Source organism: Mytilus californianus, unplaced genomic scaffold (assembly GCF_021869535.1).
Source record: "Mytilus californianus isolate M0D057914Y unplaced genomic scaffold, xbMytCali1.0.p SCAF_2, whole genome shotgun sequence".
Taxonomy (NCBI): Eukaryota; Metazoa; Mollusca; class Bivalvia; order Mytilida; family Mytilidae; genus Mytilus; species Mytilus californianus.
In genome coordinates this window covers 134,306,777-134,378,865 of record NW_026262668.1, presented here as the reverse complement: position 1 = coordinate 134,378,865, position 72,089 = coordinate 134,306,777, and the positions used below count along the sequence as shown (strand labels likewise).

Here is a 72,089-nt window from a genome sequence, read left to right as displayed (position 1 = left end):
GAAAAGTTTTGCGTAAAAGTAAATATGAGCAACAGCTTTACCCGAACACATACTATGCTCACTTCATCATATTTTATTAAAACATCGAGTAGAAAATATTCGCCTTGGTATTCATATCTATATATCATTAATGCATTAGGCAGAAAAAGTATAAATCCCTTACGAACGTTTATAGGACAAAATTCAAACGTACATATGCACTAAAATACTTAATATTGAAGTACTAAATAAATGTCTTTTGAAAATCTAAAGGACATTATTTGAAAAAAGATTATACTTTGGATAATCGAATTCATGGGTCAAAAGTGGCTTGATCATGTCCTTCCCTTTGTTGTTACCAATAGGATTTTTGTCTTCTTTTCAACAAAAACTGTATATGTCGTTTGGTTTTTCTATGTTGATTGATTGCTGTCTCATTGTCATATCTTTCATTCAAAATTCATTTACCGAAAAGGCCAATATTAGATAACGTGTGTCACATCTTATAGACTAATATGAATTTCGGCAATCAATCTGTAGAAACTTGCAAGAATTCCTTTGGACACTAACTGAAATGTTTTACTTGTAGAGATTATTCTATTAATATAATTACAACTTTCTTTTTTCCACTCCAAAAACATGACTGTTAAAATGTAATAAATATAAATATTTGAAAAATAAATGTTTACCGTTTACTTTAATACTTTTAATTATTTTTTTTTTATAGAAGCTATATTTTTAAATAAATCTGAAAGAATGAGATATGAAAAGGCTCATTGAATTCGATCTTAAGACGTATTATAAATCTGTTAAGTTACATACTTGAAAAGCATTAGTATGTCAGACATCACCATTATTTTTCAATTTTAAATTGTGTCGTTAACACACAAAATAATTAGGTATACCATCCGTGCTTAAAGAGCTGGACTAGCCTTCATTATGTACACTCGAGAGGAGTAAAGTTTTTAAATCTAAAAATGTCAAAGTTTAAGAGCACATAATTCAATTTAAATATGAAAGCCAAAAAAACGTCTTAGTTCAACACTTCTTAGAGTGTTACAACCAAAGCGCTCGTTAAATTGTGAAGTTTTATGAACAGCAAATTTACAGGCAGAATGTACGACTTAAAGCATACCAATATCATAACGCCGTAAAAACCGGCGTCTCTATGCTATAAGTTGGCCGTAAAAACCGGCGTCTCTATGCTATAAGTTGGCCGTAAAAACCGGCGTCTCTATGCTATAAGTTGGTCGTAAAAACCGGCGTCTCTATGCTATAAGTTGGCCGTAAAAACCGGCGTCTCTATGCTATAAGTTGGCAGTCGCGAGGTTAAGACGAATGTTGATGATTAAAACTGGTACATTCTCTATTTTCCCTTGTTTCCTTATTTTGTGAGTTATTGTTGATATGTTTCAATGAGAATGGAATATTATTATTCTTATATCTACTTTTTCCGATAGTTTGAAAGAAAATTATTACTTTGACATCAATTATAATTTTTATGAATATACGTAGAATATAATGAGAGGAAATCGAGAGATGGATAAAAAAATTCTTTAATTTTTTGCAATATTGTTTATAATATAGTATCTAATATTTTATGTAGAGTTCTTTGTTAAAGAAACGAATATTTGCCAATATGTCTAACGATCTTTATCTATAAATATACCTTGAAAGTAGAACATTTCCGATGAGTTAAAAAGATTGCATCTTGACCGCATTTTATATACTTTCTTCTTAAAGTTTGATACGCACTTGAGAGGCTGCGAGTACAATGATATTTGTACGCAATCAAATGAAATATATGCACGATGGCGGAATTGAACATTTTTCTCTAACTGTAGGCATCAGAGGTGCATTATATCGTGTAATATGATAACTGCTCGGGACAATGTGACTAAATATTGATACATTTCTGAATCATATTCATTTAACGCAAATTTCAGTACAAACTACTGTAAGATCGTATGCACTTGTTTTTGGTATATTTTCATGATTTAACAATCTTAGAACGAACCAACGCTCCGAACTCATCATATCTTATTTATGAACCCGTATGAATCCATTGGGTCTCCTTCACATTAATACCGTCGTACATGAAAGATCTTAAAAATGTCTTCATCGTCTTCATTAAACAATTATTTTACATTTGATAGTTTAATATTTCATTAAATATGTTTTGTTGTTCTTCTTTTTTCAAACTTTTGAACTAAAATGCTATCGATATTCAAATTTTAGCACCAATTTTACCGTAGATATATTTTTTCAATATAACATTCATTCGTTATATCTCAAGTGTAGATATTCATTTATAAATGTTTTGGTCCTCGGTGGAATCTTAGCTATAGGTTGTACCAATACTACATTTTATTCTTACATCAGTTTAGTAGAAGTATCCTGTATTTTTTGTGGATAATTTATAAACAGAGAATTTAAGAACAGTATGTTTTAAATCATGTCCTTACGTAAGCACTAATTACTTAACCGATTATACCATCGGGACTAGCAGACCACCAGCAGCGGTTTCTATCTAAACAGACCACCAGCAGCGGTTTCTACCTAAACAGAGTGCTAAAACAAATATGAAAATAGCACTCTATTAATTTGATTAGTCATATGCGCTTTCAGTATAGATTAAGCTTCACCAGGAGCGCTAAAGTCAAACCAAAACAATTGAAAACCAAAGATGTATAAAAAAAAAAAACGGACGATGACTATCTGACCAAAGGGGAGCTATAAAGAATGGCCAAATCCATCTAGGGTCAACTTTGACTGAGGGAGTTGGAACCTTATCTTATTTTCTAATGATATCTAAATTTATCAACAGAGAATTTAAGAAAAGTATGCTATAAATCATGTTAGTACCGATGCACTGACTACTGACTACATTACTTTAAAGAACTCAGTTTTATTCAGTAATAAATAAAACAAATGTCGAGACAAACAAAACAATACAAGTTATAATATTTAACCGTTTGTTTTATTGCTAGAAGCGGGAAATTGTCTTGAAACTGTTTTTGTCATACGGAGTAAATATAGATCTTTTTCGTCGTTGCAATAATTTATTGCAATTTTTACTCTATTTATAATGACAATAAAATATGTGTATCGCAAAATAATGAAAGCCTAGATATTAAGTTTTTAAATTTTATTTGGAGCACATGAGTCCAGCACATCATTTGGAACACATGCTGTTTGGTGAAAGAGGTTTATTTAAGGGACAGATTACATAGGCATACGCTAAATCTACCCATGCATCTACGCTTGCACCTGGTAATCATAAATGTTGTTGCCCTTGTGTTTTAACACAATGACTTTATCAAAATCATTTTTGTTTTCATTTTTGAAATCGTCGTGTATTAGTAAAAACAAAAATAAGGAGATGCGGTACGATTACAAATGAGACTATCCACAAAAGTTCAAATGAAGTGGATATAAGCAATTAGAGGCAACCGTACGGCCTTCCAACAATGAGAAAAACCCACAACCTATAGTCGTCTATAAAAGGCCCCGACATGAAAAAGGTGAAAAAATCAATAGAGAAAACTAAGCTGGTAAAGATCTAGGTTAAAGTACCAACTAATTTGAGGTGTTTTGTTAGTGAATATGTCATGGAATAAATTTATTTTTTTTTTTATTTTTCTTGCTGTGTTTTGTTTCCATCTGGTTTTAACTATCAGGGATCATCACTGTTTCACTAAAGTTATTCATGCATAACAGCAATCTTCCAGTTTACTTGCTCATTGGTGACTATGATCTTGATAATACCAGTCTAGCGCTTTTTAGACTGCTTGCTGTTCTGGTGCACCTGGGCTTGTCCACAACAGTATTATGTAATGATCATTCAGCAATTCGTACGTTGCGGTATGACACAGACAAGAAGATGTGGTATGAGTGCCAATGAGACAACTCTCCATCCAATAGATATAAGAAGATGTGGTATGAGTGCCAATGAGACAACTCTCCATCCAATAGATATAAGAAGATGTGGTATGAGTGCCAATGAGACAACTCTCCATCCAAGTCACAATTTGTAAAACTAACCCATTATAAGTCATAGTACGGTCTTCAACACGGAGCCTTGGCTCACACCGAACAGCAAGCTATAAAGGGCCCCAAAAATACTAGTGCATAACCATTTAAACGGGAAAACCAACGGTCTAATCTATATAAAAAACGAGAAACGAGAAACACTTATGAACCACATCAACAAACGACAACTACTGAACATCAGATTCCTGAATTAGGAAAGGTGCAAACAATTGCAGCGGGTTTAAACGTAAACATACTTGTATAGTAAATTCTGAAAGAATACCATTCTTGTTACCATCTAATACGTTTATCTTTTTATCGTATATAATGACTTTGCGAAAAGTTAATGTCTCATAATTAACGCAATCGATGACTAACGAACTAACTGGTGGTTTTTAACGACCTTGACTGGCTGGTAAGTTCTCGCACGGTCGGCTCGGTGCCCGAAAGCGTTTTGTGACCATTTAAATGTTTGTGTTGTCAAGTTGGAACAAGGCAGCCATTTTGGTTTTGCTGGATTTATTTGGTTTTTATCTCGCCTTGACGGAGTCAAAAAGCGAGATATAGGTATGCTGTTTCCGGCGGCGGCGTCAACAATGTATTAGTTTGTGATTAGGTCTAGTTTAAGGTGAACCACTAGTGGTTGGTCAATGATATTTGGTATGTATGTGTATAAGCATTGGCATATATCATTTCCATGGCGATTATTTGGCTCTGCCCCCTCAGTCATGGTCTATTGACTTTGAAACTTTTGCTTAGTTTACATGTGTTAGTTTTAGATTAGGTCAGTTCAAGGGGAACCACTAGTGGTAAGTCAATGATATTTGGTATGCAGTTGTATATGCATTTGCATATCTCATTTCCATGGAGAATATTTGGTCCCGCTCCCGCAGTCATAGTCTATTGACTTTGAAACTTTTGCTTAGTTTACATGTATTAGTTTTTTATTAGGTCAGTTCAAGGGGAACCATTAGTGGTAGGCCAATGTTAATTGGTATGCAATTGTATAAACATTAGCACATCTCATTTCCATGGGGAATATTTGGTCCCGCCCCTCAGTCATGGTCTATTGACTGAAACTTTTGCTTAGTTTACATATATTAGTTTGTGATTAACGTTAATGTTAAGTCAATGATATTTGGTATGCAAATTTATTGGCATTTGCAAGTCTCGTTTCCATGGAGATTATATAGCCCCACCCCCTCATCACGGTTCATTGACTTTGAAACTTTTACATAGTTTACAAGTCAATGTTTGTGTTTAGGTTTGTTGAAAGGTAACGACTTATGATAAGTCTGTGGTATTTGGTATGCAGTTGTATTAGCATTGGCACATCGCATGTCAATGGAGATTGTTTTGCCATGTACCTTAAGTCATGGTTCATTGACTTTGAATATTTCCATAACTTACATGTTAAAGTATTGCTATTTTAATTTCAACGTTTGCATTATCAAAAGTACAAAAAAGCGAGACATATCTCTGTGTTAACAGTTTATTTACTGTTGTTGTTTGGTTGGTTTGCAGTCTACTTCCTTCACAACGGCTGCTTTCAGGGCCAGGTTGGTCAGCTGTGCAGCCCGCTAACCACGATGACGGAGTACTGGTCGATGAGTATCCGACAAAGTAATAACGATGACAGGAAGCATTATCAGGACCAATGTCGTGAGACAGTGAAATGGCGGTCCATTATCTAACACCTAGGATACAGGCCCTCGGACGTCAGTCGGCATAACACTCCCCCATCCATATTGGGTTTTGGAGTCTATGCTGACGCGGGTATTTACATAGACCACAATGTAGACTGTACAGCGTTGGATTGGTTTTTGTCATCGAAAGTAGTAAGTCGTTGATCCATCTATCAGTAAACCGACATCGCAGATAGTGGGTAAAGAGGAGCTGACCTAGCACGTCCGTTCAGTTTTAATGACTGAGACGTGACTGAATCCAATGAGAAATTCATCGATGTATTGTATTAGGTCGTTTGACCAAGTATCACTCTATTTTATCACAATTCTTGTAAGATATTGTGTATTCACAATTAATGTTTCAGTATCAAAACACTTATTGGAAGTAATGGTTAAAACCATTCATCATTATATACTTATATATACTCATACAGCCTTTTATAGCTGACTATGCGGTATGAGTTTTACTCATTGTTGAAGGCCGTACGGTGACCTATATTTTTAAATTTCTGTGTCATTTGGTCTATAATGAATGATATCGATATCAGTCACGATTGAAAAGACTTTATCAATCCCCTTATCTGTCTGACGTCACGTCATCGATATCAGTCACGGTTGCAAAGGCTTCGTGATAAAAATAAAGTGTGTATATGACATATGACTTTTTTCATATCACACACCGTCCTAACCATCAGAGCTCTTGGGGTTATATTGTTATCTTGGGTTGATACGGATATTCCCAATAAATATATTAAACTGCGAACAATCTTGAAGCGCCTCAAAATTATGTGAATAATATTGATAAATGAATATGACACTTTAACCACATGCGCTGGAGGAATGAAACCTCTTTCCTATTTTTGTCGAGCCTGCGATCCTAGATTCCGTCGTCGGCAGGGGCGTCGTTTTTTCAGACATAAATAACTTTGTCAAACCTTTATGGAATTTTATGAAATTAAGACAAAACTTTTTTTAGCAAAATTTTAAAAATATGCCGTATTTAATTGATAGATGGACTACCTTTGAATACAGTCTATTGTTAAAGTTTTCAGTCATCACAAATTTTCCTGGAATTTTACGTAAGTTGGACAGAAGCTTTTTCATGATCAAAAGACTGTAATCCAGTGCAAAGTAATGGACATATGTATATACATTTCTTTATTTTTCAGTACTTTACTAATATGGACTTAGTTTTTTTGCAGTTAACAATTAGATACAATCTAGAGTTAAAGTCTGTTACACATCAATTACTTTTTCAAACCTTTATAGAATTAATTTTTTTGGCAAAGCTTATTTATGATTAAGAAATAATGTCTGAATGAAAAATTTGAAACTACATTTTTTTATTTTCAGTATTATACTGATAGATGAACTTAGTTTTTGCAGTTAACATTTACAGAAGTCTAGGATTAAATTTTTGACAATGATCAATTGTTAACCTTTGTGAATTGCTATGAAACTTGGACAGAAGCTTATCTTCAAAATCAAGAAATAGCATCTAAAGATTGTTTTTAAATTTTTGTATTTTACTGATAAACTGACTCACCTTTTCATCTTTTTGCATCATATATAAACTACTGATATTTTAATGTCGTATGGATAAAAGCAAGGACACATTAAAAAAAAGTGAAATAGGTTGAAAGGTTAAAGAATATTTACAAAATAAAAATCAAAACAAAACAATAACAAGCAACAAATAAAAAAAGGTGTGTGACTAGAAAAGTCACTATGATGTCATAAAGATATCGTAATTATGGCATTTTACACATAGTTCTTGACAAAATGAAATATAAGCCAATGTCATAAAAATAATATTTTACTAACATAAACATATACATGCGTGTAGTAAACTAGGTAAACTTGGCTCAAATATAATTATAAATACCAAGACCTCAAGATGAGGCTTTTTTTTAATATAGTTTTTACTATTTTGAAATAAATGCATATATAATATTCATAGATGATTTTGTTTTGTTTACGTACTGATTCCCAGATATGATCTCTATGTTTCATCTCATAGAGAAATAGCTTGTGAATGTTTCCAGTATAAAAACACTTGGTAGCGGTGAATATTGAATTCTGAGGAAGGCTCAAAGTGAAGGTAGGGGTAGTACAGAATTTTTGTATAAGTTTAAACTCTTAGAAGTTCGGGGCATACAAATGTTGAAAATATGCCGCACAGCCCTATGTTTTGACCTTTGAATAAAAAAGTTGTGCATATCAACTTTCCGCTCTAGGATATATTTTTTTACGAAACTTCATAGTAAAAATGGCACAGCTTTGGCCGCAAAGGGAGTTTCTATGGGAAATTGCATTGTCTATATTTACAGAAGTGCAACCTGAAAGACTAATGTTTGACATCTGCAGAATGATATCTGAAGATTTATAATGCTTTTTGATTATCGAATTCAAGGGACCAACAAGTGACCATATCATAGTATCCATCCTTTACTTATAACATTAAGAAACCAAGGTAGTCATAGTATATGTTTTAATTGTTCGTTTAGTATGAAACAGAAATTACAACAGAAATATGTTCTCTGCAGTGCTTAAAGTCAAATGAAACTGTAAATTTTGAAAATTTTAATAAATGTGTTTTATATGCTTGAATGGCTAAGTTTTAATATAAAACACGTGTACATGGATTTCTTTTTTTGTTTGTTTTGTTAAGCTAAACCGATCAATAGTTATTGTACATTAACAATCAATTAAATGTCTATACATTACTTCAACTTATTATGCTGTACATGGCTGCTGCCCATGTAGTTCGGCATAAGTTTGTAATAACAGAATCAAATCGGTAATAGCAGACTATTGCCCATCTGGTATTTATTTCTGTAAAACAAAATATTTTATAAATACTATGATAATGTTTCTTAAACATTTTTTTTCTCTTTTTTTTTTCTACGGTCCCAAATAAAACTATGTCTAAGTTAAGTGACAGTTAAATTTGGACGATTGTATATAGCCTTCTGTTTAGATATCCCTCAAGTCCAACATATGTGTTTTATGGTTTCTACTAAGTCTAGACAACAACAAAAAATTTATTGCTTTGTGTTACTTTTTAAAATTTTGCTGAGAAAATCATTTGTCCTTAATATTCTTTGCATCTGTGATCTTGATTTTAAAAACTGCAGATTTTAGCTTTATGTTATGTCAATTGCTAGTCTATATATTTTATTCCAGATAATATAATTTTTTCTCAAATGAGTTTTATTTTGAACCATTATTTTTTACATATAATTTAGAACACTTTCCCTGTCTTTTGGATCCTTTTGTGTAGATTTAAAAAAAAAAAAACACTTCAATTGATCAAATCGGACCAAAGCGTTTATGAATCTAATTACTTTTTTGTGTCGAGACTTTTCATAAATGATTTTACTGCTGAAATCTCATGTAAAAAGGTATTTGAACTTGGTGTTAATTGTTGTAATTCTTCCTTAAACTTAAAAAAAATCGACTCTGCATATTGTTTTTTTAAATAATATATCCAAAAATAATGTATACTGAAATATCACTGATATAAACCAATGCAAGACAACTATAGATTTGTGTAAAAATGAAAAATTAGAAAAAATCCACGGTCCAATGTTATTATTAGCTTTTTAAATAAATCATAAAGTTACTAAATATTATTTTTTTAAATTAAATGTGATATGAATATGAACACTGCTTTGTACTATAGCCGACACGCTGAGTCGGATTTTTAACGTGTTGTTTCACAAAGTAGCGCCCAAAGGACAACATGTCATCCTGCCCAAACAAATTCAGACTCCTAGCAGACCAGTTAATAAAAAAAAATTATGGATGACTAAGCTTGTTTCTAGGTACAGGTTGTGAAAAATTGTCATACTGTATACGGATTATATATGAAAAAGCACTTTTATGTGAATAGAAAGAAAAACTGAATAAACATTTTAATCCGAAATATGAGAAGACAACTTTTGGTATGTGCCTTAGGAAAATAAACCCCCAAAAAATAGGATCACCGTACTCGTTTTCTTGATACATATCAAAACAGATAAATTCCCTGAACATGTCTTTATAAAACTAATTTTCCGAGTTATCGATATCCCCTAATATTACAAACTTTTAATTTTTTGAATTGTTGAAAACATTTTCTTTTTATCTAAAAAGATGTAACCATAAGATAACATCATAAATTATGTTTCATTTAAATGAAAATAAAAAATCCATTTCTGCATCACAGATTATTTCAAATAAAAAAAAAACGATCATTTGCAGCTATTTATAAATAGAAAATGACTCCCTGTCTACCTTAATACTAATTCATATCTAGTCAAAGCTTCGGTATTGAACAGTTTAATTTGAACAATAACGGTTTGTGAATCTATTGGTAAAGTTTAATGGGTACAAAAAGGGCAATTCAAACAAAAGATCGATCAATGCCATGCCTGTTTGTATGACAAACTAGATTTAATTACCCATAATGTCTTTTAACTGTGTCAGAAGAAAAAATATTAAAAGTGCATATTGACTGAATTTTTATATATGTTGATAGCATGTCTTTCGCATGAAGCAATCCATCTGGTAAACATGTGAGGTAGAGTGCATTGATAACTATATTTGGAATATGAAATTTAAATGCGTTTTCCAGTCTAAACAATTGGTCTTTAAGTTTATGTTATAAATTACAAGGTTCCAAATTTAGTTAAAAAAATGATTTATTTCTTGTTGGTGATGCTCGGAGCCAAACATTGGAAATGAGAAAACATTTAATGTTGTAGACTATTTATCAAAATGTGTTACATATACAGCTTACAATGATTCTATTGAATATTGTAACTGACTTACAGAAACTGACCTTATCATTAAAATTCAACGTTGGTGTTAGTAAGTAATATGCATGAGGGTCTGGATGGGGGTTTACAGAATAGAGAATAATGGGCTAAAATTTAAAGAATAGAGAAAAATAGACCAAAAGCATAAAGAATAGAGAATAATGGGGTGCTAAAATATAAAGAATAGAAAATAATGAGCAAACATTATATAGAGCAGAGAAAAAATGTCTAAAAGATTAAAGAATACAGAAATGAAGGACCCCCATCCATATCCTCGTGTATCAAATCATGAAAAGGAAATCAAGGACAATTGACTTTTAAAAGCAAGATAAGAACAAAAAGGACACTAGTAACGGCTAATGAACACCTGTGCATCAGGATAAATCTTAGAATTCAAACATTTTACATTTGTTCGACAACTTGGAATTTCTCAAGTATACCAAACTAAATTAGATTACATGAATTAGAAGCATATAATGCCAGGTTAAGATAAAAACAAATTAAATCCTAACGAGTTTTGCACATTTGAAAAAATAATGTTTTATTCGTGGTGCTTGAAGGCAAACATTTGAATTCCGAGAGCATTAAAATATAAGCAAAAAAAATAAACAAAAAACTAAAACAAGACCAAACAAAGACACAAAAAACAGACTAGGGAAATAAGATTCTCACCCTGTTGATTACATATTGTTTTGTGCGATTCAACAGGAGATGCCTACCCTGTTGATCAAGTGCTCTCGTACGGTTCCTTTTATTTAGCCCCCGATGCTGGTATGTTACGTCTGACTGAATATCAGTTTACTACTTTTATATTCACTAAAATTATTTGTAACTTTAACTTATCAATAATTCGTATGAAAATTCGATCGCTTCCGAGTTTCATGACATAAGACATGCGTATTTTTAGATTTATTTCAGTACTAGTATTTGTTCCGCGGCCACTCACAGAATATAAGAATACAGTTTTAACTTAGAAAAAATGGTCGTGATATTTATAAGCTCAAAATTTTACCATCGGTTCACTACAGGTCTATAATTGACGACTGCACCTTTATAGTTTACAATTTAAATCTTAATGTCATCCAATTGAAACACAATGTTCTCCCATGGCTGTTTAAGGCCCATTTAGAATTAGCGGTTGTCAGTTCTTAGCTTGGCATTTGTATATGTTACCTGAATGTTGAAAACATGTAACATATACGCAACATATGCTTTAGTATACATCCTTGTATTTAAAATACATATAGGTCCAAAAAACACAGTTTGGCTTCAACCACTGGTATTTTTAAATGGTTGTGAACACAAAGAAGATATTGATATATTTTTTAATACTTTGAATAGTAAAGTTTTGGCGTCAAAGCTTATCAGTTACAAGTAGCATATTATGATTTGATAAGTAGCAAAACATCAGACTTTTTATATCTCTTGTACAGTTCAAATGTCTTTTAATTAGTTATTAGTTAATGTTTTTAAGACCGCTGGTAGGTGAAAACCCTATTCCTTTACAACCACAAATAACCACATTTTTCAATGGACAGATTTCGGGCCATGTTTATTTCGTAAAAGAAAATGGTTGTGATATTTAATCCATATACATGTGCTAGAAGAATGACATCACCCAGTGAAGTGTTATTTTGCAGCAATTGGCGAGATAAGTACATTGATAATAGTTGTGATACCATTCTATTTGTATAAATAAAAAAAAAACGGGAATAATGTTGTTTGAACAAAAAATCTTATGTGATGTTCCGTTGTCTGTGTTACCGGAATGGGTTTTATTAGTAAAAACTGTGATTTAGAATTTAAACAAAAAACGGAAATCAGATATTAGAAAATTTTATTAATCAAATAAGAACTGAAAATCTGTTCATCATTTTTCTTAATTAAAAGAATTTCTAACCTGTCGAAAGAAAATGTTAATTAGTAAAGTTTTATTTGCGTGAAGACAATTGTATTTTTGTTAGTAGTATTTCATCTAATGACAAAAAAACTGCAAATAGGAGAAAAAATGGAAGAGTTCAATTTATGAGGGAAGATTACAGTAAATTCAGAATGGTATGCATTATAACCAAATATTTTGGACAGGTACAGTGGTATTGTAAAAGTGTAAAATTCAAGTTTTAAAAATGGTATTTCAACCTCCAAATAACATAAGATTGACAATAATTAATACTGGAATAAACCACCATCGCTTCAAAGCAAACCTTAGGTTCTATTCATTTCTTGTATTCGGTGAGAGTACTAACAATAACCAGTGTTTGGTACTACCACCAAAAATGCATTCATTTTGTAAATTTCCCGTTTTTAAATTATTTAATTACACTAAGGTTGCAACATCCTCGGCCAGAGTCGAAATTGACGGATATTTGGGGTTAAATGATGTCCTTTTTTTTTTTTGGCGGAACAACATTTTAGTTTTGATTATACGTGATAAAGATTATGCCCGAGTACGGAAATCAATTGGTGGTAGTAACTGCTGCTAGTGGACTATCGGTCGCAGGGAGTGTTATCCGCCCAGTAGCTAACATGTACGTAAATAGGCAATCTCACGGATTTTTAGGCATTTTTACAAGCAATTAGAGCATGTGAAACTGCATGTGAATATCGAAAAAAATATATATATAAGTATTTTTATAGCTTTTGGATGTATAGCAAATTGAATATTCTGCAGAAAGAAGTAAACATGTATAGGATGCACGAAAATATCGAACAAAAAGATTGAAAAATTTGACATTAAATTACCTTTTCTTTAAAATTGATATGTAATTGCCACTAAAAACATGAACGTTGTAGGGGTTCACCGAGTGCACTTTTGCTGTACTGGTCATTCAAGTGTCTGTTTTGTCTAAAAACGTCGAAAAATTAGATTTCTAGCCCGACGTCACGTTTATTTTTTTCCTTTTTTGGCGCTTTTTCCACGCTAAACAGAATCTTCAAATGTTCATACACAAAAAACGAATTCAGTCACCCCCTATAAATTTTATATCAATCAAACAGAATTTTCAGTAGTTATAACATATTATTTTTAAAGAAAATTCGTAGAACAGATTTTGAAAAATGTTAATTTTAAGTCAAAATTGATAAAAAAATTTACGATATTTACGTGTATTCTACACATTTGTACTACTATTTTCCGGATATTTCATTTGCTATTTCTGAGAAAGTCTTAAAGTTCTATATATAATTTATTCGTTGTTCATGTGCAGTTCCTCAAGCTCTAGTTGCATGCAAAAATTTCATAAAATTCCGCGAGATCATCCGTTTAAGTACCTTAAGCTTCTGAAACTGTAATTTTAGTAAAATTGTTCAATCCTTTCAAAAATATGTTACATTCATCGATGAATTGATCTGGAAACTTCATTCAAAAAATTAAGAGGTACTTTCGAAATTTACGTATTTGCTTCAATAGTAAAATTAAGAATTGGCCACAGCCCAACCAAAAAGATATATTAGTACCCAAATAAATATCTTTGTATATAGGACATCTGGTATCAAAATATATTTTTGATAAACTTTGCTACTCATATCTAAATTATAATGACAAGGTCTCAAAATGAACTTATTTTTACAGTTTGTTCTTATGTTGTGCTGTTATACCACTGTCCCCGGTTAAGGGGGTGGGGTTGCGCGCTCACAAACGCGTTTAACCCCGCCACATTCTTAATGTGCCTGTCCCATGCCAGGAGCCTGTAGTACAGTGGTTGTCTTTGGTTCATATGAGTCTGTCATAAATGTTTTTCGTAAATTTTCGTAAATTTGTTTGTGATAAATTAAGCCGTTAGTATTCTCATTTGAATTGTTTCACATTTTATATGTCGGGGCCTTTTATAGCTGACAATATGGTCTGGGTTCTCATTGTTAAAGACCGTGCGGTTGCATATAATTGATTACATCCACTTCATTTGAACTTTGGTGGATAGTTGTCTCATTGGCAATCATACCACATTTCCTTATTTTTATATCATTTTTACTCTCGCTCTATTTCGAGTTCATGCGATTCCCTTAGTTTGGGGTGTTTTTTTTTTTTTGTTACCTTGATTTGTCTTTTTAATCGATTTGTGAAATTTTAACATCAAGATGTCTCGCGGACAACTGTGTTACAAAACTTATCTTTTTCTTCTTTTAATTTCAAGCATAGGCTCCAAATAAATGTAATTATTAGACGAAAAGAACAACTATGATGATTGAAGAATTAATAAGACACACGTTGTATCAGCAAATTATTTTATATTATATACCAAACAGAATTTCAAAGATGGTTATTTGCTTTACGCCCATTGGGATGACATTCCTTATTTTGTTGGTCAACCAGATGAAAGACATGACTGACGTAGAAGAAACTGATGGTTTCTTTGATCTTTCATATAAAATCTGATGAATGCGATTTAATATTTATTACGTAAAATCAGCAATTGCGTTTTGGTTTTGAAATCACGTGTATCGAAGTCTGAAATTAATATATTCTAAAAATAAAATAAATGGGCGTATGAAAATAATATATTGCTTCCATACAATACATGAAATAAAATGGGCGTATGGACATAATATATTTCTTCCATACAATACATGTCATTAAAACGTCGAAGAATTAATAGAAATAACACAAAGGATTGGTGCCTTAATCAGTCGTTGTCCAGCCAACGCAAATTTACTATCTAAGGAAATTTGACGGCATTTGAAAATCCAAATAACGTTTGGTGTTATAATTAACTAAAAAAGTTATTTCAAACTTTTTTGACAGCCATTCAAATATGATATAAACAGTAAAATTAATTGCGAAGTAAGAATGCTTTCTGGGAAGGTTTTACGTCCATCTGCAATGCAGTGATGGGTACACTTTACATATGTGAAATAAACCATATCAGAAAATATTGCAATTTTTTTTTAATCTAAGGAATCAGTTTCTCCAACAAAAATCATGTCTTTTATCTGATTTGCCAAAAAATAATGATTGTTAAATAATTAGGCACCGACCACTCACTCTTTGTGGGAAGCATGGTTTTTTTTCATAAATTGTTTGATTGTAATTGTCTCGAGACAAAAAATTGTTTCAGATGGTAAGTTAAATAAAAAATAGTTTGCTTCCATTTAGAATTAGGTGAAAAAAAAAAAAAAAAAAAAATTGAGTTTGAATTTTTTTGTTCTTATATGTTATTGAATTTTGATTTTTTTTATATATGAAAGTCAAAAAATGCACATTATTTGTTTGTTTAATTGCAATACCAGAAATATCAGAAAGAAAATAAATACTTGTAAAAGTTGAAAATCATTATCAATATAAAACGCATACGATAAATGATTAAGTATCTTTCTTTCAACTAGTTCTTGTTATACAGTTATATATTTGAAAATTTAGATGATATCTTCTCTGAAATTCTTACGTATTAATTCATATATTATTTACCGAACAAAACCCCATTTTTTTTTACTTGTGAGGTTACAGAACTTACAATGCAACATATTGTTAAATATTGCAATTCGCATTACTGATTTGTATTTCATGCTATAAAATATTAAACAGTTTTTAAAACCGATCGATTTTTGACTCCCACGCAGAATTTCCACGACTGTATCATGTCGATGTGTATTATCGAATAAGGGACTTCCCTGTTGAGAATTGATAAAACTAACGCCATGACTATCTCATCAAACACTATACAGCCTATAAAATGAAATTCGTTCTGGAATCAACAGCACCATCAATTCAAAATTTAATTTACATCATTAATAAAAAAAAAATATTTGAGTTTGATATTTTAAGAACACGGAATACAAAAAAGAAGTATTTGTTTGCTTCTATACATTTTACGGGAAATCGGTGCAAAACATACTGTTATAGTTAAAGGGTATGTCTCGTTTGTTTGACACGATTGTTACAAAACTACATGTACATGTGTTTACACTATTGTTGCAGAATTACATGTTTTATCCTAGATTGACAGACAAAAACGAGTGATGACAAATTATCAAATATATCAACAACAAAACGAAAGAAATCACTGCCAACGTGCAAGGTCCGAACGAAATCACTGCCAACGTGCTAGGTCCGAACGAAATCACTGCCAACGTGCTAGGTCCGAACGAAATCACTGCCAACGTAGGTCCGAAACAATCACGGTCAACGTTCCAGTCCGGAAATAATCACTATACCAGCGTTCCAGGTTCGGAGGTTTCAGGTCTGAAATAAACATAGCCCCAAAGAATGCACAAAACAACTTAACTGTATCTGCCGGTACTGAAACCTTGGTCGATTAACATTCATGTATACAAAACTTTATACTTAAAACTCGCTTCGTATTATCTCCAAAATCAGTATTTCCTAAACAAAATAACCTTAAATATAAATATGTAAATCTGCTTCTATTTACACTTTAACCTTCAAGGTAGATAGATAGAAGCTTACACATTTCATTCTTATAATCTTCTATTTACACTTTAACCTTCAAGGTAGATAGATAAAAGCTTACACATTTCATTCTTACAATTCACAGTCCTATGTCGGGACCTTTTGTAGGTAGGGAGTTATATAATTTAAACAAAATGCTCACTCGTTCCCATAAGAAACAACGATATCCACAGACACTATGAATAAGACAGCATAAAAAACGCATTCATCAATGCAAAATAGCCATTAAACACATAAGGCATGACAGACAATACTGATACATAAAACAAGACTCTTACAAAAAGCATAAAACTCCAAACACTTACCATAAGGCAAAAAGGCTAACAAATGTATAGAATATAACAAAGGATCCCATAAGGAACTCAACAATGAAAGAGCCACACAAACGTATGAAACAAGACAATAATGCCCTAAAATACAAACATTACAATAAAGGACATCACAAACGCAAAAAATACAAACATTACAATAAAGGGCATCACAAACGCAAAAAATACAAACATTATAATAAAGGGCATCACAAACGAAAAAAATACAAACATTACAATAAAGGGCATCACAAACGAAAATAATACAAACATTACAATAAAGGGCATCACAAACGAAAAAAAATACAAACATTATAATAAAGGGCATCACAAACGCAAAAAATACAAACATTACAATAAAGGGCATCACAAACGCAAAAAATACAAACATTATAATAAAGGGCATCACAAACGAAAAAAATACAAACATTACAATAAAGGGCATCACAAACGAAAATAATACAAACATTACAATAAAGGGCATCACAAACGAAAAAAAATACAAACATTATAATAAAGGGCATCACAGACGAAAAAAAATTAAAACATTACAATAAAGGGCATCACAAACGAAAAGAAATACAAACATTACAATAAAGGGCATCACAAACGAAAATAATACAAACATTACAATAAAGGGCATCACAAACGAAAAAAAATACAAACATTACAATAAAGGGCATCACAAACGAAAATAATACAAACATTACAATAAAGGGCATCACAAACGCAAAAAATACAAACATTATAATAAAGGGCATCACAAACGAAAAAAATACAAACATTACAATAAAGGGCATCACAAACGAAAATAATACAAACATTACAATAAAGGGCATCACAAACGCAAAAAATACAAACATTATAATAAAGGGCATCACAAACGAAAAAAATACAAACATTACAATAAAGGGCATCACAAACGAAAATAATACAAACATTACAATAAAGGGCATCACAAACGAAAAAAAATACAAACATTACAATAAAGGGCATCACAAACGAAAAGAAATACAAACATTACAATAAAGGGCATCACAAACGAAAATAATACAAACATTACAATAAAGGGCATCACAAACGAAAAAAAATACAAACATTACAATAAAGGGCATCACAAACGAAAATAATACAAACATTACAATAAAGGGCATCACAAACGCAAAAACACTTACACTAAGATTAAGGTCATCACAAACTCAAAAATACAAACTTTAAGATAGAGGCCTTTACGAACCCAATAAAAACGCCATATTGTCATATTGCATAAACCAATAGTTTATTTATACAACGCTTTAAATATAACAACAGATGATTATAAAAATTTAAGTTATGACAAAGACAATAACGTTATAAAAAGCTGAACCAATAAAGTTTTTACTGGTTAACCATAACACAATGACGTCAGGAAACCAACTATTTGTCGCACAAATCATTTTTTTTTTTAAATCTTTAAGAATCGAGTTTTTTACGGTTTGTATTCAAAATCAGCAATACAATACAAAAAAATTCTTAAAAGACAATTTGTCTACTATAAATTCGATATCTTAATTGTCATTTTGAAACTTAACCTGGAAACAAAAAGAAATCAAATGGAACCTGTGTTAGTAAAATGACTTTTCTGTATTTATTTTATGGGAAAATGCAAATGGCCTTTTCCTTGTTTATCGAAGCAATAAGGTTCACTGGTTGTAACTACCTAGTATAAAATTACAAAAATAGTTTTTGAGAAGTGGTGGTCCGAAGGTGTTGACCACCAAAATTTGAAAAGCACCGACACAATTTTGGTATTTTTCAATAGAAATAATAGTTAGGACCAGCCGATTTTCTTAAAGGACCACCAGGGAAACATAGATTTAGAGAACTCTGAAAACTTGTTTTGATGGTGACGAAACTGAAAGTATTTATACTAATTCAGCTTCAGCAATACATATAAATAAACTCATCATAGATACCAGACTTGAAATTTTTTACGCCAGACGTTTGTACGCCAGACGTCTGTACGCCAGACGTTTGTACGCCAGACGTGCGTTTCTTCTACAAAAGACTCACCAGTGACTCTAGAAAAAGACAAGTACGAAGTTGAAGAGCATTAAGGACCCAAAGTTCCGAAAGTGTTTGCCAAATACAGCTAAGGTAATCTATTCCTGGGGTAGAACATCTCTAAGTATTTTGAAAAATTCTGACGGTTTTGTAAACATTTAATTCATTATTATGACCATATCAATGATAGTTTATGGCATGCCGTTGTTATTCAAAGTAAAAGCTCGAGTTTGATATGCATTAACGGAATCATTTTTGTTCTTTTTGTTTGGTGAGCACTTTTTGCACATTTTCCCATGTTCTTGACACAATGTGATTTCGCCAAATCTGCTCCCTTCTCCCTTGATTCGATAAAAAAAATAACATCTTAAAAGTAACAATGATTAGTCCAATACCGGGGTATCTTTCTGAATTAACAAACAACGGATTTTATGTAAGACTTTTAACTCATATGTTAGCAATGAGTTTTATTTTGACAATGCACCTCGCTGACAATTATAAGATGTGTCTAAATGATTTTTACTTACTGTTCATAAGAATTTTACGATGAATATCTTTGTTATTTAGGAGTAGTTTGTCCGTCTATTGCCATGGTTTTGTCGGTTTGTCCGTCTATTGCAATGGTTTTGTCGGTTTCTTTTCGACTTCAGAATTTGATTGTCCCTTTGGTATCATTCGCCTCTATTTTAATGCCTTGCTGTTTTTTATTTGTTTTTTGTTTTTGTTTTACTGAACTATAGACTTGGATGTATGCTGTGAAATAAACAATTTGATAGGACTATTTAGTGTACAGAAGTAAATAAAATAAACAATATGATAGGACTATTTAGTGTACAGAAGTAAATAAGTAATCCTTTTCATAGTTTATCGGTTAATTGCTGACAGACATGGTTCTGTGGCCAAGTCATAAATCATCTCATTTTGCTATGTATATTTAGTTTTTGTGGTTTATATAAAACATAATTTGTAGTAAAATTTGCTAGAAGGAAAAAAAATCTTTTATAAATCTCAATTATAAATATGTTACAAATAATAAAATAACCGATATATAAGGCAACAAGATAGCTCATATTTAAGGCAATAAGATAACTGATATTTAAGGCATCTCTATGTTTTTAATTTATTTAGATAAAACGATGACAGATATGTAAGGCATCTCTCGTTAATATGAATGTGTTACAGATATCAGATAGCAAAGGCCACTATATAGGGTTCTGGAAAACTTGGTTTTCATCTAAAACTTTCAAATTCGGTCAAGTTTTATGCTTAGAGAATTTTCATGACCGATTTTTATATGAATTTGTTGATGCCTTAGGGCTATATAAGAGAACTAGATCATTCCATTAATGTTTAATGCCAAATCACTAGATATGGCAAATTTACCAATTCAGGAGTAACAAGATGGGTGTCACTTGAAGTAGGAAATGCTCAACACCTTCAGGATCACATTAGACCATCCTAGTTTTTTTGGTTGATTTCGTGTTTCCGAATCCTCTAGTTTATTTATAAATTATTTTGGCCAAGGAGATGTCTGTTTTCCTTCAAATTTTGTTTTTCGATTGCGTCTTCATATGGAATATCTGTCACAGATACCAACCAATTGTTGTTACCACGATACCGTCATCTTTTCCTCGATTGTGACATCAACAAACGAGGCTTATCACCGAATTATATTGTAACATGAACACCATGGCGGGTGCCCTAAGGAGCAGGATCTGCCTACCCTTCAAGAGCACCTGATATTACCCTTAGTTTTGTTTAAAAGGGTTTTGTTGCTCATGCTTTAGATTTTAATTCTGTGATTTTTGTTGTTTTTTTTTCAACAGTCTAATCATTTGTCCTGAAAAACGTGTTTCAACTTCAAAATTTTGCATTTTGTCAAGTATTAAAGTTATAATATTTATATGACCGATCGTTTACGAATGTTGTGATGTTTTAGCATTAGATGAGAGTTATATGACAATCCGCTTTTGCGTGATGCCTAATCACGTGATATTAAACATCAACGCATTTTATTGAAGTAACAGGACGGGTGTCACATGTGGAGCCGAATATTGTAATCCTTACGAAGCTCCTGAGCACCCCCGGTTTCGGCGGGGTTCATGTTGCTCAGTCCTTAGGTTTCTATGTTTTGTTTTGTGAACTTTGTCTTTTCGTCGTTTTTCTTTTTTGGCATGGCGCTGTCAGATTTTCTTTGCATTATGAGTTTTGAATGTCTCCCTGATATATTCCGACTCTTTTTGTCTTCTTTCCTTTGTTATAAATATATCACATATAAAAGATACCAAATATCTAAGGTATCTCTGTATTATAAACGTAATACAAATAAAAAGATAACAGATATATAAGACATCTCTGTACTATAAATATAATACAAATAAAAAGATAACAGATATCTTAGGCATCTATATACTATAAATCTGTTACAAATAAAAGTATAACACATATCTCTGTGTTATAAATATGTTGCAGATATTTAAGGCAACTCAAATAATGTTTTTTAAATGTGTTCCATATATTTTTGTGTTAGTATTTGTTTGATTTCTTTGCAAGATATACATAATTTATTGATACTACACCGCACCCGTGTGCTTACATGAATACTACCCCGCACATGTGTGCTTACATGAATACTACCCCGCACATGTGTGCTTACATGAATACTACCCCGCACATGTGTGCTTACATGAATACTACCCTGCACATGTGCGCTTACACGAATACTACCCCGCACCTGTGAGCTTACATGAATACTACCCTGCACATGTGCGCTTATACGAATACTACCCCGCACCTGTGTCCTTACATGAATAACACCCTACACCTGTGTGCCTACACGAATACTACCCCGCACCTGTGTTCTTATATGAATACTACCCCGCACCTGTGTGCCTACACGTATACTTCCCCCGCACCTGTGTGCTTATACGAATACTAACCCGTACCTGTGTGCTTACATGTATACTAACCCGCACCTGTGTGCTTACATGAATACTACCCCGCACCTGTGTGCTTACATGTATACTACCCTGCAGATGTGCGCTTACACAAATACTACTCCGCACCTGTGTGCTTACATGAAAACTACCCCGCACATGTGTGCTTACACGTATACTACCCCGCACCTGTGTGCTTACACGTATACTACCCCCGCACTTGTGTGCTTACACGAATTCTACCCCGCACCTGTGTGCTTACACGTATACTACCCCGCACCTGTGTGCTTACATGAATACTACCCCACACCTGTGTGCTTACACAAATACTACCCCGTACCTCTGTACTTACACGTATACTACCCCCGCACCTGTGTGCTGACATGAATACTACCCCGCACATGTGTGCTCACACGTATACTTCCCCGCACATGTGTTCGTACACGAATAGTTGTAGCATGAACGGCATGTAGCAAAGGTTTCCGCTCAAACTGTTGCTAGGGGCCGACTTGAACTTGCAATGAGGTGAGGTGAGAGCTTTTGTTCCATGTGGAAAGCTTCCTTGTGTCTTTGAGATCATGAACATCAATAAAAGCGCTGTTCCTTCGTTTCTTGGTTTTGCTTGTTCATAAAGTTATTTGTTGATATATATTGATACAGCATAATTTGTTATAAATCTGCATATTTGTGTTATAAATTATATGTTACAGAATAAAAAGGTAACAGTTATTCAAGACATCTCTGAGTTATAGATATGTAACATTATATTCAATGCATATTTGTTTTAGAAATGATACAGTTAAAGTAGTAACAGATATTTAAAATAGGCATCTCTGTGTTATAAAATATAGAACGTCCGAATCTGTTTCTATCTGTTTACGAATAACGCACTTTCTTTTAAAATAACTTCATTCTTTATATTTTTTCTGTTTTGAATTTCTAAACTAATTTACTTAAGTGCAGTCGCTGATATTAGAATGTAGAAGGGTATAATTTCAATGTTAGCAGATTGATGAATTTGAGCCAGAAGCAACATCCAGTCTTCGGCAATTTACATGTGTATTTGCAAAGTGCTAAGCTTTAAATCGTCCCGAGTTTAAAAGTAGTTCAATTAAACAAAATCTATCCGATATTCGTACAAAAAAATTACAAATTCTGACAAAATAATTATTTGCTGATTATACTAAAAAAAATCTTATTTATTCCCAAAAATAACATCTTCAAATTGCTTGATTTTTTTAGTGTGCGATTTAGTAATGTTAACTATTTCACTGGCTTTCTCCTGAAACAATGCCTGCTCACCTTACACAAATGCGTTTGTCGTCTAAATGTTAATACTATGCAACGGGCACTGGGAGATAAGATAAGATTATTTCACCTATTTCTTCGCCTTATAAGTTATAAAAAATATATCGCCGAGAAAAGAACAAGCTAACGCAAATTTCCTGAATTAGATACGATAGATAACGGTCTAGGTATATATTTTAATTTTGTCTTACATATGGACCTTAAACTTCTTTTATTTAGAGTGTCAAAATGAAGAGGAAAATGAGGACAAAATATCTATTTAGTAAAGCCTTGTTTATTATTAAATGTGTCCAAAATTCATTGAGGGTCAAATTATATATCAATTTCTGATTATGACATTGATCGGTTTTTGCTTGTTTAAAGTGTCAAATGTTCGTACATAGTCGGGAGGAGAACAAATAATAAAATATGTGGGTTCTTCAAGACCCGGATGACGGGCAGGAAAATTGGACTTCCAGTGGAAAATAAGGGTATGTTCAGTGGCGGATCCAGCACTTTTCATTAGGGGGCCCGCTGACTGACCTAAGGGGGGCCCGCTCCAGTCATGATTCAGTGATTCCCTATATAATCAACCAAATTTTTCCACACAAATTGCAACGACACACAATTTGTTTTTTAAGAGAAAAGTATCAAAACTTTATATTAATGCATATTGTGCCTCAAGAAAAATCTTTTTGTATCCCTACATGTAGGCATCTCTTGGAATTGGTATTCGGGTAATGTAACTACAGTTTATCTTAACCAATTATTATTATCCAAGATTTTGACGTGGTCCGAAATACAATTTAAAGTAAACAAATCAGTATCATTTCAAACAGAAATAATATCACCTTGTTTCAAGCAGAAGTAACATTACCTGCAAAGTAAGCAAAATAGCTACTTGTTTCTCAAGCTTCACTAGCGTCACTAGCTTAAGATACTTACTCTAGAAAGGAGTTCATTACCGAAAGACAACACACAACAAATGGCTACCGAGGTTAAACACATATACAGTGATCAAATTCTTCGGTGGAATAGTTTACATAAAAGAAGAACCTAAACAGTTTTATTATGTTATGTTTATGATCATACACCTCGCATAAGTTTTACACTCCTTTCCAGGAGTTTACCACTATGAATTAATTTTAACTTCCATTAAACATATAATATGCAAATGCTGTTAAAAAACAACACAGAATATTTGAATTATTTTCTTGTAGTAGCACCAGCTTGATATTCTTTCTAAAAAATGAAATGATATCCGTGCATTAGATGTAAAAGATTTCTGTAATCGACATTTTGCAAGTCAATTTTAATTTGGAATATAACTATATATTTACTTAATACTATGAGAGCACACATTTCAGTCGCTCTATTATTTTTTTTATCGTTCACGATTTTCCATTCATGGAGACCCTCCGGAGAAATAGCAGCATTGGTTCTGCATAATCGATACGAAGTGCTGTTTTATAACCTTCATCGACAGGGTAAATAATTGCAAGGAAAGCTATATATGGTAACACTCATTCTGTACGATCGATCAACTCTTTACTATACTACATAGCGGAATTGTAGAAAACCAGCCTGCGTATTTTATTTATAAAGGTCAAATATGATTCGTTGACGAATAAATTAGTGTACATTAGAATACAGAAAAGCAGCTATGTAATTTCAGCTAATGCTGTCAATATAAAAGTCAAAGATTTGATGCGTGTTTTCAGTGACGTGTTCATTTAAGTTGTGACGTAGGGAATTGATCAATGTGATGCCTTTATCGATACAAATATTGACCAAATTTGTAGTTATTAGTTTAAAGTGCAGAAACTCTGATAAGAAAATGTATCTTTTTCATGAAAATATAAGTATTACTGCTTCGAGCAAATCTTTAAGATTGTAACATATTCCATAAAATTTAACCTTCATGTATTATCAGCCTTGTTACAAGAAAAACAAAATGTTAATTTGTGTGTAGATTGATTCTGGAGAATGTACATAAGAAGCAACTAACTTGAGAGAATTTGGCATATAATTAATTTACTAGAAGTTGATAAACTTGTCCGTATTTTCCAACGGAAATCAAGTTAATGATTTGGGGTTGTAGAGCGGGTTTTCGGGAAGGATGATGGGCGGGTGCTGTTTCCATGCAATAACCTATGAAAATATGAAATAACCTAGAGAACAGTACTTGTGGTTTAAATCCTAATAATCGGTACGTATTAGGGTAAGAGACCAGTACTGGTGGTTTAATTCCTGATAATCCGTACGTATTAGTGTTAGAGAACAGTACTGATGGTTTAAAGCATGCTAATCCGTATGTATTAGGGTGAGAGAACAGTACTGATGGTTTAATTCCTGATAATCCGTACGTATTAGTGTTAGAGAACAGTACTGATGGTTTAAAGCATGCTAATCCGTATGTATTAGGGTGAGAGAACAGTACTGATGGTTTAAAGCATGCTAATCCGTACGTATTCGGGTGAGAGAACAGTACTGATGGTTTAATTCCTGATAATCCGTACGTATTAGGATGAGAGACCAGTACTGATGGTTTAATTCCTGATATTCCGTACGTATTAGGGTGAGAGAACAGAACTGATGGTTTAAAGCATGCTTATTGGTATGTATTAGGGTAAGAGAGCAGGACTGATGGTTTAAAGCATGCTAATCCGTATGTATTACGGTAAGAGAACAGTACTGATGGTTTAAAGCATGCTTATTGGTATGTATTAGGGTAAGAGAGCAGGACTGATGGTTTAAAGCATGCTAATCCGTATGTATTACGGTAAGATAACAGTACTGATGGTTTAAAGCATGCTTATTGGTATGTATTAGGGTAAGAGAGCAGGACTGATGGTTTAAAGCATGCTAATCCGTATGTATTACGGTAAGAGAACAGTACTGATGGTTTAAAGCATGCTTATTGGTATGTATTAGGGTAAAAGAACAGTACTGATGGTTTAAAGCATGCTAATCGGTATGTATTAGGGTTAGAGAACAGAACTGATGGTTCAATTCCTGATAATCGGTATGTATTACGGTAAGAGAACAGTACTGATGGTTCAATTCCTGATAATCGGTATGTTTTAGGGTGAGAGAGCAGTACTGATGGTTTAAAGCATGCTAATCGGTATGTATTAGGGTTAGAGAACAGAACTGATGGTTCAATTCCTGATAATCGGTATGTATTACGGTAAGAGAACAGTACTGATGGTTCAATTCCTGATAATCGGTATGTATTACGGTAAGAGAACAGTACTGATGGTTTAAAGCATGCTAATCGGTATGTATTACGGTAAGAGAGCAGGACTGATGGTTTAAAGCATGCTTATTGGTATGTATTAGGGTAAAAGAACAGTACTGATGGTTTAAAGCATGCTAATCCGTATGTATTACGGTAAGAGAGCAGGACTGATGGTTTAAAGCATGCTTATTGGTATGTATTAGGGTTAGAGAACAGTACTGATGGTTCAATTCCTGATAATCGGTATGTATTACGGTAAGAGAACAGTACTGATGGTTTAAAGCATGCTAATCGGTATGTATTAGGGTTAGAGAACAGAACTGATGGTTCAATTCCTGATAATCGGTATGTATTAGGGTGAGAGAGCAGTACTGATGGTTTAATTCCTGATATTCCGTACGTATTAGGGTGAGAGAGCAGTACTGATGGTTTAATTCCTGATATTCCGTACGTATTAGGGTGAGAGAGCAGTACTGATGGTTTAAAGCATGCTAATCCGTATGTATTACGGTAAGAGAGCAGGACTGATGGTTTAAAGCATGCTAATCCGTATGTATTACGGTAAGAGAACAGTACTGATGGTTTAAAGCATGCTTATTGGTATGTATTAGGGTAAAAGAACAGTACTGATGGTTTAAAGCATGCTAATCCGTATGTATTACGGTAAGAGAACAGTACTGATGGGTTAAATCCTGATATTCCGTACGTATTAGGGTTAGAGAAAAGTTACGATGGTTTAAATCCTGATAAAAGGTTCGTATTAGGGTAAGAGAACTGTTACGATGGTTTAAATCCTGATATTAGGTTCGTATTAGGGTTAGAGAACAGTTACGATGGTTTCAAAGCCTGATTATCGGTACGTATGAGGGTTAGAGAACAGTCACGATGGTGAAAAATTGTAATGCAGATTTGAGCGATCACAGATCTGTATATTTTAATCAGAATGTTACGTTGTTCCCTTGTATGTATTAACTTGTAATGGCATAGTATACTGTATGGTATTTAACTAAGAAACTAAGAACACATAGGATTTAATTGTCTTTTACTCAGATTAGAAACCAACTTTTACTATAAAAGTTAGGAAATGAAAAATGATATAACATGTCAAGTAACAAGATATCTGCCAACTCAGCAGACACATACTTGGAAAAGATAATAAACACCAAACCAAACTTCGGAGTCCAAATATCTGACGAATTAAAAAAACACACACACACACACACGCATCAAAACAAACTTCCGAGGAATAAAGCCAGTTCAAACCGTAAGCATCCTCATACGTCACATACAACACTGCTAAAAAGAATTTAAAAAAAAGGCATATATATATCCCAAGTAAATATTATATACTTTAGTAAACATAAACAAAAGGCTCTTAACAGCTTGTGTCGCACACCTGGGACTATTTGCATATTCAGCAATGAACATTCTCCAACCGTGGATTGTGTACTAGAATAAAATTCATGATAAAATCTCTTTTTTGTTGATCTTGTAAAAGCTGATATTTTTTCTGCTTAGACAGTTTCTCTCTATCTTCTTTGGTTTTTGCCCAAAAAAACAAAAAAAGGTAACAAAATTGTCATTTAAGGGCAATCACTCCTATCCTATACTTATGATTTGACTTATTTGTAGATCTTGTCTTGTTGATTATTTTTGCTATTTTTCAAAAGTGTCCGCTGTCTATCGTAATCTTCAGTCTTTGAAATAATGGCAAAAACACTAAAAAACTAAAAATTGGTAGAAATCGTCATTAAAGAGCTATAATTCCAATAAGGTGTCGACTGACGATTTTGGCAATTAGACTTATTTTTAGATTTTGTCTTGTTGATCAATTTTGCTTTTAAAGTTTAGAGAAAATAGGTTAAAATTTGAAAATTCGTAAAATTCGTCATTTAAGGGCAATTACTCCTATAAGAGGTCGTCTGATAATATATTTAATGTATAAGATATCCGTTATAAAGTATATAAGATATCTTAATAACTTCAAATAAATAATAAAATATCTTACTGATGAAGAATACAAAATATCTTATATTCTTAATAAGATATCTTATTCAGTTTATTATATATCTTATTAAGGTTATAAGATATCTTATTTAGTTAATAAGATATCTTATTTAGTTAATAAGATATCTTATTAAGTTTATAAAATATCTTTAAAAGAAAAATATATAAGATATAGAAGTCTAATAATAACTAATATAGTTAATAAGATATCTTTTGAAATAAAACAAGATATCTTGTTTTAAAGATATCTTTTTAACTTTATAGAATATCATGAAAATGGTATCAATATAAAAACGGCTTGCTAAAAACGTATATTATATGAGGTGGCCGTTGTGTTATCCTTAAGAATATTTATATGTTGTATTAGTCAAGTGTCCCAGATTTAGTTTAGTACTGTGATTCTTGAATTTGCTAAACGTAGTTAATAAACATTATTTTTTTTTAATTCGCACAAAGAGTTGTATGCTTTGCTCGAGCTGGGAATGGGTCTATAAGTCTCAAATTCGCGCGTCTGCTACATGTGATGCTGACTTTGATTGTCGTGTACCAATATCTATGAAAGAGGGTCCGGTCCCGTCCTCTGCTATCTTGATTCAGATGAGTCATTTTTAAACAGGTGCTTAACAAAATTGGTCTTATTAGTATATGTTTGGTCCCCCTATAACTACTAAATAGTCAATATTAGGTTATGGACAAGGCAGTCAGTGATAGCGCGGAATGTGAACGAGATGATGAGGGTGATTCCACTACAAAGAATGTGAGGGTTGCAATGATCAATATTATGTATGAAAATAACGCTTCTTCTTAAATTTGAAGTAATTATTACAAACAATTAGTTTAGAAGTGTATATCCCTGTAAAATTCCGTACTCTAAAAAAGATTTCTACCTCGATATAACGATTTTATTTTTTGATACTAACCTTCTTAACCCTTATGCAGAGGAGTCCATTTTGTCAGATTCCTACGCCATCAATAAGTTTGTAAGTTCGTAAATATAATGATTTTATTCAATTTTATAATAGAATTTCTTATCGTATGCATGCATTAAAGTAGACGTTATGGTTTATATATATTTCAGAGCCACCTAGCATGTTCAGGGTGTACTGTGGAAACTTGTCACCGGCGGTCAATGAGGAAACGCTGCGTGACCTCTTTGAAGAACACGATATAGAAATTGCCGGCAACGTTCTGGTGAAAAGAAACTACGCTTTCGTTGACTGTCCTGATCAAGTGAACGTCGACAAAGCTATTGATAAATTGAATCGTAAGTACTTAATGCACATTTTTTTCAAATTTTGACCCCGACTTCATTCAAAAGCCACCAGGAAGCACGATAACTGCTAAACCGCATGGGGAGCACATGGTTATCATATTCAAAATGGCCGGATTTTGCCGGTTAGTGGTTGAATGAAACAAAGAAATGAATGACATTGCATCAGTTATTTGGGAGCAATATATTGTCTTGAGGTCTATACAGTCCAGGAATTATAGCATTACATGCATTACAAATTCGCTGCAATTCACTTCTTAGAATGGTATGGAAAAGGGGGGAGGGTCGTGAATGCAAAAAAAAACCTCGCACACATTAAAAAGCGTCAAATGATAAAAAATGGGTAATTCTTAATTTAATGACCTCGCATGGTCAGGATTACCTATATGTCCGGTTAGCCATTAAAAAAAATGTTTTTGTCAGATCAAGTTAATTCCACACAATTACAAAATTTAAAAAACTGTTTGTGCAATTTCTCAGTTGATAGTAGACTGTACGAAATATAAAGAAGTGCTCAACAACTCTAATAAATTAGTGAACATTATTGAGAACAAAACAAGAAACTTGATTTTTCAACTACATATGGATAGATTGAAAATTCTGGTATAAGATAATGAATAAGAATAGACAGATGGATATGTATATGAATAATTCGGAAGCAAGTTAACTCGTACCATTGTAAACTCGTACCACGTAAACTCGTACCAAAAAAGTTAACTCGTACCAACGTAAACTCGTACCACTGGGAAGTCGTACCAATCAGAACTCGTACCACTGCAAACTCGTACCATTAAAAATATATTAAAAAATACGAATGTTTTATGATTTTGTTTTGGTATCACCAGCCCAGTAGTCAGCACTTCTGTGCTGACATGAATTATCATTGATATGGTCATATTTATAAATTAACTGTTTACAAAACTTTTGCAATTTTGAAATACTAAGGCTTTTCTAGCTCAGGAATAGAATCACCTTAGCTGTATTTGGCAAAACTTTTAGGAATTTTGGTCCTCAATGCTCTTCAACTTCGTGCTTTATTTGGCTTTTTTAACTTGTTTGGATTCGAGCGTCACTGATGAGTCTTTTGTAGACGAAACGCGCGTCTGGCGTAAATACAAAATTTAATCCTGGTATCTATGATGAGTTTATTTAAAACACAATAAATAAATTCTTTCGTTAAATAAAAATTCCTTTTAGAAACAAAAGAAAAATACACAAATCTATTCAATGATACTGATTTGGAATGATTAAAAATTAAATCAAATAGTTGTCAGTAAAAGTTTAAAAAAAGAGTCTACTCAAGGGGGACAACAAAGCCAATCTGCCACGGTTTTCTCTATCCAATTAGACAAGGAAAATTAGCTACAAATTGGTCATTGTAATTTCAAATTATATACACTTTACAGATTTACGAGGTATTGAGGGAAATTAAAGTATATATTCATCATTAAACACCATTTGAATGCATTTAAATAAGTTGGTACGAGTTTACAATGGTATGAATTTACCGTGGTACGAGTTAGCAGTGGTACGAGTTTGCATTGGTACGAGTTTTTTTTTAGTGGTACGAGTTGACATTGGTACGAGTTTACAATGGTACGAGATAACTATAATTCAATAATTCCATAACAAACAGTATTCATAGCTCAGGACAACAAGAGGAATATTTCAGTCATCAGAATATAATGCCTTAATATAATACATATAGACATTAGAATACATAGCCCGGCACCGAGTCTGAAATATGAAATATAAAGTATATAAAGCATAAAATATAATGTACATAATGGGCAAACAAAGAAAATAAAAAAAAGAAAAGAACCAAAATTTAGTAAATATATTCTAAAAGCTATTTTAATCTCATTTAAAACTCACTATTTATGCCAAATTATCTTATAATTAATGCAATAATTAAATAAAGTGAATATAAAGCTTATTAGACAAAAGGAAAGAGATCAAAAATCCTCACAGGTAACATCCAAAACTACCTTAGTTAAAAAGAAATAAATAAATTATTTTATTTTATTTTATTATTTTTAAGTGTACTATTTTACTCCAATACACCTTATCGCTAATCCCGCTTGACCCGAGAATCAGTCCCGCTCGAACTTTTGACGTCATACAACAATCACTTTTCCATTGTGGCGTCAGATATTTTCTATTATGACGTCAAAATTTTACGGGAACTTGTGTGATGTCCAGTAATGGCGGACAAATAGCGATAAGGTGTATAAATTCTATATAAATGTAAAATTCACCAAATCCATTACATATTTTACATTATTTTGAAATCACTACTCTTTGTCTTAATATATTATAGCGGATTAAAATCCTGTTTTTTATCAAATCTGATCATATTTTATTTAATATTATCTTTTAACAATAACTGGTTTACTTTTATTCTAGACTTTATATAAAACAATAATAATTGATTTTAACATATACATGAGTTGAGATAGTTTTAAAAATAAAAAACCCAAGTCCCTGTATATATGCCATGTAAAAAACAAAACTTTGTTTCTTTTATATGCATGTGCTGTACATATTTACAATGTGATTAAAAATTTAATAATGCATTAAGGGTATATACTCCATTCTGAGGTGCTCCTACTTAAAGGAGGCTAATACACAGAAGAAGAAGAAGTTTGTGCTGATACATAGCTGTTGAACTGTAGCTCTATGGTATTTTTTGACGATTTGTGAACCATAGAGCTGTCACGGAATATAATTTCCTTTATAATATAAGTTCCTAAAGGAAACAATGTTCTGGAATATTATTTCCACAGGAATAAATATTACAGTATATGTTCCTAAAGGAATAAATGGTATAGAATATTTGTTCCAACAGGAATAGATATTATGACATTGTTTATAACAAAGTTTCCAGTGGAACTTCTGTTAGGCGGAACAAATTTACGTTGACAGAGCTACAGATTTTTCATATTTTAAAACATTCAAAATTGCGACCCAGGTTCAGGTCATAAAATAGGTACGTCATATCATAGTATTTGTTTAATATGTGTAATGTTATAATCTCATGTTGCCCCTTTAATTTGAAATAAAAGTATATTCTATTCTATTCTATATCATAGAAAAATATCTAACGAAACACATTGACAAGCTACGCACTGGCGATAACCAATGAAATTTTTGGAAATAGTGATCTGAACCTGGGTGGCAATTCTGAACATTTAAAGATAGGAAAAACCCTTAGCTCTTTTGTCACCAAATTGTCTAAAAATATCATAAGGAACTAAGAGCTATGGTTCTGCAGCTAGCTGATATATTGACTGAGGAAAAAAATGTTGATAAGGCTATATAATGTATTGGCAACTTTGACCCTGTTTACACCACTCAATTTACACTGAATACGACCTGGAAAAGTTGAAAGGCATGGCTGAACCTACAAGTAGTTAAATAGAATTCAAGATTCATCACTCAAAAGGAATTAAAAAATATGGTTGTGTTTTACACAAAATTTACTCTCGAGTAGACAAACCTGCATCTAGAAAAAGTGTTTAGACATGACAGGACATAGACATTAAAAAGTATATGCATTGTGTGTTTCAGTAAAGTGATTTTGAGGTTCCTTATTTTCAAGCCTGCAGCTGTTGAAGACAATAAGATAAACAAACACCTAAATTTCATTTGAAACAGACCACTCAGATACACAGTTTAAATCACTAATTGTGCAGATATCTACTGTCCATGTCAATCAATACAATTATTACATCAAACATTTCCTGTCTTGGGATTATTTCGGAACCTTCAGGAGGAACATCAGAAAATAAATAAATAAAATTAAACATTGAAATCCTGGAAAGTTTTTATTAAGTCTCCCAAACGAAGTTTGGGAAGACTTATTGTTTTTGCTCAGTTATTATTATTATTATTATTCTTCTTCTTCTTCTTCTTCTTCTTCTTCTTCTTCCGCCGCTTTTAAATTTGAACTTGTCCGCACCCGTTCTCCAAAACCGCTTGTCGGATTAACTTAGGGTTTCACAATATGTTAGACTAACATGTCTAGTGGTGCAATCAGGGTTTTGTTTTTGCAATGGGGTTTATAAAGGGGTACTTTGAGGGGCAAAAAGAAAAGAGGGTTTTACTATAGAACCCTATGGGATTTTATTTTTTAAAATTTTCAAATGATTATAAATTGAAAACCGTTCGTGATAGACACAAACTTTTTAATTGAAAATGTTCTAAATGATAAAGCCCATTAAATGAAATACAGGGTTAGTCCCCAGGGGTCACCCCCACCCCCTGCCATTTGAGAAAGTTCTAATACCTTGTAAGTGGTCAAGATCCCCACCCCTAAACCATATATATTCTGGTTTGTCATACTAAGATGGTTTGAATGATATACAGGGTTAGTCCCCAGGGGTCATCCCCACCCCCTGTCATTTGAGAAAATTCTAATATCTTGTAAATGGTCGAGATCCCCACCCCTAAACCATATATATTCTGGTTTGTCATGATAAAGCACATCAAATGTAATACAGGGTTAGTCCCCAGGGGTCACCCCCACCCCCTGCCATTTAAGAAAGTTTTAATATCTTCTAAGTGGTCAAGATCCCCACCCCTAAACCATATATATTCTGGTTTGTCATGCTAAGATGGTTTGAATGATATACAGGGTTAGTCCCCAGGGGTCATCCCGACCCCCTGCCATTTTAGAAAGTTCTAATATCTTGTAAATGGTCGAGATCCCCACCCCTAAACCATATATATTCTGGTTTGTCATGATAAAGCACATCAAATGTTATACAGGGTTAGTCCCCAGCGGTCACCCCCACCCCTTGCCATTTGAGAAAGTTCTAATATCTTGTAAATGGTCGAGATCCCCACCCCTAAACCATATATATTCTGGTTTGTCATGATAAAGCACATCAAATGAAATACAGGGTTAGTCTCCAGGGGTCACCCCCACCCCTTGCCATTTAAGAAAGTTCTAATATCTTGTAAATGGTCGAGATCCCCACCCCTAAACCATATATATTCTGGTTTGTCATGATAAAGCACATCAAATGTTATACAGGGTAAGTCCGCAGGGGTCACCCCCACCCCCTGCCATTTAAGAAAGTTCTAATATCTTCTAAGTGGTCAAGATCCCCACCCCTAAACCATATATATACTGGTTTGTCATGCTGAGATGGTTTGAATGATATACAGGGTAAGTCCCCAGGGGTCATCCCGACCCCCTGCCATTTGAGAAAGTTCTAATATCTTCTAAATGGTCGAGATCCCCACCCCTAAACCATATATATTCTGGTTTGTCATGATAAAGCACATCAAATGAAATACAGGGTTAGTCTCCAGGGGTCACCCCCACCCCCTGCCATTTAAGAAAGTTATAATATCTTCTAAGTGGTCAAGATCCCCACCCCTAAACCATATATATTCTGGTTTGTCATGCGAAGATGGTTTGAATGATAGACAGGGTTAGTCCCCAGGGGTCATCCCGACCCCCTGTCATTTGAGAAAGTTCTAATATCTTGTAAATGGTCGAGATCCCCACCCCTAAACCATATATATTCCTATTTGTCATGTCTCGAACATTTGAATGACGTATACGGTCAGTCCCCAGGGGTTCCCCCCACCCCCAATGTTCTAATATCTTGTAAATGGTTGAGATCGCCACCCCTAAACCATATATATTCCTGTTCGTCATGTAATGAACATTTGAATGACGTATAGGGCCAGTCCCCAGGGGTTCCTCCCCACCCCCAATATTCTAGTATCTTGTAAATGGTTGAGATCCCCCCCCTAAACCATATATATTCTTGTTTGTCATGCCAAGATGATTTGAATGATATACAAGGTTAGTCCCCAGGCATCACTAATGCATATAACTTTACTGGACCAAACCAATTTTCAATGGATGTTGCCCAATGTCAGGCGACCCTGGGAATTACGAATTATGGGAGCTTCGTTTGGGAGACTTCGTAACAGCATCCTGTTACATTCATTTCTTGTTTTTCTTAAGTATGAAATGCATTTCAATTTTATTTACCTTTTTACCTATCATATTTTGTTCACTGCCTTGTCAATATTAATTGATTATTTTTTTTTATAAACCACTGATAGAAAATTATTTTACTTATAGAGTATAATTTGCTGGGATCCGTCATGCAGGTGGAACCATCTAACTCCAGGAGAAGGTTAGTAAACTAATATATATTATCATATGATCTGAAAAGTCTATGTGAAAATCCTGTAGGTCGTGGAAAAGGTTCGGAAAGACATAACAGGTTATACATGACATAAATATGTTTTACCTGACATGTAATTACAGAAAGCTTGAATAACTTGAAACAATAATTTTGTATAAGGAAATCACACTAATGGATACCAAAAATAGCGTATCAGTTTAAGATATCAAAACATGTTGGTCTCTTGCTGCCATATGAATTGTTTTCTAGTGTGCACTATATTGCCTCAAAAAGCTGAAAAGTGTGGCTCACCACTGAAAATTTGATTTTTAAATGTGTATCTACATACATATGCAGAAAACCTGATTATCTACATTATATACTTCGATGCAGCACACAAACTAAAGATTTTTTTTTGCAATCTTGATAAGGTGAAGTTAGACTTCCAGTATCCAGGTCTGTTGGTTGAAGAAAACAAATTAAACAAAAAATGTGGCATTGAACATTGTTTTGTGCCCTTGTGGAGTTATGCTGTCTGTTTAGTTCAATATTGAACAGTACCTAAGTGAAAACTTGACCGTACTGATCAGTAGGTATATTACATTATAGCATCTTATTCTTTGTTTATAACTGTGACTTGACTGTAAAGTCATTCACTCCACCTATAATTCATTAAAAATCCAGACACAATTACAATTTGTTTCATAAAAGGTACAACAGGTGAGAAACTTGACCAAACTTTCTCTGTGGCTTTACTAAAGCTGTTTGGTAAAATTTTGGACCAATTTGAAATTTAAATGGGGCACAAAAAGTATACATTGTATGGGTGTTTCCTGCTGCTTTTAAAAAGATTGATGGAAGGTCAATTAAATAAAAAAATATCCATAAAATTATATTCTGTCAGTTAGATCCTGTTTATCACTTACACATTTGGTAATTCACACATGCACATTCTTGACATTGGACATATTGAAATTGCTAATGTTATGGACAAAAATGATTATTCTTGAATCTTTTTTGACAAGTCAATTAAATGTATTGGAGTTCGAGATTAAAATTGGGTTGTTCAGGCAACAGAAAATAAGTTTATATGATTTTTTTGGTCTGAACTGCTTTAGATAAAAAGATACACATAAAACATTTGAGTCACAGCAAGACAGTATGTGGAATAATGTGTTAAAGAGTTCTATGGATATTCTTAGGTCAGGTAAAAGTTTTTGTATAGTTATTTTGTAATTAGGGAACAAGTCATCAGCTGGTCACCAACTGTACCATTAGTATAACTTTTTTTTATCTGATATTTGCAAATATGTCTTGAGCATGAATTGTAGGCAGACTGACAATGACTGGAATCTGTATTTGTATGATCATAGCTACCAATGCAACAAAGACTCCAGTGAGGGTTTAATACAGAGTAAAATAAGACATTCAACAAAGACTCCAGTGAGGGTTTAATACAGAGTAAAATAAGACCTTCAACAGAGTCTTATTGGTACCAAGTATCAAGTTTTCAGTTTTAGCAACCCTAAGGGTTGACTGGATATAGACTGGTGGCAGAAAACCCTTGCAAAAATTTGCACCGGCTTGGACATTCAGCAAGAAACAAACAATTGATAAATTTTTACATAAAGGGACCCTGAATTCCCTTCCATCTTTTTGTGTCTGAGATCTGTAAACTTTTCTTTAAACACTTCTCCATTGAAATTATTGAACAGATTAAAACCAAGTGTCTGGAAACAGGCTATACTGTATACATATATTTGCCAGTCAATACTGATTTGAAATTCCTGATCTTGGTCAAATTTAATTTAAAAATTTACTGACCTGAAAGTTTTTCAGTAAATTTAGTTTTAATTTAAACTGGTGCATACCACAAATTTATCTTCAACAACTTTTACCAAAAATCTGGTACAGGATCTCATGTACACATATATATAGTTCAGACTGTAAAACTACTGTTGCAGGTTCGCTTATGTAGTGACTTCCTGGTATGAATTTGAGGTTGAAAAATGTCTTCATAGACCTTTTAGTCGTTGAAACTAGGACATCAGAGCCCAATCAATGTAGAAAACATGGAAATTGCCATCCAAGACTTTTGGGAGGCAAGTTTCTGTCAAAATCATAGATCAAGCAGATGTTCCCATCAACCCTTTGTGTTCGGCTACATGCATTCACTTTTTACTATTCATTTTGTGCACATTGAAATATGGTAGTAAACTTGTGCATATGACCTGCACATATCATCAAGGTTTGTCTCTTCATCTTCAAACTTTGTGCATGCCATCATATTTGCATAAATTAGCTCCTTTTCATTTGTGTTGCAGGAGGATAGTTGGGTAATAAAATGTACATATTGATGAAAAAAAATGGTGTATGAATTATCTGCTTGGCAATGGATCTATATTGATTTTGAGACAGAAATGTGCTGGGGGAAATTGTCCATGTTTCCTATTATTAGGTCTTTAACTTTTCACTGACCCAGGAAGCTCCAAAAGGCTTTCTGAGCAATATAAGACTAGGTTGTTATTTAGAAAACTAGGGGAGCTAGGTTTAAAGTGAAAACTTCAGATATGAGCATATAAAAGTAAGTAAAAATGGTATAATTGCCAATGAGAAAACACTCCCAGAGACCCAAATGACATAGAAGTTAACAACTATAGGTCACTTAAAGACTTCACCAAGGAGCAAAACCCATAGCGTATAGTCAGCTGTAAAAGGTCCCAACCGGAAATGACAAATGTAAGACAATTCAAACTAGAAAACTAGTGGCCTGATTTATGTACAAAACAATGAACGAAAAAAACAAATATGATATACAGCAACAAACATCAACCACTGTATTACAGCTGGCTCCTCTGACTTGGGACAGGCACATACAGAATGTATATACATGTATCTATACAACAACACAAATAAGACACAACTTCTTCCCAAATACAGTAGTTTCATAATTTTGTGGGGTTTTTTTCCCAAAAATTTGTAAATGTTTAGTATACTTTTAAGTTAACCTTAAAATTTATCAATAAGTGCTCAGTGAAATGTTTGTTTTATTGGCAACACTTGGGAGTTCATAAAAAAAAAAACCCATCAAAAATCAAGTCTTGAGATTTAAATTTGAAATTGGTCAATAGAAAAGAAATTTGATTAAGAAAGAAAATGTGGGTTTTTTTTTAAGTAAAAATTAAAATTGTGGTTTTTTTTTCACATATTTTTATGTTAATGAATCCTGAAATATTGTGTCAACATTTTGGCTCTTTTCAATCTCTTTTTAAAAGTTTTATGCAAGATAAATTTTGATCACAAGAAACTTGTGGAGTTGGTGTATTTCTTTTGTTCTGAAGTATATATAAAAAAAAATTATGCTCTATTTTGTTTGGATATGAGTGGTCTAGGGAGATTAAAAAAAAGGATATAAAATCAATATTTAGGTGAGCCTTTATTTTACATTCTTATTTAGTGGGTTTTTGTTTGATTTTAAGGAGGCCATCCAACAAAATACAGATCAGAAACTTGCCTTCTCATGTGACACGTGAAGAAACAGAAAGTCTTGTGTCTCCCTTTGGAAATGTAGTGAAATGTGAACAAGGTAATTAAGGCCATAAATAAAAAGGTATGTGTTTAGGGCTTCCTGACTCATTCTCATCTTGATTGCCAACCCTCGATATTTTTATGAGGATCATTTTTTTTTTAAAACTTTTTCACCAAGATATAAGCTGTTTTGTCTTTTATATTCATTGATTAAAAGAACTTCAGCAAAACACTATTACATGTTTGTATAAAATTTGAACTGAATTTGGAGATAACACTATATATGCAGGCTTGTGACAAAAACAACTGACCTACTGACCACATAATTTTACAAAAGGAAACCCTAGATAAAAAACATGTTATCTAATTTTTTGGCCTAAGCCATGCAAACAAAAAAATGATATCCCACACTGTCTTCAAAAACGTCATAAATCTTGTCAAAATTGTTCATGGCCTAATATTTTTTATGAAATAATGATGGTAACTACCCATGGTTGAATCTCTAATATACAGGACTGCCTTCAATTCTTATGAATTGTAAGCCTTAGTATACTTAGCTCATTTTATGTACATTGTAAAACACAGTGTGCTTACTACACAGTCAGAGCTCAGACATAAGTAAGTCTAATTTTGTTTTTGACTTGTAAAGGTTTAAATTTGTATGTTTCATGGGTTCTCTCCCTTTATGTTAAAACAAAAACTTTCAACAAGTCAATTAATATTAAGCAAGCATTATTTAACCTTAATCAAAATGTGAATATTGACTTTTTTTAAATCTTGTAGTCAAAAAAAGAATCAACATGAAATTGTGACAAAATTGATAGGCAATGTTTTGTCTTCTGAAGAAAAATATGAGTGACAGTAATATGTATATGTTTATTCACTTTCTAATGCAACCCATATAATATAACCTGAAAATAGATAACAAAAAACCTAGATGCCAGGAAAAAATGCTCAATCAGATCGTACTTAAAAATAGCTCCTTGTTAATTCTAGGAAAATTTTGATTGTCACAAGTGATGTGCTTTGGCTACAAAGCCAAATATTTTAGAGTGTTATTGTTTATAATGTATACATAAATTGACCTAAACAACAAGTTTGTCATTTTCTCTGACACTTCAACAAGTCTTAAATTCTAAACACATTTTATAATAAAGCATAAATTGACTTCTTGGAAGTCCAAAACAAAAAAAAGACTTGTTTATGTCTAATCTCTGACTATTACATGCTACATATGGCTATATCTGCTGCCAATGATGATAATAGTAATAAAGGTTATCATGAAGGAGTTAATGTGTAATAATTTATGTAAAGTAAGATCGACTCACTACAAGAATGAAGTCTGAAGGTTCAATGTTAATGTTTGTGAGTGAAAAGTAAGGTTTACATATCTATAAACTTTGTTATAATAACCTTTATTACTTATAAAACAAATAAAATGCACAAAATTAAGCTTCGATAAAAGATTTGTGAGTACTTACAGAACTATTTTGCCTGTTTAGGAATTCATACTGGTCATTATGAACTTAAAGTTTGGTCAACTTTTTGATTGTTAGTATGCTTGCCAATGAAATAAGACTTTAACTTACAACATTCTTATTCTTCTCTTCTTGACACCATCAAATTGATTTTTTTTAAACAATGTGTCAAATATGTCTTCTGCACTTTCAAATGTTTTATATTTTGCACAACAATTCTTGACTTTTCACATAGAGCTATTCCATTAAAATGGATGTGAGAGGGTAGGAAAGGAAGTGTAATTTTGGAGATGGGTTGTGGGTTATTTTTGGTGGTATGATCATTTGATGTGTACAATTATTCAAAAGGTATGTTTGTTGGGGGACTTGATCCCCCACCTATTTTAATGGAATAGTCCATACTTACATCAAAGTAACCATTGTTGGCCTAGTTCATAATTCAAAAGTTAGATTACAATTAAATGAACATGGATCAAATCTATTATCTCTCCTAAATAGTATGCAGATTGACTTGGGGCTTAAAGAGGTTTAATCTTCTCTATTCTGTTTTAGTTGGTGCAGAAGCTTTGGTTTATGTTACATTTGAGACTCCAGAACAGGCTCAACAGTAGGTATATTGTGTGGAGGAGCAATATTTAGCTTTTGTATGAATGTAAAAAGGAAAAGGCTTGAAAGGCCATATTTGGTCTAAAATTGAAATATCACAAAATTTTTCATGCAAAATTTGCTTTAATTAATTTAATGGCATGTGCAAATATTATGAATTAATTTTAAGTGTGAAAGAGAGACACGTTTAATTTTTCTTTTTCACAAAAGACATGTTGCACAGTTTCTATGCAATATGTAGATGGGATGCAGGAACTAACTTGTAATAATAGAAAAAGAGATGTGTTCAAACATTTGTAAATTATTTTAGTCCTGAGGCCAATCATAATATATACTTGTTTCCTGCCTCTTGGCCTTTTTTTTACCAGTCAGTCAGTCCAGCAGTCATTTAGTATTTTACATTTTTGGATGCGAACTCAAAATCTTTGTATCAGATTACAACCTTACTTGGGTATATGGTAACATATAATCAGGTCTCACCATACCATTTGAAGTGAGTGACATTCTTGCTTGTAGGAAACTTGATTTCGCTTCAAAATGTGTGAAAGAGAAAAAGTCACCTTAGATTTTCAATAAAGTTATCCAATATTGCCTTATAGTTTTGATGTCTCTCAGTCTATCTCCAATCAAATTTTAAATCCATTTCCTGTTATTTCAGTTATGATAGCTTGTGAAATTTACTGTAACCTGCATGTAATTAAGGCAGTAAGTTAGTTTTTTTTATGGTTAATTACCTACAGGTACTGATTTCAAGGGACCTGTCATCCTAATCAACACTGGGCAGGCGATAGTTAAATCTGACCACACAGCCATGTTCAAGGACGACTATGACCTAGTTTCTAGAAAGTTTAAATTCAGTTTTTTTTGTAAATATAAATGTTTGACCAACTTTAAATTGAACATCTATTCCATATTAGATCACAATGACAACCATGTGTTGTTTTATCAGGAAAATCTGGGAAAACCTAATAAATTTTTGGCATTTAGTTATTTATAAACTATGAACTTTTATTAACTAATCACAATACTTGTTACAAGTATATAAAAACAAAATAGATAAAAACACTGATTCACACACCCCGCTATCATACTGATTGTGTAAAATAATGAGATGATGATTCACACACTCAGCTATCATACTGATTGTGTTAAATAATGAGATGATGATTCACACACCCCGCTATCATACTGATTGTGTAAAATAATGAGATGATGATTCACACACTCAGCTATCATACTGATTGTGTGAAATAATGAGATGATGATTCACACACTCATCTATCATACTGATTGTGTAAAATAATGAGATGATGATTCACACACTCAGCTATCATACTGATTGTGTGAAATAATGAGATGATGATTCACACACTCCGCTATCATACTGATTGTGTTAAATAATGAGATGATGATTCACACACCCAGCTATCATACTGATTGTGTTAAATAATGAGATGATGATTCACACACTCAGCTATCATACTGATTGTGTTAAATAATGAGATGATGATTCACAAACTCAGCTATCATACTGATTGTGTTAAATAATGAGATGATGATTCACAAACTCAGCTATCATACTGATTGTGTTAAATAATGAGATGATGATTCACACACTCAGCTATCATACTGATTGTGTTAAATAATGAGATGATGATTCACACACTCAGCTATCATACTGATTGTGTTAAATAATGAGATGATATAATACAATCGAGATTAAGATGACAAATGTCCAAGATAGAGGTAACATGTCATTAAAAATTTATCCAAAGACTAGATTCATGCTTTTTTTCACAGGTGCATGAAATTTTTTAAAACAACTACTCTTGTGTTAGTCAACAGCATTTCACTACACTTTGCAAGGGGAGACTGTATTGCTTTTGTTGCTTGATTTTATATAATTGACTCTAAAGAGAGTTGCTGCATTTTAAAGCTGAAATGACAATTAAGAAGTAAGTTTTATGGTTAATGCATGATTTGCTTTTTTAGCAGTATTATGGAATGAATGATGATTTTATTTCCTTTTACAGAGCTGTTGCTGGTTTGAATGGATTTGAATTCCAGGATAGAATGCTGAAAGTAGACTTTGCTAACAACAGACCACCAATGAACAACAACAGAAGGAGAATGAATGGACAAAATCAACAACAGAACAGGCAACCAGAATTTCCAATGAGGTACTGCATGTCATCTGCATCACAATATATAATACCTACTAAATATGTAAACAATATTAAATATTGAAATTTAACCATCATAAATCTTAAATTATCATTTGATCACACTTTGTGCATCCACCAGATCAAAAATGTCATGTCTATGACACTTATTAAAAAATATATGATAATTTAGAAGATAAAAAAAAAAATTTGTGCAAATTTTTTACATACAGCCTTTTGAAATCAGGATGAAATATAAACTATTTAGCAGTAAGGTTGATCGGGGGGTTTTTCTGAGCATCTCTTCTGGGCATGTTACAAATATACTTTTTGGGTTTAAAAATATATCAAGTATCATTCAATATACAACAGAAACATATAATACTTTAGATTTAAAGATTTTACTATCAAAAAATTAAGTCGTAAAGTGTATTTTAAAATTTTCAGAAAAAATCTCTTTAAATTAAGGGTAGATAATTATATTGAATTTTATAGGACAAATTGAGTGTTTCGGATTTTCAAGGTAATAAGGCCCAAGACCCCTATTTTATTTGGTATTTTGGAAGTATTTATGAAAAACTATTCTCGTTAATATTTTAACCACTTCAATTGCTTAATGTTTTCCTCAATAAGTAAAAATTAAGTTTCCCCTACATAACCTGTATTAAATTTCTTTAATTTCAACATTTTAACTCTCGGTCCATGATTCCCAGAAGTTTTAAATAAAATCGATTTGTCTTTTGTTCTTCAAAATCTCAGTAAATACAGCATGTGACTAAAGCAAAAACTAAGCTTGATTTATGTTCTTCGGAACAGTTGTGTGAAAAACATTTGCTACAATAGCAGCATTTTATTGCCAGATAAAACAGTGGCAATTGACAACCCATTTAACAGGGTTCATACACACATCTTCTGATTAGAAAATGCTACTTATTGTAGTAAGTGTTTTATCATAACAATGCATTTGACTATTTGCATTATGAATTATGAGTTGAAACAATGTTATTGCAAAAAATGCATTGATAATATTAATGATAAATGTTTGTTAATGACATGTAAAACTTTAAAAAATAATTATTAGAAACATTTGTACTGTTGTATACATTATGTGTACTTTCTTTTTGTTAGAATGTTGGTTGGAAGTGAGTTTGTTGGAGCAGTTATAGGACGACAAGGGCAGACAATTCATGGTATTACAACTCAGACTAGGGCAAGGTATGGTGCAAGGAAAATTATACTTTTATTCAAATTCTCTTGGGGAAATTTGAATCTTGTTCAAAAGAAAGAATACGGGTGAATGCACATGTTATTAACCCTTTCGCCGATGAGTCCCGGTTTACCGGGATTCACGCTTCAGACAGCTGACGATGAGTCCCGTTTTACCGGGATCGGAATACCTCTTTTATATTTCCCGCTCAAAACAGTGCAAACATGAGTTATCTTTCTTTGTTAAATACCCGGATGAAAGTGTAAACATGGCGCTTCCGTTTGTTGAAAACCGTGTCAAAATCAGAGGAAATTTACTGAATTTACGAGAATTTAAAATGAGGGAACATTTTTTTTTGAAGAATTGAAGCCAAACTAGTATACTTTTTTGACATAAAATGTCGTTTTATGTACAAAACACTTGGAATGGACATCGTTCAGTGTAAGGAATTTGTACAGCCTCATTAAATTTTTCAAAATTTTGCCGTTTTGGGTTAAAAAATTACGATTTTGGGTCAAAAAGTAGAATTTTGAGAATTTCACCTAGATAATGCCGAAAATTTCAAAATTTGAATATTTTATGAAGAAAAAATTATCAAAACATGAACAAAACTGTGAACATGGTGTTAGTGAATGAAATAAAGACACAAAATACTACAGACAACTTTTTATTGACATTTATTATGAAGATCTCCCACTTGAGTAATAGTAGCCAGGGAAGCCATCGTCTCAGAGTAGCTTCTGTCTGGGCAGCTATCGGTGAAAGGGTTAAGTGCAATAAGTATATCAAAGTAACAGGGCTTTTATTGCTGTACTTCATGTTAACAGTTTCCAGAAAGTCTTCTGCAGTGCTCCAATGAGTCAAAACTTTTAGCAAAATGTAGATGCATTGAGCAATAAATATTGACAAATCATTAATCAAACATAAATCTGAAGTTATGTCGCATGAGAAACATCAACAGCATCAACTATGAGTGTTGTACCAGCTTAACACTGTGTGAAAAAGAATGTGGTTCATTGTTGATTTATAAGTTCTTAAATGGACAATAGAACTACCAAATAAGCATACATAGTTAGATATGATTACATAGCTAGGAGATGTATTACATAGTTTGGAGATGTGATTACATAGTTTGGAGATGTGATTACATAGCTAGGAGATGTGATTACATAGCTAGGAGATGTGATTACATAGTTAGATGTGATTATTACTAGTCCTCTGACTTTTTCCTTAATTTCAGAGTTGATATACATAGGAGAGAAAACATTTCCTCAGAAACAGTAAGTTGATTTTGCTTACATTTTCAGAGTTGATATACATAAGAGAGAACACTTGTCATCAGACACAGTAAGTGACAAATATATATATCACCACTACCTATATACTGCTTTATTCTTTACAATGTATGTACAAGATCAAACTTAAATTGGGGAGGGGGAATACACGAATTTTCATAGAAAAATAAATATTTTTGTATAGTATACATAGTTCAAAAACAGTATTTTTAAAGGTAGCTCTAATAATATGTAAATGAAATTTGTACATACATTTGTATATAATACTTTTTCTATAACTTTGCTTTGCAAATACTCTTGATTGTATCAATTAATAGACTGGACATGAGCACCTAATTGTGTATTGTCATCTTTTGTATCGCACAGTAGTGAGACTTATAAAAAAATGTATATATCTACTAGCTTCACTCACACCTTTACCAGCAAATATCTATATTTCTTGTAGACATTGGTCCAAGTATATTATGTTATATATGAATGGAAGTTTTGATACTACTCTTTTGTTCCTTTTTCACAAACCTAACCTAATGGTTTTGGGGGAAATTTTTGTAATTGAGACTTTGTCAGATATTCTTAAAATAACACCATTACAGTATTTCATGTTTGAACCAAGAAGGAATTGGAATGTGTTTGGTTGGATTTTTTACCTGCGTAAAAAATTGTTGAAAAAAAAGATTTTTTTATAAGTGGCAAATGGCAAGGAAACCCTGTTTTAATTTTTACAGGATTTCGATGGCTTATAAGTCTTATTTGATTCAACAAGGGTAATACTTTTTCTATGACAGCTTTAACTATAACAAACACCTTTATATTTCATCTCCTCTTTCACAAATAGTAATCAAATGTATGTAGTTTATACTTGGACCTTGTCAGGTAGATATAGTTTATACTTGGACCTTGTCAGGAAGTTGTTTTCACCTAAATTGAACCTCTTTATTTTGCTCTAGTTATATTTACATCTATGTTTAGTTTTCCAAGTTAGGTCTTTACTGCTTGAAGAAGCTATACTTGATGGTGAACAATGATTTTGTAAGGTGTAAATTACCTTGTCCACCTCCTTTTGCCCCAGGGCTAAGAGTATATATCTCAGAAATTATTTTTTTATCATAGGTTTTATACAAATATTTTGAATTTGTCTTAAAAAGTTTGTTTGCACCTGACTGGTTTCAGTTGATATCTCATACATGCCACAAAATTGGACATTTTTTCTAGCTTAATTTAATGTTGGGTTAACCATTTTAGCTGTCAAAATCGGCTGAATCAATAACTTGTTTATAATATTCTACTGATTGAATTTATTTGAGGGGATATTTGCATACTATGTATATAATATTACAGTCCACTACCATGAAGTTTCATTTGATCAAATATTATTGTGGTTGGCTGTACAAGTGCAGTGTAAGAATGAGGTGGTTAATGTTAAGAACACACTCTCATTATGCATGACACATTAATATATTGTTCATTAATCTATCATGTCTTTTTCTAAAGACAAAACACCAATAACTCTTGGTGGGTCCGTTATTTTTAAAAATTAGCTCTTATTTAAAAATTATGATAGGCTGGATAATCCCTTTCATCCAACATAGTTCTGTATAACAGCTCAAACTTTTGTCATCCTTCTATAATAATTTCACCATAACTAATCTGATTTAGTAAGGGAATTTAGCAATGGTTTGTTAGATTTTTGTTGTGGCAAGTATTTCTTGCATATTCAAGACAAAATACATATATTCAGATACAAGATTTTGGCTGTTCCATTAAAACATGCATTGTACCCAGGGAAGGCACTTTCAGTATATGATAACCATAACTATGATGAATTTGAACCAACTTTTATAACATTTAGTATGAATTGAATTTGTGGGGTCAGAAGAAGTATTCAATTAGTTTTTGACTTTTATAATGATTAAATGCAACAAACTTCATTTAAAGTGGCATCAATTCGCAATATTTTTTGAAGTAATTGATATTGGATCTGCCATGTTTGAATAATACAATTTTTACTTTATTCAGATTTTCTAGTGACAATAATTGTTGGATAGTATTTCATTATATTTATGTACACAGTAAGGCTTTTCACTGCAAGTTTACCAGTATTAGAAGGAAAGATTTACAAATGTTAACAATCCAGACTACCTCTGATTAATCTAAGCAGGTTTTCCCAAATTGTTGTGAAAAGCCTTAATCTTTGTTATTAAATGGACTAGTTCATGATCTGTCATTTCAGTTAGTCACAATAAAAGGCAGTCCTGAAAGTTGTACAGAGGCATGTAAAGAAATTTACAAGGTTGTACAACAAGAAGCACAGTCATTAAACAAAGGGTAAGGTTAAATGTCAGAAAATCACTCACAAATTATCTGCATGTTTTCATACATTATACAAGATCCTACTTGACAATATTTTCATTGGACGTTATGATCAGATAATAGACCAGTAGAAATATTGAATTATATAGCATATTCTCTATAACAGCTAAAGGCAAACTTCACATTAGCAGTGTGATCAGAAACAGAACCATTCAGAATCAGCCTTATCAATGTCACTTTGCAATTCAGACTGTTTTGATTGTTTCATTTAGATTAACAAAAAATCTTTATCTCATTTCATTTCTAGTGAAAAAGGTTTTGTGTGTTTATGGGAATGACTGCTGATTACCATGAATGTAGTAGATTCTGCCCCCGTCTGACAAACCTTATAGATATAGTTGCATTGTTACAGTTTTGAGATCATCCTTGGTGGTCAAATTAAAAGGATTTCAACCTTGAGTGTTTGGAGGTTGATGGTTCTACTCCTAGCAGACTCAAACTTGAGATTTCGAAATTGCAACTGACAGAAAACAAAACAAAGTAGGGTGCTTTTTTCACAAAGGGCACTTAAGCACGTAAATGGAATTTATTGAACTACATATTTAAGCAAAGGTGTATCGAGTCCTTATATTGATCATTATATAGATAATTATTATATCCCCGCTTTAAAAAAGTGGGGGTATACTGTTTTACCTCTGTCTGTCCTTCGGTCAGTCCATCCATCCATCCGTCAGTCCGTCCATCCCATGAATATTTTCGTCGCATTTTTCTCAGGAACCACTTGACAAGGATTTCTGAAATTTGGTTTCCGGGTTTATATGAGTAAGTTACACCGTGTGATGCGTTTTCAGATTCATCACTCAACAACTTCCTGTTTACCGAACACGTGTATTATTTTACACAATAGCCAAGTTGAAAATTTTCGTCACATTTTTGTCAGGAATTACTTAACAAGGATTTCTGAAATTTGGTTTCAGGGTTTATATAAGTCGGCTATACCATGTGATGCGTTTTCAGATTCATCACTGAACAACTTCCTGTTTACTGAAATATTTCGTCGGGGGTATCATCAGTGAGCAGTAGCTCGCAGTTTTACTTGTTTATGTCTTTGGAGTCAAAACAAAGGAAAAACTAACCATATTTTAACATCAAATTGTTGTATGCCATAAGTTTATCTGTTGCATAATCATTATATGTTTCTGTACAAATTGTGAAAATCAGGGAGTTTAAACTGCAATTAGCATAAGTAAACTATGTAAGTATTGTAGCAAGTGGGTGATCAATTAGCTCATTGTAGTATTTATATAGTGGTAAAAAATTTCATGTGCATGTCTTCTACATAGATACATGTAGTTTTGCTCTGTTTTGCTCCTCTTTTTATGCCCCCCGCCGTAGTGGAGGGGACATTAAGTTGTACCCTTGTTTCAATATATTTTATTTCCACAAGTGACATTTTTTAAGTTGTCTTTTTAAAAGTTTTTTCTGGTGCATATGTTTGGACATGCATTGAAACTTCTCTTTATCATAATACTATAAATTTCCACTTAAGATATTGCAATTTCGACAGAGCCAGATGAAAGAGCATGCCAAATTACCTTGGTAGCCAAATTTTTAAGGAGGTAATGCAAATAGTAAAAGAATTACAGCCAATTCAAGAGAAAAAATATTATTTAGGTTTTGTTAGCAACAAATTTGGAGATAAAAGCCTCTAAAATTAGAGTTTTTATCATTTTTGTATCATATATAGCAAAAATAGCAGAAAATATCGCTATTTTTTTAAATTTGTTTCGGTCACAACTTTTGAACCGCTAAAGGTATCTTCATATTTTAAACACCATTTCTTTGTTTTTATGAGCTCTGTAAGTTGAAAGCATTAATATTATGGAAGGGATGTGTTAAAAAAATCATGTGTCATACCTGTTAATAATACATTTTCTTGTTCTGAACCAAGTGAACAATTTTGTAGGCTACTTATGTGTTGCTGAAAATTAGTAGGAAAATGCCTTTGATCTTGATTATAGATGTGTTATTAGGCTTGTTGTATACTTTTTTACACCTTTAAAGTGGATCTTTCTGAATGGGCTTATACTTTCTTGAGTCTGAATCAGATATATGACCCTCATCACCTTGGCAGGCAAGATCAATCAGTACAGTTGGTGATGGTCTTTTATCGGGGACTGGCTGTGGTATTTCTTGGAAATTCTTCAAAATTTTCAGACGAGCAGAAAAACCATTCTCATTTCTGATGTTATTTCCTCTATCCCCAGATTTATCTTTGGTAGATCAAGTAGACTTCCTTTGAAGGTTTTGAAGACAATAGTTATTCCAGTTCCTTCTGGCTTTGTACATCTTATTTCAATGGAATGGCTTCTGTTACTTTTAGACCATTCTGTTTAGACAGTTCGATCAGCAGTGTATTTTCCACAACATATAGAACACATGATATTTGTGCAGGAAGGACCGATAAATGATCACTGGATTAAGTTTGAACTCATATCATTGATTACTGTCTAGGTGACAATGTGAAAATTTGAAAAGATACCCTCTTACAGTTTGTTGAAAAAATAGCATTGTATTTAAAGAAGTATAAATTCGAGAAAAAAAAATTCCATATCTAATTTTTGACAGTGCTAGAAGAAGAAAAATGAAAACATGAAGAACATTTTTTAGTGTCAATGTATAAAAGTTTTTATTCCTTTATATTTTTATCTATAAAATTGATTCAGAGGAGTTTATTCTTAGTCTTCATCGCCAAAATTTACAAAAACAGTTTCTAACAATGAAAATGCTTAATTAGGATATTGACCAGGATTTGATTGTTGACAGAACTTATTCTTAGGACTGTTCCAGATTTAAACGCATGGGGGATGGGAGGTACCTATTTTTAGACCCAACCACCCCTAATATATAATATGAAATTTCTTATAAAATTCTGAAGAAAATGCAACCTCCCTTAATTTTTATGCCCCTTCACGTCGGAGGGGGCATAAGTTTTACCCTTGTCCGTCTGTACTTCCCAAAATGAGTTTCAGTTCTCTTAACTTAAGTTCGCCTCAACCAATTGTTATGAAACTTATACACAATGCTTATTACCACCGAACACAGATCAAGTTCAAATATTGGTGGTGTCATTTTTACCGTTTTCACGTTGTGTCCCTTTTTAAATGGAAAAATTAGCAAATTTGTTGTTTCTGTACTCTTACTTTAGTTTGCCTTGTCCAAATGTTATGAAACTTATACACAATGCTTGTTACCACCAAACACCGATCAAATTTTAATTGTGGCGTCACTGTCACTGTTCTTCAGTTATATCCCATTATAAATAGAAAATTGATGAATTTGCTGTATATTTACAAGCGAGGGCATCTGTCCTATGTACACATTCTTCTTTTATTTAATTCGAGTCCCTCCCATTCCCTCCATGCCTTTAATTCTAGAACAGCCCTAATTGACAATTTGTTGAAAATTTTTCAACTGTGCAAAAAAAGAAAAGTATTGAAGATAGTTAAGTGTCTATATTGTTTAATTTTTTAAGCAGCATATACATTTAAATCTTTTATTTTCAGTGAATATCCTATGAAGGTGTTATGTCCCAATAGTGTTTGTGGAAGAATCATTGGAAAGCAGGGAAATGTCATTAAAAATTTCATGGAACAAACAGGAGCTCACATCATTGTATCAAGGTAGGGTATTTTACATACAATAACAAATGAGAATACCATACCAGTATAATATACAGTCTAACCTCGTTGTGTCGAAGTTGAAGGGACCGGACCAAAGTATTTGACTTATCCGAGGTTCGACTCATCCGAAGTCGAGTGTGTCGTCATAAATTTGGAATGCATGAAATACAGTATGTGATTTGTGTAAACTAGATACTTCGAACAGAGTGCCTTTTTTCTATATGACACTTTAAGATTGTGTATTCAATCTCCAGTTTTGGTCCTTTATAATCAAACACACAAGTACAGATACAAGTCATGAACAAATAAAATCAAAAGTCTACAAAGTCTGCACAAATAATTACAAAGGTCAGTCACTATGAATTATGAAATCACTCGCGGAACAAAAGTTCTGAATGGTCTCTGATGAGGTCGTCTCTTTTACATTAAATTATTATGAATTTATCATAATTGCCTTAATCCTTTTATTTATTGTAATTAATGAGTTTTAATTCAAACAATTCATTTATTCTCCTAGCTTGGGTCATTTAAATTTGTTTCGTTATTATGTCAGGTGAAATATGTTCAACACACTAAGGTTCTGCTTGAACAGTCAACAAAGGTGTTAATTACCGGTCACCATAAACATGTCATTTTAACTGTTATACATACAAGTATGTTTACATAGCTTTAATCTTTTTTGAAAATGATTAGATTACATAAGAAAAACCTCTGATTGAATTTTATCTTTAGGTATCCATTTTTCGAAAATTCTTACTTCGAACTTGGAGACATCGGGGTCAATTTACATTAATTTTACATTGACGGGAATATAAAATTTAGTAGACTTTACCGAGTTTTTGAATCAACCGAGTTCGACTCATCAGAGGTAATTATGCATTGATCAAATGGGAATTTTACCAGGACCGAGAAATTGCTTCGACTCATCCGAGTTTTTGACACAACGAGGTTCGACTGTATATTATTTCTAATGACTTTCTTGTAAACACTTTTATTTATATAAATTTATAGTTAATCTGAACAAGGGTATAAGTAAAATTAGTTTCAGTCAAGAATTGTTTCATCAAGATTGTTTGGGATGCGCACTCAATTGATAGATTTCCAAATTTTTATTTTAGAAATAATAAAACACTTTCCTCTTAATAAGACTATAAATGACATAGATTTCTGTATTGATAGCAAATAGGCCATCCTTTTAATTGGTTAGTTTACCATTAATCAGCTATTGAATAAAAGAATAGTTCCATGAATAGTAAATTAAAGTCAGTTACTAATGTTTCATATAATTAATATTTTTTTTCATATTGGTCATGCTAGAATAACCCACGAGTATCTTTTAAAAAATGAAATTCAACCATAATGTATACATTGCGATTGCAAGTATACAATTAAACATATTTCAATCGAATGTATTGACTTTTCGAATATCTGGAGAAAAGATTGTAATGCAATAATATGTATGATTTATTTAATAATATTCCACTTGAAGTAATTGTTTCATTTTTAAAAGAAAGTGGAATATATTCCAAAATATGAATTTGCTGTATTAGTTTAAACTGATTTTAAGTATTTATCTTATTGGTGAATTTATTTGTAAATAAGTAATTTCGCTTTAAAAAGTTTTAGTAAATTGAAAGACTTTTTGTCTGCGTTTTAACAATGTCTTGTTCTAATATTTGAAATAGCTCTTGCCGCGATATAGTCTTTTTGTGCTTATGCAGCATAAAGCAATCGTCGATCAATCAAGTTGAGATTTTCTTCATTTGAAATGTTTTTATCAAAGATGATGGTCACTGATATTGAGGTTGGAAAAAAAAAACAATTTTGTGGAAGAAATGATAGTTTTACATACTTTATACATAGTGGAAAATGTCAAATAAAATGAGCTAGTTATTACTTTCCTTGAACCACTGGATAAGCCTTCAAGTAGCACTTTGATTTTCTTTCTTTTGCAGTGCCACAGACATGAGTAATTTTTACATAGACAGAGTTATCACAATCACGGGTACTGTAGACGCATGCAGCAAAGCTGAAGCATTGCTCAGTGAAAAAATGAGAAAATGTCTCGATCAAGATGCTCAAAGTTACAATGTGAGTTGGCTTATTTAAAAAAAAAAAACCTGATTAAGAAAAACATTTGAATATGGATTTTATAAAACCAGGCCACAATTAAAAATAATTCAGTTTGCCCAAACCCGACCCATGATGACTGGGTGTGGGTAGGTAGGTAGGCAATTCTTTTTTTTTTTTATCAGAATTTGCATGAAAATATTAAAACGGTATATCTTTTTTTTCCGTCAAACCTTTGTAGAGACATTGTCAAATTCCTGTACAACCTCGATAGGTTCACTCGTGTCAGGCTCCAAAGTTTGTAGCCCACTCTTGTCGGATACAGTAACAACGACTTCATTGGTTTTCTGCATGTCCATCTCATCAGGATCGGCAACCTCATCAAAAACATCATTCCAGGTTTTCTTATTGTTAAAGCAATAAAGCCTATTAGACACAATAGGCTTTATTTTTTGGTTTATTTTAAGTAGTACAGACGACGACAGCGTAAAAAAACTGTCTGCCATTTTCACATGTTTTACTTCTTTACGTTCGTTAAATCTGTGACAGAAGATAAAAACCGAGAACATCGAATATCGATTAACTGCGTCTCTTACACACTTTCTTTTAATCTTATTCACAGTTACTTTCAAACACAAAGACGACTAACATTAAGTTTTTTACGATGACGAAGGCTGAGGAGCGGACACGAAAAAAATCCGAAAAAAAAACGTCAAAAAAAGAATTTTGAGTCGGCGTTTTTTTTTTGGGGTCGGTCGCGTTTGGGCAAACATACAATATTTTTATTTTGGCCCCAGGAAATTTGGGATAATAGAGCATTTTCATTGTAATTTTTCAGAAAGATCAATAGACATTCATACATTAATTTTAATTTTCCATTATATCAACTTTAAAACAGACATAAATAGAAGTCTTGAGTTAAAAGTTCAAATTGTAGTAGAAATATAGGCCAAAAAATTGCACCCTGTCCTTTGATACAAGTTTTATTTTGTTATCATTGTGTGATCTGAAGTGACACTTATGATAGATGACACCTATAAAATACAATACATATATAGTTGACAGTTTGTGCTCCACTATTTTACCATTCACCATTTGTGTATTTTGTCACGCAGATGTAGACTGCAGGAAAGTTGTAATTTGCATATTTTATGTTTGTTTATTATAGCAACAAATGAATATGTTTGGTGGTATGCCTCCAATGGGTATGATGGGTCCAGGACCTAGTAATATGGGCTACCAAAATATGAGGAATTTCCCACCGTATGGAATGGTAAGTGTTGTAGCTAGGTAACAACAGCAACATGATGATTGGACAATATCCTAGTATTGATGATGGATGTAATATTCCGCCCCAGTCTGATTGCTAATTTATGCTATGTCATAGCTGCTTAATAAATGGTTGAACAAGCTGACCAATTTAAATTTTTGGGTAAAACAGATTCTTTATACATTTACTGTAAATCACTGTATTGAGCTTGTTTTGACAACACCTGTTAAATGTTAGTTATTTTTATATATTTTTTGTAGAAGGATATGAATAAGCTTGAAGAGTCTTTATTTTCATCATTTAAACCAAGTGTTAAAACTAGATAGACAAGTGTTCATAGTCAGAGAATTGTTCATTCTAGTTGAATCTTTTTTATTTCCTTTTAGAAACTTTAAATTTGAAATGTCAGTCCCAACAGGTTACATGCAAATTTTTGTTTAATTCTAACATTGTATAGATGGCAATGACCAGTGCTTGTATTGATGCCTCGATCACTACAGGATGGATCACTTGTTTTGTTAGCCAAAAAAAATTTTTTACCAACTAAGCTTATATTCAGTTGTGAAAGGAGTATATATGTATATTAGTGGAATATTTTTATATCCATCATTTATGAGAAAAGCAGACCATCAATTTGTTATCATGACCATGCATATTTTTTTCTTTGATTATTTTCCAAGAAATCTCCAAAAATCCTATGCCATTCTAATCCAAAACAGAGAATGGAAGTTGACCATATTGTTATAGCAATGAAAAAATATAAAAACAGCAACATGATGATTGGACACTATCCTAGTATTGATGATGGATGTAATATTCCGCCCCAGTCTGATTGCTTATCATTACTATGTCATAGTTACTTATATATAGAAAGGTTGAACAAGATGACAGATTTACTTGGCAAATTAGCCTTTCCTATAAAATACATAAAATTATGTAAATCTTAAATTTTTTTAGAATATGCAGCTAATTTTAACAGGTTTTTGTCGTGCCTGCGACTTCAGTTGCAGAAAGCTCGACATAGGTATAGTGATCCAGCGGTGGCGGCGTTAACTAACTTCTTAAAAGCTTTATATTTTAGAGGGTGGAAGACCTGGATGATTCATACTTTGTATATAGATGCCTTATGTTATGAAGTTTCCGTCTGTCACATGTCCATTGTCCTTGACCTCATTTTCATGGTTCAGTGACTACTTGAAAAAAAAGCTACTATATTTGGTGTATGGAATGATTGTAAGTGTATATGTCCAACTGGCAGGGTGTCATCTGACCTTGACCTCATTTTCATGGTTCAGTGGTCAAAGTCAAGTTTTTGAGTTTTGGTCTTTTTTTCTAATACTATATGCGATAGGTCAACTATATTTGGTGTATGGAAATATTTTATGATGTACATGTCAGTCTTGCAGGTTTTATTTGACCATGACCTCATTTTCATGGTTCATTGCTCAGTGTTAAGTTTTTGTGTTTTGGTCAGTTTTTCTTAAACTACCACAATAGGTCAACTATATTTGTTGTATGGAAGGATTGTAAGGTGTACATGTTTGCCTGGCATGGTTCATCTGACCTTGACCTCATTTTCATGGTTCATTGGTCAATGTTTAGTTATTTGGTTTAAGTCTGTTTCTTAGAAACTATAAGCAATAGGTCAACTATATTTAGTGTATTGAATGATTGTAAGGTGTACATGTATTTCTCGTTTGGTTTATATGACCTTGACCTCATTTTCTTGGATCAAGTTAAGTTTATGTGATAGTTGTAGTAAAGCTTTATATTTAGGACTATCAACATAATATCAATGGTTAGTAAAGAAGGCGAGACATTTCAGCGTGTGCACTCTTGTTATCAATTTACAGAATTGTAAAATAATTTTGGTTAATTTCTGACAGTAAATCATCAACCACTCGCATAGTAATAGTTTAAAGGCAAAATAGCAATCTACCAACTAAAGCAATGTTCTTTTATATATCAGTGTTGAATGAATATACATGTCTTAAATTGAATGTGCATTAGAATCAAGCGTAATAAAGATGTGAATTATCGTTCTTGATAGGTGCAAAACAAATTTGTCCATGCAAGTTGTCATTTTGATTGTATTTCCAAGAATGTTCCAAAACAGAGAATTGAATATGACCCTTTTGTTTTAGTTTGATAAAAACAGCAACATGATGAATGGACAATATCCTAGTATTGATGATGGATGTAATATTCCGCCCCAGTCTGATTGCTAATCATTTCTATGTCATAGTTACTTGTATATAGAAAGGTTCTATATGCTTGCTAACATAGAACTGTCAGGCCTACTGTAAGGTGCTTGTCATTTTACCATTTTTTTCTCATATTATTTTAAGTATTGGAATCAGCCTTATATAATCCGTAGTGGTACATTGTCTGCACACACTTTTTCGCCATAGAGATTCGTGAAACTGGTAATTTCAAATTGTGTGGGATCTTTTGTGGTATTTTCATGGAAAAGAGTTTTTTAAAAGAAATAAGGTCCCCCTCTACAATTTCAATAACAAACATGGTGGAATTTACACAAACATCCCGTGATGAAGTTTTTCTTCTATTTCTTGCTAATAATACTTATCTGCACTCCTGTCGGGCAATTTAGATTTTGTAGTAAAAGATCATGGACAATACAAAAATGAATTTGGTAGGCAAATTAACCTTTCCTATAACATGCATGAGAAGTATGTTAATCTTTAATATAATCATGTTTTTATGAACAAGTATATTTTTTGTTATGGTTATTTTGATAGGTAAAACATTAAAATGATGATTTTGGTGCAAAAATTAGGTGTCCACTGACCGGGTTCGACAGGTGGTCACTGAATAGAGTAATATTATTATATATTATATATATTATATATATATTATATATATATTATATAGAGAAAACGTTCGGAAGGGTTTGAAAGTGGTCGTTAGAGGCAGGTGATCATAAATGCAGGTTTTACTACATGTCTCAGTTGAATATGCATTAGAATCAACCATCATCGTAATAAATATCTGATTAATCATTGTTCACAGGAGCAAATAATTTTTTTTTTCTTTTTTTGGTTGTCCATTCCTATTTTCTTTTGATTGATTTACAAGAAGGCTCCAAAATCCTTTGTTTGCCATGCTGATTGAAAAGAGAGAAATGAATTTATCCCTATTGTTATAGCTTCGTTATAACAGCAACATGATGATTGGACAATATCCTAGTATTGATGATGAATGTAATATTCCGCCCCAGTCTGATTGCTTATGATTGTTTAATATTTTATTGTTGCTCAAGGATGTGCTCAAGTTTTTTTTATTTTATTTTTTGGAACTGTTGTGTTTCACACCAGTAATCAGTTTTCCGCACTTTTTTTTGTCACGCTTAAAGAAATTGCTTTGATTTTTGGTATATAGTTTGACCATGACAAGTTACAGATCAAGTTTGAATTTTGTTCCGGTCTGATGATTTTGTTCAGAGTTATGGTCCTTGGACTTAGAAAATTCATTCAAATAATCAGTTTTCCACACTTTTTTTGTTATGCTTGAAGATATTGATTTGATATTTGGTATATAATTTTACCATGAAAAATTACAGATCAAATTCGAAATTTTGTTGGATTCCGATGATTATTTTGCAGAATTATGGTCCTCAGACTTATAAACTTCATGCAAATAATCATTTTTTCACACTTTTTTTCGTCATGCTTGAAGATATTGATTTTATATTTCTTATATAGTTTACACCATGACAAGTTATAGATCAAGTTAGCATTTTGTTCCAGTACAAAGAATTTTTAACCGGTAGGGGACTATGTATTGCCATGCAATACTCTCAGAATGATTGTTTTAATTTTTTTTGTCAATTCTAATTTTCTTAATGATTGATTTCCAAGAAAGATCATAAATCCTTTGCCATGCTGATTCAAAACATGAAAATAGTTTGTTTTAATCTTATTGTTATAGCTTTGTAATAAGAGCAACATGATGATTGGACAATATCCTAGTATTGATGATGGATGTAATATTCCGCCCCAGTCTGATTGCTTATCACTGCTTCTGAAGGATTCTTTTTTTCCAAGGTCTGTGATGCTGTTTTTGATGAGTTTTAAAAGACATTTTTGAATTTGATTTATTTTTTCTTTATTTGTTTCAGGAAGGAGGAGGAGGAGGAGGGAACTATTATCCAGGTATTTATGGACAAGTACCTAACGTCCCTCCACAACAGGAGTTGGAAGTCACTTACTTGTACATACCAGAAAACACAGTGGGTGCAGTTATAGGCAGTAAAGGATCAAATATAAAGGAGATAATGAGATTGTCTAGTGCTCGCATCAAGGTAAGACTGAACATTCAAAAGTTACTATATTGAAACAGAGATATAAACTTGATTTTCTGGCAATATGCCAGTTCTATTTTAATTTGGTTAAGATATTTTTTTTGGAAAATGACGCAGTCAATTTTCTTTTACCATTGACCAGACTTTCAACCGGCTTTCCGAACTCGGTTCCGTATATTAAATAATGCACTAGACAGAATTTCATTATTTAATTTCTTAACCTGTCATACCTGCCAACTTTCATGATTCAGGCGTGAAATACTCGATTTTGACTCCTTGTCACGATTGCACAATTGTGATCGTGTAAAAACCTTTAAAACACGATTTTGTTAAATTCTACACAAAAATAATGATTGTTCCAGATTTTGAACTTTCCTCAAACTTTTCCCAAGGGAGACAACCGTGATCAGCCAATCAAAATCGTTGTTTATCCTGATCTTTGGGTATTGTAAACTGCAAATGTGCTAAATTTTGAACCTGTTAGGAACTCAGAATTGTAGAAATCGTGATCATGGCAGACCAATTTTCAATTACAAGAAGGTTCTTACACAGCTTAAGAAGTAAATCATGACTGATTGACAAAGTTCAAAGATACAGTTCAACAATAAACATAATAAACAGTAGCTAATGGACAAATTTTACACTTGTGGTAACAGATCGTACATGTTGTCATTCTTGAAATTAAATTACCAAATCAATTAAAGTACAATGTTCTCTCTTTTAATTTTTACAAGGAATCAGATATATTTCCTTCTTTGTGCATATTTTTATATTTGAAAAGTCAACAATCACTTTAATATTCTTGTGACCAATAATCTCATAATCCACCTTTAATAATAAAAAAAAGACTTCTTCAAAAAAAGATTTCTATCATATTCGTCTTGGAATATGATCAAATATTTTAACCTTTTTTAAACATATCTTTAATAACATTTCAATACTTATGGAACGAGTTATTCCATTTCTTTCTTTGATATTAAAGGAATATATACCAATTTTAATTGCAAAATTGAAGTTTGATGGATGTAAATAAAAGTTAATAAATAAAATTCCAATCTTGTCATTGAAAACCTTCTTTAAATATGTGTCAGTAATTATGAAGCTGTAAAGGATAGATAACTAGTTTATAAGTCAAACAACTAAAAGTGAGAAAAAAATGTACCCTCTGTGCTTCATTTTGGGACAGGTGGTAATGAAGTCAAATTATTATCTAAGCATTTAAAATTTAAAGTTTAATAATAAAAATGTCACTTTTTTGCATTTCTGTTAATGCACATGGCAATGTATAAAAAATGCAGGTCTTTGTCTATTTAATATAAAGTATAACCAACATGGTAGTTGTAAATAAATGTAACTGCATCAAATCACAAACATAACTGAACACTTAAGGTGATATGGAATCAATCTAATATTGCACGCTTACCACAGCGCTATAAAAAAAATCCTGGGGAGAATACTGGATTGTACTGCTTTCAGAGTTATGTAATACACCTTGCCTAAGAAATAGGTCTAGCTAGGTCCTTATAAAAAATAAGGCTATAATGATGTAAAATTTACATATTTACATTAGAGAGCAACCATCTTACTTCAAAGGGGGGGGGGGGGGGGTTATGTTTTTTTTCTAAAAAAATATTCTGATCCCCAATTTGATGAAAAAAATATTCTGGTCAAGCAGATGACAAAAAAAATTTATTCTGAATGCTAATTCCCTCCATACTTTATAGTGTCAAATTTCGAAAAAGAATAATCTAGTTGATTGTGTCGAAAAAACTAAATAAATAATTTTCTGAGTGACTTAAGAAAAAAAAACCTAAACCTCCCCTTTGAAGTTAAATGGTTGCTCCCTTATAGCTGCATTTTTTTGCATTTGATATATATCATATAAGTACATGTACATAGAGTACAATTGATTAAATGCACATGGGTTTAATTACCACCCTAGGCATTAATATTAATAGGTGGCAGCTTATATAGGGCAGATGGGCCTATATATGTGGTGTCCCCACATATACTCTGCTGTTCCTAAGTTTCAAAATTCTGCTCGCTCTGGCTAAGTCCTCAACATCTTTCTTTTCTAAGTATAGATCAGCAGCTCCTCTAAAGATTAGTAATGGAGCGCTTAATATATAGTCCAGTGTCTCGGTCCTGTCTTTTTTGTCTCTCTTATTTTCTTATTTATATTATTATTATTATATTTCTTATATTTTCTTGTAAGCCACCCAGCCACAACTCTTTTTCCTGTGGTACCTGAAAACAGTGAACCGGTTTGGTACATTGTTGAGGTCTGAAAGTGACTTATAACTGCCAACAGCCACATTATTTGGACTCTGGTAGATAGTACATCAGACTGTTATCTCATTGGCAATCACACCCAATCTCCTTATTTTATTACGGGTTAATTATTTGAAATAAATTACTACAGTACTAAACATTAAATCATTTGAAAAAAAATAATTTTGCAATAATATATATATCAACAATGAAATTAAGTTGTATAAATGGTGTCACTTTGTTTGTAATTGTGATACTAGTATAACAATACTATTGTCTAAATCTACAATAACAATGTGATTATGTCACTAGGTCACCTGTAAATTATCTCTTGAATAAGGGCTATGTGGGGTATAAGAGCTTGCTTACTACAGGCTCTTCATAATCATTTTGTTAAATAATTCTACAAATAAGGGAAAACAAAATCACATATTACTTTGAATTATGTTGATTGTTCAGGTAGTCTTGAGCTATTTCTTTGTACAGCAGATTGAATAATTGGGTATTGAATACCAAAACTACTGAAATGACTGTAAAAAAAAATTCAGCTGTCTTGTGTTATATAAACTTAATCAAACAAATTATACATTTCTATTTTGAATAGATTCTTCCACAGAAAAACGGAGAAATGAATGGTGATAGAAAAGGAGGTCCTCAAAATCAAATGGATGAAAGAAAAGTGATTATCACTGGATCAGCTGAATCACAATGGAAGGTAAGTACTCTTTTGGTAAAATATATATTTTAAAGACTTGGATCAAGTAAAATATTTGATATCACAATTTTTATGCTCCCACAAAAAAATTCAGGAGCATAAGAACAAACTAGAGATCTATTTATTGTTATATTAAGCATTTAGATATTTGGTTTTTTACAGATTTTTGATGTGAAAGATTTGGGTCTGTCAGTCAGAAAAAAGTTTTACAAGACATCCAATGTACAGAATTACTGTTTACTTCAGCTTTATTTTTGTTCTTTTTTTTGGGTCATCATTCCTTAAATATGAGTACCAAACATTTATTCTTGGTTGTTTTAAACACAATGCATGTCATCGTCAAACAAGTTTGTATGAAAAGTGGTCATGTGCCTGTACAAATGGGTCATAAATGGTCATTTCATGATGAACGAAAAATTAAAAAAATAGCAATTAGTTGCTCCCCTATGAATTTTCATGAAAAACAGTGAATAATACGCTTCAATCAGGAAAGCACATGATAGAAGCTGCAATCACATTGCATGAAAAAAGTTTACCATCAACAAAATAGACCCGTCTAATACACAGCAGGGGATGTTGGTTTTGTCCTTTAGGGTAGGTACTGAGATGACCCGTCCAATGCACAGCCGGGGATGTTGGTTTTGTCCTTTAGGGCAGGTACTGAGATGACCCGTCCAATGCACAGCCGGGGATGTTGGTTTTGTCCTTTAGGGTAGGTACTGAGATAACCCGTCTAATACACAGCCGGGGATGTTGGTTTTGTCCTTTAGGGTAGGTACTGAGATGACACGTCCAATGCACAGCCGGGGCTGTTGGTTTTGTCTTTTAGGGTAGGTACTGAGATGACCCGTCCAATACACAGCCGGGGATGTTGGTTTTGCCTTTAAGGTAGGTACTGAGATAACCCGTCTAATACACAGCCGGGGATGTTGGTTTTGTCCTTTAGGGAAGGTACTGAGATAACCCGTCTAATACACAGCCGGGGCTGTACTGAGATAACCCGTCTAATACACAGCTGGGGCTGTTGGTTTTGTCCTTTAGGGTAGGCACTGAGATAACCCGTCTAATACACAGCCGGGGATGTTGGTTTTGTCCTTTAGGGTAGGTACTGTGATAACCAAGCTTTTAATATCAAAATGGATGAACATTTTTCTTACCACCTGTAAAACAAGAAAACTCCAAATTGTTTGTGGTCATCGTCTGCTTACTTTTTTAATTGACGTCTTAGTTTGGACAGGTCCATTTCATGTATGGTTCAAAATAAAATCTTTTTAGAGTTATGATAAAAATGGAAAACAAACTTTTTGTTCCGAAAAAACAACATTTCCAGATCTGTTCGATTGTCTATTTTTAGATTAATTTTTAAGAACACAAATGCAACAGTTTATTTTGAGATTTTTATTTAACACATTGGACAATGTTGTGATCATTTCTATTTTATATTATATTTTCACATATTAATAAAATAATGCACATAATTTGAGGTAAATGCTACTACACTGATATTTTTATTATATTTCAAGGATAATTATTTTAGTACAGAAGGCGGGAATACAAAGCCTGAAATTCCAATTTTAATTTTTTCCTGAAAATAGATAGAATTGGGTCGGTTGGATCTGTAAACCAAATTAAAAAATACTATGAAATGTTGTCAGTTTGAATTTCAGGAGCAAAATTCCTTAGAATAAAATATGCATAACAATTGTTAGGCTGATTGATTGTTGATTGTTGAATTGGGAAATATTTCGCAGTTGAAGTTTAATGTCTTTTTTGGGAATTACACATACAAACTACAGTTACAAACACAGGTCACTATTTTATTAAGCGTTAACTTCTACAAATAAGAATTGTTTTACAAATGTATGAATATTTGGCAAATGAAGGGAATAAGTAAATGTTGCTATTCATAAAATTGATAAGCGGGTAAAAACATGATCAAGTTAAATTTTTTTACAGGCTCAGTTCTATATATTTGACAAGATAAAGTCAGAAGGAGGTTTCGCTAGAATTGAAGAGGTTCATCTACGATCAGAGGTGATGGTCCCCAGGTCAATGGTAGGAAGAATCATTGGTAAAGGTGGACAGAATGTAAGTTCTACAGAGGTCATTGCTTCAGGGTTAAAGGTTCAATATAAATAGCTGTGGATGCATTATACACCACTCACTATGTGTTATTCAATGATCATGTCAAATTAATGACTGCATTAAAAGTGGTGAACAACAGCCACACATGACTTCAATGTTTTCAGGGCAAAAAACGTAAGTACATTTGTTCTTTGACAGAAAATGAATGTAAAACATATCTGGAACCATAGTACGTAAAGATTAAAGCCAGTTAGGAAATCCAATTTCTTTTTTAGAAGAGAGCATAATTATGATTAATAAATTGCCCCTGGACAATTTATATACAAGAATAATGTTCTCTTCAGTGATACAAACTCCGACGAGACCAGGTAATTTCTCAATCCCGTTAAATGCCTGTTTGATAAATGCATTTTAACCTCTCATGAGTCGAACTCGATGGACTCAAATTCTCAGTTTAAGTTGAATAAATTATATAGTCCTGTGGATGTAAATTGACCCAATGTCTCTAAGTTGGAAAGTAATGAAATTTAGAATATTGAATCAGATGTTTTTCTTGTCAAACCTAATCATTTTCATATTAAAGTGATTTAAGCTGTGTAAACATGCTTGTTTGTACAACAGTTAAAATGACATGTTTATGGTAACTGCTAATTAACACCTGTGTTGATCTCCAAGCGCAACTTGAGTGTGCTGAACATTTTCACCAGATATACCTATTAGAAACCAATTTGAAGAACGGAAGCCTTAGAATTGAAATTCATTAATGACAATAAAAGTTTAAAGGATGAAGACAATTATAACAAATTTACATTTCTAGTCTTACCTGATAATTCATTTGCTTAGTAAAGAATGAACTACCTGATAATTCATCTGCTTAGTAAAGAATGAACTACCTGATAATTCATCTGCTTAGTAAAGAATGAACTACCTGATAATTCATCTGCTTAGTAAAGAATGAACTACCTGATAATTCATTTGCTTAGTAAAGAATGAACTACCTGATAATTCATCTGCTCTCCCTGATAATTCATCTGCTTAGTAAAGAATGAACTACCTGATAATTCATCTGCTTAGTAAAGAATGAACTACCTGATAATTCATTTGCTTAGTAAAGAATGAACTACCTGATAATTCATCTGCTCTACCTGATAATTCATCTGCTTAGTAAAGAATGAACTACCTGATAATTCATCTGCTTAGTAAAGAATGAACTACATGATAATTCATTTGCTTAGTAAAGAATTAACTAGTTAAATTTGTTAGCATTTTCATTTATAGAGTGACCATACACACAAAATATATGAAGCTTGAATACACACTCATAATTCTCATATGGAAAAAGGCACACTGTTCAAAATATTGAGTTTACACAAATCTCGCATTTGTCTGGTCCATTGGACTTTGACTTAACGAGATTCGACTGTAACCGACTTTTAAGTGGAATTAATTTGCTTGAAAACCTCATTCTACGGAAATATTTGGCAAATATGAATATTTTGTAAATTAAATTTCAGAACACACAAGTAATTATGATCTTTTATATTTATTAGGTACGAGAAATGCAGAGAGTTAGTGGTGCTATAGTTAAACTGCCAGAAGTCAACAGTCAACAAAATCCACAAGATGACTCGGAAGTTGCTGTTTCAATTATTGGACATTTTTATGCTATGCAGCCAGCCATCAGACGAATCCGATCTCTGGTTAATCAGCGGGGAAATCAACAGGGAGGAATGATGGGAGGCCCACCACAACAGAGAAGACCCAGACGGGAACAAAATGGAAATTAAATTATTGAGATTAAACAAATGATGTATTACCTCCATGTGAAGATCGCTAAAAAAGAAAAAATACTTGTTTTAAAAAGGCTTTATTGTTGGTGTATTGTTTCTCATTCTCTCCCAGTATATAGCTCCATTTTACAGGGGCTAGGGAGGTGTTAAAGGGCATTAATTAATAGTATTAGTATGGGTGATTCACTGGAGGTACAGATATTGGAGGTTGATAGAGGGATGGGGGTCGTAGAGATCAAAGGAAGGCCATTGTTATTTTTGTTTTGAAATTAACATGGTCTTTTTGTAATAGAATTTATTTTTGATACTTGTTGAAAGCATTTTTTTTTTGTTATAATTTTTATGACCTGTTTTTATGGGTGGTTTTTTGCCCATATGTTGACAATTTAAAAAAAATGATAAAATTAGAATTTTTATTTCCAACTAAACTTCCACTTGTATAGAAATTTTGGTGACAATTCTATTCTGTTCCTAAACACAGGTCTGACAATTACACCATATTATGTTACCATTCAACAGAGGATGCATGAATATAATTCTCATCTGTTCATCAAATTAGATTTAGTTGTCCATCTTTTCTGCGTTGGGTTCGGGGAGAGGGCATCATCATAGGATTTTGTATACCAAGTGTAAATAAAAACTAAGAGAACAGGGCCTTTTTAATCAAGTTTTATTATATATAATGAGATCATTATTTCTCAATCCATTTGTTAAAAAGATCTTGACTATTAAAGCATCTGGGTATGACCTGATTCTAATAAAATATATGTATGATGAACAGGTGAGAATTTACAAATGTTACACCATCCACTTTTCAACTAAGTATTGAAAACTTTATTTCATTATTACAATTTTATTTCTTCTCGACAACATAACACTTATAACTGTCAACATTTGATTTCTTCTATTGTCACTGGATGATAAGAAGTTACATGGCAAAATATCAAATGTAGCAACACTTGACAGAAGTCTTTCTTACATCAGACAGGCATCTCACAAGTCTCAATTCTGTGTGTGACCACTGCAATTTTTACGACAAGCGATTGATAATGATTTTCAATTCAAGTAATTGGCAAAAGAGAAAGCCACAAAAAAATGTTGAACAATTTTGAAGTGTTCACATACAAAATGTTAATAGACTCGAGTTTTATTGAAGAAGTTACAACAAACATTGTTGCATTTATAACATCAGTCGTAAGAATTATCTTTATACCTTGAGAGGTATGAAGGAACATCATATTATCTGACATGGGCTACACATCTATTCAGATAATATGTTGATCAAAAACACTCAAAACTACATATATACATGACTTGAACATGGTGAATGAGAAATTCATTTTACTACAAGTCCTGCTGTATAGGACAATTTAAAAAATTGGCTGCCTTTTTTATTGTCAAATCATGTACATCGTATATCTGCAACCGAGAAACTTTTGACAATGAAAAAGTTGGCATAATGATTACAATGGTTTCTCATTGGGAGAAAATGATGAGCCTATTTTAAACAGTTTGTGTAATAATTGTCAGGATTTCTGTCTACTGTAATTCAAAGGTTTTGTCAATTTCTATTTGCCATAAGCATTTCAGAGTTGATTTATTGTTAAAGAGTTTGAAAATAATTCAGTAACAGGAACTGTGAGACCACTTACAAAGAATATTTAAAGTGCAATAGAAATTTGTCATAATTTGCAGCAACATAATGCCGAATCATGTCATCAAACTTATGCAAACTTTTGTAATTTTCTATGACTTTACTAACATCAGTTGATTAGAAATTTTGACAATTATCAAATTTTGAAAACATTGTTATATATAAATTTGATACTTTGGTACCAGCTGAACATTTGCTGAATGTGAAGTATTTACTTTGTGTGTGAAATAATTGAATCATGAAATTGTAGGATTGTAAACAGGTTCAGAACATATGTACTGGGTAATAGAACTGATGTAAACAATTCATTTTGATACATGTATTGAGAAAAATAGAAAATTTAAATACTTCACATGAATTCCACCTCAGCATGTGAAATATCCATTGTTTTAGCAAACATTGGCTGCGTTGTAAATAGCAGTCTTTTTTTCAGTCGTTTGTTTCTTGGTGTTATTCATTAATGTTTTTTTAAAGTTAAATAGTTACCTTTATACAGTTTGATCCTCAGCAGTGAACTAAAATTACTTCTGAATATTTTGAAATTCTGTTAACTTTTTATGTACAATTTGATGGGACATTTAGCCCTTGCTGTTAAAAAAAATATACACACTAAAATGATTTAATCAGAGTAATTATAGGCCACTGCTAAGATGAGCTCTCTAGTGGAGCTCCTGAACATGTTTTTATACTTTATCTGTCTGTCAATCTATATATACAATACTGATAAAGGAAAACATGTTTTTGAATGTACAGATTTCTTGTAAACTTTATGGTACTTTACAGGTTATATACTGCGTGATTTAATTTTCCCCTTTTTAATTTTCAAAGAATTGTACTGAGCCAAGTCTAGAAAGCTAATTCTTCTCGGACAGAAGTATCATTGTATTTGTACAAGGCCAGTAATTCTTGGTATCTTTAGTATATGTTTATTATTTAGTGTACAATATTGTCTTAATACTTTATTTCTGTAAAAGAGAAAATGCCAGCTTTGTAAAGGGAAGTTTTTATTCTGAATCCTATTTCTCTATTAGCCTTTTTTCAAAAGGTCTTTAACTAGTCGCTTGAGTTATTTCTGCAATTTTCAAAATAGGACTGATTAGTCCAGTATTAACTGACTTCTGTGTAATTGGTAACATATTTAAGTCATCCAAAATAGTCCATACAATGCTTTCAAAAGCCAAAAATTAGGACATACTGTAAACTGTTGGGTTGAGTTTGTCTAAAGAAAATTTCCTTTTACACTGTTGTTAAGTTTTATCTACCTCATTTAAAGGAATGTGTTTTATACAAGGAGGACTGCATTTTCTCTTTACAATCATATACAGACTTGGCTCAACATAGACGTTTTTCAGTTTTATATATATCCACTGTAGTTTTCGTCCTCCGTATTAAAAGTAGTTCAGTAATAGATATCACACAGCCATTTCAGATCTAATGTCATCCAATACACTACCAACACCTAATGTTATTTGTTAAAGGTGTTTATAATTGAAATACTCTAATGCAGTTCCTTGAAATTAAACCAAGACCAACATCTCAATGTCCCTGTATGTTTGCAAACATATTTTCTTTAGGGGGCATTACTTCTGCAAATTGTAAATTATTATATAATTTATATAAAATTATTATATAATTTAAATATAATTGGTGGTTCAGTGAAACTCTTGAATTCAAAAAATAATTGCTTCAGTATTTGTTTATTTGACAAATGAACATATCTGATAACTGGTGCAAAGGATGACATTGGATTCTGGACGAGCTACAGTTTAATGCATGTTTTGTCAAGTTGCCACGGCTAAACTGTTTTCAACATCTGAACAGTTTCTCATTTCTGCCGGAAATAAAGTATTCTAGTTATATTGTGTTCAGTATTTTGTATTCATGCCATAGATTTACATCAGTATCTATCTTCCATATGCTTCTCTATTGCCACAATTATTGTGATGGAAATCAAAATCCTCCCCAGAAGCAGTTGGTCTTTACCTGGGCATATAAGTTTTTGCAAAGTGAACTGCTCCATCTAATAAATAGCTAATGTTTTTCATTCAATTGGAACTTTAAATATATCCTATAAAAATCAATCATTCATTGATTACTTTAGCTGGACAAAAAAAAAATACATGTACCATACTTAATAATGACACACTGCAGGTGATGTATTAATTCAATATCAAATCATTTATTTCTGCTGTAATATAGTCTTGTTTTAGTGGGTTCCTAGGTTGTTTGAGGGAAATGTTGACTGCATCTTTATACCAGCCTTATGTTTTATCACTGAAAAACCCAACATAAAATCATATAATTTATTTGCAATATCAACTATTTAAAACAAAAATTGTCTGCAGCAGCTTATATATTTTTTACAAGTTAAATAGAAATAAAGTTTTGTTCTTCAGTAGTCCATTATAGACATAGATGTGTAATTATCTCTTGCTCTGGCAATGCGGGTCATTATTTAGTATTGGTCCATGTTTTTTTTCATCACAAGTTTATTGTCTCGCCTTGACGGTGTTGAAAAGCGAGACATAGATATGCTGTTTCCTCTGGCGGTGGCGTCAACAATGTATTAGTTTGTGATTAGGTCTAGTTCATGGTGAACCACTAGTGGTAGGTCAATGATATTTGGTATGCAGTTGTATTAGCATTGGCACAACTCATTACCATGGAGATTATTTGGCCCCGCCCCCTCAGTCAAGGTCTATTGACTTTGAAACTTTCCATAGTTTACATGTATTAGTTGGTGATTAGGTCAGTTTATTGGGAACCACTAGTGGTAGGTCAATGATATTTTGTATGCAGTTGTATAAGCATTGGCATATCTCATTTCCTTGGAGATTATTTGGCCCCTCCTCCTCATTCATGGTCTATTGACTTTGAAACTTTTGCTTAGTTTTCATGTGTTAGTTTGTGATTAGGTCAGTTTTAGGGGAACCGTTAGTGGTTGGTCAATGATAATTGGTATGCAGTTGTATAAGCATTAGCACATCTCATTTCCATTGAGAATATTTGGTCCTTACCCGTCAGTCATGGTATGTTGACTTTGAAACTTTTGCTTGGGTTTACATTTACAAGTTTGTGATTAGGTCAGTTTAAGATGAACCACTAATGTTAAGTCAATGATATTCGTTATGCAAATATATTGGCATTTGCAAGTTTCATTTCCATGGAGATTATATAACCCCACCCCCTAATTATGGTTCATTGACTTTAAAACTTTTACATAGTTTACAAGTTAATGTTTGTGTTTAGGTTTGTTTAAAGGGAACGTCTTATGAAAAGTCGATGGTATTTGGTTTGCAGTTGTATTAGCACATCTCATTTCCATAGAGATTTTTAGCCCTGTACCTTCAGTCATGGTTCATTGACTTTAGATATTTGCATAACTTGCATGTTAAAGTATTGCTATTTTAATTTCAACATTTGCATTATCAAAATAACAAATAGGCGAGATATAGATATATCTCTGTGTTAACAGTTTATTTTTATTGTACAGCCA

General features: G+C 32.4%; 1 protein-coding gene across 4 annotated transcripts; it reads left to right on the top strand.

Annotated features, from left to right (window-relative positions):
* The first annotated feature begins 29,665 nt into the window (after positions 1-29,665).
* Positions 29,666-70,450, top strand: LOC127731100 (insulin-like growth factor 2 mRNA-binding protein 2). Of its 4 annotated transcripts, none has more exons than XM_052239961.1 (16): positions 29,666-29,706; positions 29,805-29,990; positions 36,103-36,157; positions 39,628-39,734; positions 41,707-41,761; positions 43,794-43,940; positions 45,051-45,137; positions 46,437-46,476; positions 48,655-48,749; positions 52,301-52,417; positions 54,373-54,508; positions 55,656-55,760; positions 59,896-60,078; positions 62,954-63,064; positions 65,021-65,152; positions 66,700-70,450. In XM_052239961.1, the coding sequence occupies exons 2-16, from the start codon at positions 29,816-29,818 to the stop codon at positions 66,934-66,936; spliced, it is 1,782 nt and encodes a 593-aa protein (XP_052095921.1). In that variant the 5' UTR covers positions 29,666-29,706; positions 29,805-29,815; the 3' UTR covers positions 66,937-70,450. The 4 variants fall into 4 exon arrangements, with proteins under 4 accessions (XP_052095921.1, XP_052095923.1, XP_052095922.1 ...); XM_052239963.1 differs by having other exon boundaries at positions 55,656-55,764; positions 59,903-60,078; XM_052239962.1 differs by lacking the exon at positions 46,437-46,476 and adding an exon at positions 46,370-46,409.
* Positions 70,451-72,089: the final 1,639 nt, after the last annotated feature.

What these genes read in the sequence shown, in the direction of transcription:
- LOC127731100 (XM_052239961.1), top strand. Translation starts at nt 29,816, where the DNA reads ATGTTCAGGGTGTACTGTGGAAACTTGTCACCGGCGGTCAATGAGGAA. An exon ending in AACACTTGTCATCAGACACA is followed by an intron (nt 46,477 to 48,654) that starts GTAAGTGACAAA and finishes CTGTCATTTCAG; the next exon opens with TTAGTCACAATAAAAGGCAG. An exon ending in TGTCTAGTGCTCGCATCAAG is followed by an intron (nt 60,079 to 62,953) that starts GTAAGACTGAAC and finishes TATTTTGAATAG; the next exon opens with ATTCTTCCACAGAAAAACGG.